We start from the raw sequence: 72,089 nt of genomic DNA on the forward strand, positions 1-72,089 counted from the left end.
CTTCTTTATAGATTACTGTAGCTTCACTAGATACATCTGCATTTTCATCACTCATGCATTTTAGTATTACATGTTCATTTCACTGTATTTAGTCTTGATCCTCTATCATACCACCATTTCATTAGTTATACCTCTGTGCTAGCATCACAATGCCCAATATTCAACATAACATGATATTTCATATCAGCGCTTAAGTCAGCGTTGCATCGGATCTCCCACTAGACAATGGTGTTTGAACCTTAATGGGAAGTTGCCAGGAAACTCAGAAGATTTAAACTTTACCTACAACTTGGGTGCTAACCTCAAGCATTTTTTACCATCTAAGATTAAAATGGGGACTTCCAAATTCTGGTTTTCATCTTGATCATTAGAGAAAATTAAACCATTCACAATATTTAGAGGAGGTCTTTCTTGTTAGCCACAGTCTTTTGATCCATTTATATGAAAATTCTAAGTGGCTTTGAGCTATATATACCTTATTTTGTTTTGTTTCATAAGGAGTAGCCAGCATGTGAAAATAGTTTCTGATAAATGTATTTCTTATACTCGTTGGCAGTTCCAGTAATGTTTTATTTTGGAAATAGTGCTACTTACTGATATAAAATTTCCATGGAATAAGCAATCCTTCTGTAGTCATATAATATGACATTTAGGGTATAAGTCTTGCGTTGTTCCTTGTCAGCACTAGTGAGTATGTAAGTAGAACTCAGATTGGTTGCTTCTTTGAATCAGAATTTTCTGGGTTCTTTAGAATTGCTTGTTCATGCACATTCCATTGAAAGTAATTTATTCTATGATGCTACCTATATTTATCATGATCTATTGGGTAATCCACAATTTACCCTTGCTTGATAACCATAAAATCTTCTTAAATTGGAAGGTTTATCAGTCGTATGTTCTGAAAATTTTAGAGAACTGATTCACTACCTGGGGTCTGGGACATCATTGTCTAAATTTTATTTCAGTGCACTCTCTGGGAATCTGAGATTTGTGTGGCTATTCAAAGTTTTTTTTAAGATGGGGAAATAAGGTCAGTAAGTAGGTTCAGACCTGTTTCATCCCATCCATATGATTTTTCTCAGATGGTGGGCCCATACCTTCGAGTTCGGGAAGAGTTTTCAAGTGACAAGTCTGGTGGTAGATTTGTGTGAGTTTCAGCTCGTGAGTAGAGGTTTGTGTCATTGGTTTGATCTTTTTATTCTCTCTAGAGAGTACATTTAGGGAATAGAGGAAGCATTTCACTACTTACACTGTCCCCTACACATGCACAACGCTCTCAACATGCACCCCTCATCCTCAATCTAGTGAAGTTCAACTTGTCTGATAACCAGCCCACAGGTGCTCTCCCATCTGCTCTTTCATCCCTCAAAAAGCTGACTCACATCGACCTGAGCCACCACTTTCTCACAGGTTTTCTTGCTTTCAGTGAATCTGGATTTGATTGACTGTTCTTCTTGAATGTTAGTGTTAACCATCTGAATGGGCCCATTCCCTACACCCACCTGTTGTACATTCTCATCACTGTGAAAATGCTAATATTGTCGCTGCAAATATAGCTGTCACATCATCCGTTATTATACAATGCAACACTTTACCACCAGCACTTCCATTTCCCTATACACCACCTCATCACTTGCAATATCTCTTCACTACACTCTATACACAGCATTACCTGTTAGCCACCTTCTCCACCACCTACAACCAACAACACTACATGCACCCCTACACTCACTTCATACCTATGCAACACTTTTTCATATGTTGTTCATTGTTACACTTCCAACACCCACCTTCATTCGCACAACCCATCACTCCTTCACACACCTCATCCATTATCAACTGCTATTGCACAAGCTTCTGCAAAAGTCGCCTCTCAATCATCAGTCGATAGTCAAACTAGTATTGGAGCTCCACCTCCTGCTCCCAATAAAGTACAAGTTGTATCATTTGTGGCATCTAAATTGAGACCAATGAAAGCAATCAGTTTCCTTACATTGCCAATCTAACAGCTGGTATAATTGATGGTAGTAAAAACACTGTTATTTCTTTGAGAAGACCAGTTCCTTATGCCGAGAAATCAAAGATTAAAGATACAAATGTTTCCATTGATAAAAATCAAGACAAACAGTTTGCCACCCCTTTTCATGGTGTCGAATGGATATGGATCCAATATATCAACAAACTTTGTCGTTACACCTATTGTAACTCTATAAATTGCTGAACCACTTGCAAGTCATGCACCTTCTTTTCTTCCTCATATACAAGATGTGCATCACATATGCATTCTAACAAGCATTTTTTTCATTAGTGTAGTGCATCATGTGTGCATTCGAATAGGCACTTTCTCATTAATGCAGTGCATCACATATGCATTCTAACATGCATCTTCTCATTAGTATAGCACATCACATATGCATTTCAATATCCATTTTCTCATTAGCTTAGGATATTACATATGCATTTTAATATCCATTTTCTCATTAGTTTAGTGCATTATATATGCATCCCAATATATGTTTTCTCATTAGACATGATGCATTGAATTTTCATTAGCATAAAGCATATGCATAAGCATTTCATCATTTGCATTCTAGATTCAATATGATATTTGCAATTTCTTTCTATATTTGTCTGTTATCTTGTGCTAACTCAGTTTTGCAGGAATACATGGAAAATTTAGATTTTCTTTCTTAGATTAGAGATTTTTTATATTTCAAATTCAATTCAAAGTTGTAATAATTAGATATTAATGAAAATTTTATCTTTTCAGTTTAGAATAAATTGTATGAGCATATAATTCTCATAATTGCTTGTTTCATCTTATTTTACTTTTTATCTTTATTTCAAAAATCCATAAATGGTGAAACACGAATGACACATGCACCTTTCTAATAAGAGGTAAATAATTCTAAATAAATTATTCACATTTATGGCCATAGTCAAAATGTGAACAATACTTAAGATTTTTATCTTTTATGGAATAACATTTGACCTTCACTCAGGTCTCTCTTGATTTTCATCATATTTTTCTGAAATATTCTTTTCTTCCTTTATCAGAATTTAATATGTGAATTAACTTAAGATATATTTGTGGCCATAGTCATGAATATATTAAAAGTTAATTTCATTTTAAATCCTATAAAGGCACAAAATTTATTTTATTCTTTATTAGAATTTAAATATAGAATATATTATAATATATTTGTGCCTATAGTCATGAATGTATTATGATTTAATCTTATTTTAATTCTATTAAAGAATGAAATATGCTTTTAAATTCCAATCTTTAAATAAATTTCAAAGCATTCATCATTTAGGATAGAATTGCATTCTTTCTTAAATCATTTTAAATCATTTTCCAAATTCCAAGTGATTTTTGAGATAAATTTTCTCATTTCTAAATTCAAAATCATTTTCAACTCCTATTTACAAATTCAAAATTCATCTTTCTCAATTCTATCTTATTTTCAAATTCCAACTTTCAATTCTCATTTCTGAATTTCACATTTTAAATTCCAAATTTCATTCCAAATTCTTTATTTTCATTTCAAATTTTCGAATTCTATTTCAAATCCTGAGTTTTAATTCAACTTTAAATCAGAGCTTTGAAATTCATTTTGAGATTCAAAATCAAATTTTGAGATTCACTTTGAATCTCTAAATCAATCTTCAAATTCAATTATGATTTCATATACCAGGTGAAATTCCAAAATCAATTCGATATTCCAATTTCAAAGTTCAATTCAACTTTGAAATTCCATTCTAAATTTCCAATTCCAAAATCGATTTTGAATTCCAAAATCGATTTTGAATTCCAAAATCCAAAGTCAAATTTCACTTAGACTTCAAAGTCTAAAACTTTAAAATTCAATACTCTATTTCAATCTCAAATTCAAATTTATCGAATTCAGAGCTCTAAATCCAGTCTTTCTTCCTCAAATTTCATTCTTTTCCAAATTTCACTTTCAATTTCAAATCTTCCTTCTACAAATCAAAATTCAAATCTATTTCAGATCTTGGATCTCAGATATGATTTCAACATCATAATTTTAAACCTTCTCTTCGAAATCTCAAATTCACTTCAAATTCTAAAGTTAGATTTAAATATCAGTTTTCCAAAATCAAGTTCAACTTTTGAACCTCTTCTTCAAGGGTATTTTCAAAACTTATTTCAAATTCACTTGAAAAAATTCCAAAAATTCTGAAGCACTTCTCAAAAGCATACATCTTTTGCATTTTCATTACACAAGCATGATTCTTTGTGCATTTAGGATTTCAGAATAATCATTTAGACAAATTTATGCAAAGCAAAAGACATTGATTCAATCCTTGGTTCAATTACCTCTAGTAAAGGCTCTAAGAACAGTTGAACCTTATACCGATGAGCGAATTCCGTCTCTCCATCTTTTTCGCAAATTTTCAAAAATGGAGGCGAGTTAATTTTTCAAATAAAGATCAAGTGAGACCTTGCAAAAGGGTTTCTTTTCTTTCTTTATTTCTTTCTCTTTTCTCTTCTTTCTTTCTTTTTCCTTTTCAAAAAGGGAAAAAGGGAAAAAGGAAAAAAGGAAAAAGAAGAGAAAAGAGAGAAAAAGGAAAAAGAAAATTTTTGCAATGATCACATATGGTTCTACTAACGTAATAGATCACATATAGCTTTTAATCAATTCTTTGACCGAGAATGGCTCCCACTGCAAAATTTGAGGCGTCACACATAATCTCAAAAGGGAATGCCTAATCAGAAGATATCAAAATAGGGGCTGAAATCAAAGCTTCCTTAAGCTTAAGGAAAGCTTGCATGCAATCAGGGCTGAAATAAAAGGGAGTCTCCTTAGAGAGTAACGCACATAAGGAATGAGAGATCTTGCTGAAATCTTTAATGATTCTCCTATAAAATCCAGCATGCCCTAAGAATGAACGAATCTAGCAGACTGAGGTAGGTGGAATAAGTTTTTTAATGGTATCCACCTTCGCCCTATCTACCTCAATGCCTTTTCGAAACACAATATGGCCCAACACTATTCCTTGTTTCACCATGAAGTGACTCTTTCCCCAACTCAACACTAGGTTTGTCTCCATGCATCTTTTAAGCACTTTAGTCAACTTTTGGAGACAATTCTCAAAAGCGAAGCCATAAACCAAGAAGTCATTCACGAAAATTTCTATGACATCATCAACCATATCAGAGAAGATAGTCATCATACACCTTTGAAAGGTTGTTAGAGCATTGCATAGCCCAAACGACATTCGCCTAAATGCAAAGGTGCCATAAGGGCATGTGAAAGTGGTCTTCTTTTGATCATCTATGTGAATGACTACTTGGTTGTATCCTGAATATCCATCCAGGAAATAGAAATAACTTTGGTCTGTGAGTCGCTCTAAAATTTGATCAATAAATGGCAACGAAAAATGATCTTTTCTCGTTGCATTGTTTAATTGCTTATAGTCAATACAGACTCACCACCCTGTAGTGGTTCGCATGAGGATGCTCTCTCTATCATCATTCGTAGTCACAGTGAGCCCCAATTTCTTAGGCACCACCTGGGTAAGACTCACCCATTGACTATCAGAAATGAGATATATGATCCCAGCATCTAACCATTTTACCACTTCCTTTTTTACAACTTCTTGCATATTGGGATTTAACCTTCTTTGCATTTTCCTAGAGGGTTTCTCACCCTCATCTATGATGATTCAGTGCATGCACAATGAAAGATCAATCCCTTTCAAATATGCTACTGACCACCCTATTGTCATTTTATGCTCTTGTAGGACCTGAATCAACTAATTTTCCTGATCGCTTGTTAGGTTAGAAGCAATAGTAACGGGAAGTGTCTGGCCATCACCTAAAAAGGTATGCTTGAAAGTGGCCGGTAAGGGCTTCAATTCAAGTATGGGCGGACACTCAATAGAGGGTTCAACAGGTAACTCTGCCAAATCAAGGAGGGGCTCAAAGGTCCAGGCAACTCTCCTCTCGCCTGATGAGACCACCATCACAGTATCATTATCTGACTCATCTTCTGAACAAGAAACATCCTCCTTCTCATGAGGATGGTCTACTGACATCCATATAGGCTCCGCTTCAACCATATCTTTGACCATGTCAACCTGGAAATAAGCATCACTGCCTGCAGGTCCCATGGCATCATTGAAGATGTTTAATCATATCTTCTTGTTGCCAAAAGATATATCCATGGCTCCAGTGCAATAGTTAACGCACACATTAGTTGTTGCCAAGAAAGGTCGACCCAAAATTATGGGTGTCTACCAAATGTTATCTACACCTTCCATGTCTAAAATGGTGAAGTCAACGAAAAAAAAAGTCCTCCACCTTGACCAATACATCTTCAAGAACCCCTCGCGGGATCTTGACAAATCTATTAGCAAATTATAAGGTCATAGGTGTATGCTTGATATCTTTAAGCCCAAATTTGTCATAAAAGAAACTCGACAAGATATTAATACTTGCCCCAAGATCGAGCAATGCACGCTTGATAGTAATATTTTCTATGACACATGAAATGATGGGTTCCCCTGGGTCCTTAAGTTTCAGTGGTGTCTGGTGCAAGAGCACCAAACTCACCTGCTCTATCAAATATACTCGCTTGGGAGTATTAGACCTTGACTTCCTCTTTTGGGTGCAAAGTTATTTAAGAAACTTTGCATAAGCTGGAACTTGCTGAATTACATCAAGCAATGGGAGGTTTATGTTTACTTTCTTAAATAGTTCAAGCATTTCATTCATCTTCACTCCTTGCTTGGGAAAAGAAATGAGCTTCTCTAAGGTCTGGTGGAAAGGTGCTCTAGGGATGTAAGAAGGTGATGGTTCATGCAATGTGCCTTGGCTACTCTCCTTGGTCTTGGTAGGAAAACTTGACTGCTCTTTGGGTGGTTCACTGGTTTCTTCAGTCATCATCCTAGGTGGGTGAAACTTCTTCCCACTCTGAAGGGTTATCACAGCCTTCGCTTGCTCTTAATGATCCTCTGTCAAATGCAAGCCATGGTGCATGTGTTGCTTACCTTTCGGATTGATGAGGGGCTGACTAGGTAAATTTTCCTTAATGCGCCTGCTTAACGCCTCAGCCAACTGTCCCATTTGAGTCTCTAGCTTGGCTATTGACTGCGTATGGGAATTGAGGTTAGCCTTTATGTCAGAAAATGTTTCTAAAAGTTTCTCCTGAAATGATTAATCGAAAGTAAATTTCTGAAGAGGTTGCTGGCTATACTGAGGTGGAGCTTGGGAAAAATTGGGATGTGGGTAACTTGACTAAAAGTTACCCTGTCTACCCTGGGTCTGTGGAGGAAAGGTGGGTGGGCTTTGTGGATTCTTCCACAAAAAGTTTGGATGGTTTCACCATCCTGGGTTATAGGTCTATGCAAATGGGTTGTTTGCGCGCAGATCTACCGAAACCTTGCACCAATTGGACTTGTTCCTGAACAAATTCAGGATATTGGCGTGTGACTGGATAATTCATGACATGGTGTGCTGGGCTAGCACACAAAGCACACACTCGCTCTGCTAGGTTAGAGTATGAAAGTAACTGGTCCAATTTCTAGGTTAGTGTATCAACTTTCTGATGCAGCTCTAGGGAGGCTCCTACCTCGTATATCCCCTCTTTCTTGGGTCTCGTAGGTGTCCTTTCAATATGAGAGGTTGTGTCATGATGCATTGAGTTTTCACTCAATGTTTCAAATGAAGCCCATGCTTCATCCTTGCTTTTAACATAAACGTGCCCCTACACGATGAATCAATCATTTGCCTATCTTTGTCAGATAGGTCATCATAGAAATACTGCATCAACTGCCACTTGGGCACTTGGTGGTGGGAACACTTCCTGATTAGGTCTTTCAACCTATCCCAGGTCCCATGGAACTGCTCTCTCTCTATTTGCAAAAAGCTGGTTAAGGCTTTTCGATACTGATTTGTCTTGCGAATGAGAAAGTGTTTTTTCAGAAATTCTTTTTGTATTTGTTTTCATGTAGCAATGTGAACTGTGTCTAAAGACTTAAGCCAGTATTTTGCTTTGTCTTTTAGAGAGAAAGAAAATAGAGTTAACCTCAAAGCGTCATCCCTGAAGTTGTGGATCCGCACAATGGAGCAGATCTATAAGAATTCATCGAGATGACGATATGGATCCTCGTTACTAAGGCCATAGAACGAAGGTAGCATTTATATCACGCTGGCCTTAATCTCAAACTGGTGTTCTTCCACATCCGGTCTTGTGACATAGAAAGAAGGGTTGTAGGCATTGGGAATAAAGTATTCCCAAAATGGACAGGTAAGCCTTGGATCTTCTGCCATATTGGTAGATCGACTAAATTTCCTAACTAAGGACTCCGGGTCCTTGAAAGGCAACACGAGGTCAGGATCTTAAAACCTATGCCCTTGCATACACCTAAAGCAAGACCAGTGTAAGCAAACGTCTAAAATTTGGGTTTTCTACCTAACTAAGGTGCACTCGCGATCAAACCACGCAAACCACAAAGCAACATTTATTTTGGAAAGTAAATACAGCAAGTAAACAAACAAACACACACTTGCAATTTATGCAATTGAATTTTCAAAATCAAACTAAGTGCAAGGTACCAATCAAGCACACGTCACCTAAGAAGGGTTTTCCTAATTGGGTGGGTCGTGTGAGAAAAGTAAACTCGACATTATGGCTTTGCAAGCAACGTGGAACTAATTCTAATTTGCTAAAGCAAACTAATAATCCTAATTCAAGTGCAAAAATAAAATCTAGCAATCCTAATTAAGCGTAAACAAACAATTAGGCAATAAACGAATACTTGTTTTTCAATCGCCGTTCCCCGACAACGGCACTAAAATTTGGTGTAACCTTTTTGAAATATATTTTTAAAGGTTGTTTTTATGAAAAAATATTTATGAAAGTTGGTTACCAAATTTAAAAATCCCACTCTCACAAGTAGTGAGAACCGGGATCGAACACAGAGAACAGGTTGATACAACTTCGTATTCCACACAAAGCTACTTATTTATTGCCTTTAAAAAGGAAAATTTAAACTACTTAAGAGTAATTATAAACTAAAAATTAAAGAATTATTACAAACCCCAAATAGCTGAAATTGAAATTAATTACAACTTTGAATGTAGCCAAGAATGACCCTAATTAACTACGAATTAAAAATGCGAAACAAAACTAAAATTGCAACTCCTTCACCTTTACTCTTTCACTTGAACTTCAAATCTACTTTAATTCTTTAATGTGAAATCAGAAAACAACATCACTTCCTACAAATATAAAAACAAACAAACAAAAATGCAAAATCTAATCTAAATTGAACTTCCACTTGAATTTACAATTCTGCCATTAACTATTGCAAAAATTCTTATCAGAACAAGTTTCTGTATTTTGACAGAATCATATGATAAATGGATTCCAATTCTTTTCAATTTTTTCAGATATAATCTCAATACATGAATAAAAAGAATCAATTTACAGAATTAAAAAATTTAAAGTAGAACTTGATTTATTAATGAATAATTCTAAACTCTAGAAATTACTGTCAAAACTTTTGATAACTTTTGGAGTTTAAAAGATTTAGTATAGTAAAACAGATTGAAAATGAATAAAATTTTTATAGATGGAACTAGACTCATTTATAAATCCAATTCATTTTACAGAACTGTATTTGGATTCCGAAAACTCCAGATAATTGAAAAACAAAAACTAAGAAAAATGCAGGAAATAAAAGTTACAGAAAATGAAGATGCCAAAATATGCGATCAAAAAAATCCAAAACGGCCCATCAATCAAACTCCAATCATACTGAATTTTTGTAGAGAGAAACTAGACTTAAGCATGAATTAGATCCAATTTACAGATCGTAATTTGAATTTTGAAATCTTCAGATATACTAAAAACAAAAAGCTATAGAAAATTAGAAAAAATGAAATTTCAAAATTCTAGAATTCTAAAATTTCACACTTTGATCTATTGCATTAGATCAAAGAATGATCAATTTCAAATTCATGGAATCATATCTATCTATTTAACTAATCTAATTTTAGAAAAACAAAAAAGAAACACGAATCAAAGTGCAAATACTACAGAAATTGAAATATAATCTATTAGATGGATTGATCTAATGCTTTAATTGAATCGAAATCAATCAAGCATAAATCTCCATCTTATTTTTGGATTTTCTTAAGAAAAAAAAAAATTATAAAAAAAAAGAGAGATTGCAATAACAAATTTCATAATGAACATATAAAAGCAAAAAAGAAAAACAAGAACAACTAAGCTACTTTAATTCACAATAAGAGAGACATGAGGAAAAACTCACTAGATCCTCAAATCTAATGAATTCGTTGAATGAGGATTAAAAAGAGTGGCCTCCAACGAATTTAGTGTGTCCAACACTCTTCCAAAGTGATTTTCAAAGCATGCTTCATGGCTGAAAATAGAGAGAATAAAGGGAAAAAAAGAAGAAGAGGAAGAAGAAGAAAAAAGGAGAAAGGAGAGAGAAAGAAGAAGAAAAGAGAAAGCAAAGGAGAGTTTGGAAAACAAAGAGGAGAAGAAGGAGATGGAAAAAGTGGTTGGCATGAAATGGGCTGAAGGCCCTTTCACCCAACCCTAAAATTTGCTTTTATAATGATTTTGATAAATTACAGCTAGTTTTTATATTTTACAAAATTAAAAAACAAGGATTAAAATAAAACTAATTGCTATGTGTCATTTTCAAAAGGAGGTTTTCTAAAACTTTTAAATGGGTTTAGTTTAAATGCTTGCTGGACATTTTAGAATTGGATCCAAGATCCAATTGAGGTGTTTTGGATTGGATCATGATCCAAATTGCCTTGAGATCCGGTCCAAAACTGTAAAACGATCATAACTTTCTCGTTTTAACTCTGAATTTCGCAAGATTTGAACCAAGACTTGTTTAACCCTAAAACATCATAAGCATGAAATGTAAATCAATCAAATACTCTTAAATGCATGATTTATATAATAAAAAAATTGTATATTCATGTATTATCACTTAGCATAGACATCTTATACCCTATGTAAAACCAGACTTATACATGTAGCTTTGTCTCTCTCTATATATATGTGTATGAATGTCATTATTTTATATTTTTATATATGCTTATATTTGCAGAGGCTTTGAAGAAAATGAAATCAAGAAGAGCAGTTGGCCCAGATGGTATACCTATCGAGGCTTGGAAATGCTTGAGAGAGAAAGGTTTAGAATGATTGATAAATCTTTTTAACAAGATTTGGCGGGCAAATAAGATGCCTAATGAGTAGAGGAAGAGTACTTTGGTGCCTCTATATAAGAATAAGGGTGATATACAATATTGCACAAACTATCATTGTATAAAACTCATGAGTCATACTATGAAACTTTGGGAGAGGGTGATTGAGTCTAGGTTGAGGAAGGTTGTCATGATATCATAGAATTAATTTGGTTTTATGCCTAGAAGATCAACTATGGAAGCTATACATCTTCTTAGACAACTTATTGAGAGATATAGAGAGAGGAACAAAGATTTACATATGGTTTTTATTGATTTGGAGAAGGTATACGATAGAGTACCTAGGGACGTTCTCTGGTGAACAATGATGAAGAAAGGTATTTCTCTCAAGTACATTAGTATAATTAAAGACATGTATGAAGGAGTAGTAACCAATGTCCGCACTTGTGGAGGGGTGACAACCAATTTTCCTATAACGGTTGGGTTACATCAAGGATCTGCTTTAAGCCCTTTCCTATTTGCTATAGTGATGGATGAGCTTACGAGATCAATTCAAGAAAATGTGTTGTGGTGTATGTTGTTTGCTGATGATATTGTTTTGATTGACGAGTCTAGAGTTGGGGTTAATGCTAAGTTAGAATTATGGAGACAAACATTGGAAGCAAGAGGTTTTAAGTTGAGTAAGAGTAAGACATAATATATGGAATGTCGGTTTAGTAAGCAACAAAGTAGTGATGGGAGTGTAGTGAAGCTTGGTGAGCAAGAAATACCGGTGGATGATTGTTTCAAATATTTGGGATCTATCATTCAAAAGTATGGAGAAATTGATGGAGATGTAAATCATATGATAAATGTTGGGTGGGTGAAATGAAAAAGTGCAACTGGAGTGTTGTGCGATCGTAGAATGCCATTGCGGTTGAAGAAAAAGTTTTATAGGACGACTATTAGGCATGATTTACTATATGGTACGAAATGTTGGGCTGCCAAAAGACATCATATTCAAAAAATGAGTGTAGCCGAGATGCGTATGCTTAGATGGATGTGTGAAAATACAATAAAAGATAAGATTCAGAACAAGAAGATACGTAAGAAGGTAGGCGTTGCACCCATTGAAAATAAGATGAGAGAGAATCGTTTACGGTGGTTTGAACATATTCGGCGAAGGCCTAATGATGCTTCCGTTAGAAGGATGGTGAAATGGGAGAATATATTAGTTAAAAGAGGTCAGAGTAGGCCTAGGAAGACTTGGATGGAGATGATAGGAAAGGATATGAATGCTTTGAACCTCACCGAGGACATGACATTGGATAAAAATGATTGGAGGAGAAGGATTCATGTGGAAGACCCAGAATGATTTTCTTTTTTGGTTCATATCGCTGACCCCAATTGTTTTGGGATGAAGGCGTAGTTGTTGTTGTTCATTACTTAAAAACAAAAGTTTTCAAAATATCATGAGATTTTCTCTCACCAAGATGTTCTCGTGTGTTGAGAACAATATTTTTGACAATGAGCCCAATTAAGCAAAAATAGATGATGTACAAGTGAAACAAAACCTTCTCAATATTCCCATTATTCCTCATATCCTTCCAAAGTTTGCAAATTTTGAAAACAGAAAGCAACTTTCATATATTTACCAAAAAAGAGAAAAGTCCCACTTTCATTAACAGATTCTAAATGTAGATAAGGAAGAATGCTTATCCACTCTTCTCTAAATTAATCAACTCATTTGAGTTTTGCTCTTTTTGCTTCACGTTAATGTTTGATAGGGTAACAAAGGAAACTACAATTAACTTAGATTTGCCAAGTCTGCCAGCTTCTCTGAAGCCTTAATCATTATGACAAATTTCTAAATAGAGCCACCAAATGACATGCCAATATAGAAAGCGCCCTATGAGGGGAACTGACCAGTGCACAAAATCGGCAAGAGAGCTGCTGCGTAGGGGGTACTAATGTCATTAGAAAAGTCAAGGACCAACATTGTCTTTTTCAATAGTAGAGACCTTTTTCTATCTTCAACCAAGAATCTTGGTTACACGCCTCTCACACTATGTACATACTTTGTAGTTTGTACCGTACCTTAAGCTTAAAAGGCGTTTCAAGTCTTAAATGGAATGTTTGTTTGATGCTAGAGAATGGAAAAAGGCCCATGGTTTTTTTTCATGCCGAGTGGATAAGTTAGTGGGGAAGAGAATGACCAGAGAGAAAAAAAAAACAAAAAACAAAAAGGTGTTGGTGTGTGTGTGTGTGTGGGGTGGGTGAAAACAAAGATGATAATTAGAAGTCATAAGGACAGCGAATGGAGATTTAAGAATAGGCATTAAGTTATCGAAAGCTTATCAGAAGTCCTATCTTATTATCCAATCCATTTGATTATCAAAATACCCTTGTGCATTATCAACCATTTACAATATTCTCAAGATATGAGAGGGGGGGCTCATGACTTTTTGTTTTTTTTGTTCTGCCTTGAGTAGAGAAAGATGACATGCAGTGAGGTATGGACTTAAGGATCTAAATGAGCTCACTATAGTTGCTGCCCAAAGCTCAAACCAAGCTAGACCAATCTCAATTTGCCTTCTGAAATGAGATATGTTAGGTCCGCCTTTTCAAGTCAGCTGACTTTAGTCCCAAGTAATTTTTTTTTTTTTATGATGAAAGAACCCTCATTGAGAATCCGGTGGCTTAATGGGCCGGTCTCCCTGCAAGGTACATTGATCTTGGGCCTCCAGCTTGTCGCAGGACCCCGCTGACCACATGGGTAATCACCCCGACTTATTATTCAGTTAATAAAACTACCAGTGTAGTTAATGTTGGTAACCACGCAACTCAATGTAATTCAGACATACATCAGCGTAGAATGCAATTCAGACACTGACTGGGCTTGGTAGGCTGAGTCCAAGTTAGCACAAGAAGATAGACAAGGTATGCTTGACAGCGTTCTTGATATCACAGCTAGGTTCACGTACCAGCTGCAAGGCTGCCCGGACTAGGCGGAAGAGTTCAGATATGGGCTTGTTGGTTGCGGACCCCATTAGTCCATCTGAGTCCCATTTTTTAGGGTTCAAATAAGACTGAAGGATGTCATGGACCCAAGGTGGTTCAGCCGAGGGGATAACACGACTGCTTTTACTGGCCTAAGACCCAGTCTTGTAGGTGAGATATTGATAGGCTTGGAACCTACCCGAGTCATGATGAAGGTCAGACTGAGCTACTAAACTAGATTCTAGGGTTTGGTTTTTGGGCTACCAAGTTGACTAAATGGGAACACTTGACTTTTTGTTGAGGACTGAATAGGCTTCAAAATACCAAGCTCTCTTTCACCAAATTGGCTATTTGCATTCAGTAAAATCTGATACATGATGGCCCTATTTTAGTCATTACCTATAAACTAGACAAATCAAGTAAAAATGTACAATGGCATTATGTAATTAAATTCTTATGCAGGGTATTATAAATAACCCAGCTTGCGTGACTAACGGCATGATAGCTGCCCCTGTCCTTCTTGCCTGATCGGTTGCATTAAAAGTCTAAAATGGCCCTTATAAATATCGTAATGGCGATCATGTCCTCACACGTGGCCTATTAGTTGTAAGTTATAGCGTCTTCTGGCCAATGTCCTCAAGTCAAAGTTGTTCGCCCACTGGCTAGGCCAAGGTAGTGTCGATGCCTGTAATAGGTTTGGGAAACCCTGATTAATTTATTGAGTTAGCCAAAGTCCAGTGCCATACTTTCTGGGATTGCTTGTTAGGTTTCACAGGAGTGTTCCTTGCGTACTTCGAATAATTTGACGTACTCAGCCAGACCAAGTTGGCTATAGCTGATTCAAATGGCCTTTGAGTGTCCCAAACTGTGCTTAAATCAACTAGCTGTATCAACTCTAGATGATGAGTTCAAACTACTTAACAAAGGGCACTTGGGACATGACTGAAGCCTACTTGTACTCGAGCAAAGTCAAACTTGGTCGACATTGATTGTGAATGATTGATTTCTTTCATCTTTTCAACATTAGTTTCATTCTTGAAAGTTAGGAGAATACATTGCCCGGGTGATAGGTTGGGGGTAGGGATGGCAGTGGACCTGAGCTTAGGCGGAGGCTGGGGACAAGGTCTCCACCACCCCTGCCCCCATCTTAAAATTTTGCCTTTCATCCTTACCCTCACGGGTTTTTATTTTAACTTCTATCCATGCCTTCATTCATGTTTCATGTCCTTCATTCGCAGTTCAAACAGGTTTGGTCCGGATGGGACTCCATTTTTCGGTCCACTGGCATCTTAGTTATTTTACTAAAGGGGATCGAGAATGGGGTAGTGCGGGATGGGAGAAGCTGTAAGTTCATTCCTTTGCTTCCATCGTGGCACGGGTTTTGATTTTAACCCTCACGTCCACCTTCATCCTCATTTCATATCCTCCATCTTCGATCCAAACAGGGCGAAGCCCGGTTTTCCCCTGATCCCCTGCCACCCTCGGTCCACCAACCAAAGCCTGGTGGTTCGTAGGTACATAAAGGTATTAAATAAAAGGACAAGCGTACAAATGGTTTTTCACAAAATCAAAATAAATAAGTAAAAAGGAAAAAGAAAAAGGGGTGCAGTACGGTCAGAAAGCGTGTTTAGTCCTCTCTTTCTCTACTAAAACAACACAACAAACACAGAGGCTCTGCGTTCTATGCATGATCGTCGTCATCAATATCATCTTCTTCACCACCTGGTTGGTTATAAATTTTCCTGCCAGAGACAGCCGAAGATCTCTCGATCCTTGTTCTTCCTGATTTATTAAATTCTGAGCAGATCCAAATATTCTAATTTTTTGCTCATATCATCATCATAAATGAGAAGGAAGAGCACCATTTAAGCAGTTCAGTATCCTCAACTTTTCTTCCACTTTCTTCCTTTTTTTTGCTTTTGGTTCTCCTAGAGAGATTGATGGCGTCAAATGATGGGAATCGTTGGTCAGGGTTCGTAGGGAGGAAGACGGCAGCGAGTAATTAGTAGCAGTGGTTTTGGTGAGCACCACCTTTGGTGATGGGCGTTAAAGAGAGTGGGGATGGTGGGTGGTGGTCATGTCTTGTTTTGTAGGTGAATGGGAGCGAGAGGAGTGGTTTTGGGAAGTGGGTGCTTTGCGAAGTGGGGAGGTTTGTGAGGATGAAGTTTATGAAGTTGGGATCTAAACCTGATGCCTTTCGTACAGATGGGAATTCCATCAAGTGAGTTTTCTTTCCCTTTCCTCAAAAAGTAGTTTTTTTTTCTGGGTATTTTAGGTGCGTTACGTCGAGAAGTTTGTAGGTGTATGATGGCTTAGATCATAACAATCATTATTATGCATGTCGTGCATCTCTCTCTCTCTCTCTTCTTTTATTGTGGGTTTGGTTTTTGATATGTTTTGACACTAGTTATGAGTGTGGAATTTTATGTTTCTTATGGTTCTTGTGGAGTAACTATGCATTTTCGGGTTTGGATGTTTTGGGGGGTGTTAGTAGCTGGAGTTCTATGTGGGAAGGAGATGTATGAACGTTGAACTTTTGTAAGTTGATGACTATTAGTGTTTGCCGAGTTTGCGTTCTTTTTGGGAAAAAATGAGTTTTGGGCTTGTTTATGGTGGGTGAATTCTTGGGGATTAGTTGATCATGTAAGAACTAAAAGGCTTGCTGTTTAGTTTTGTGTTAGTTCTGATGTTGTCATTGAGTTTGGATGGATTTGTTAGTGGAACTTAGTTTTTTGTACAATATTTGCTTGAAAGGCAGAAACCTGAATCCTTAAACTGTAGATTTTGTTGAATGTTGAATATAATTTTCGGTGAGGTTCGAACTCCCTGTCCATTGCTTTCGTAAGGATTGTGAGAATTTGTCAGGCCTTTGCCACTGACAAATCGACCACACTTTTCTTCATATTTTTGTTTATCATCCACTATCTTATCTTGCTTTTGTCATATAGCACTTACATTTTCTGCCCAATTTCATGGTTGTCCAATTCATTAGTATATGGGCCAATTTTGCTGCCAATGTTGCATTATGCATGGCCCCATGTTCTTGTTGTTTTCTTCTGTAATTTTCCTTTTTGTGTGACCCATATTTTGGTTCTAGTAGTTGGCTTTAACTGAATAAAATTCGAACATCACTTGAGGGCCTATTCAATTATTCAGGAGATGTCCAATCTTATGTCGGTCATTGAGACAAGAATTCTTGATTCTTCCATGAAAGCAAGAGAGATTTTTCATTTAATAACTTTTTTTGAGTGGCCTATCATCAGTTCTATCCTGTTTCATATTTTGAAAGTTGAATGAAATAAACTTGTGAGATTTGGACTTATGCCCTGTTGTGGGACCAATCTTAATTTCTTAGTATAAAATACTGCAATTTATAGCACGTACCTCTGGAACTCATGGAAAGATAAGCATTTTAGATTTTCATGCAGGATTTTTTTGGCATTTAGAATATCTAATATTGGAATTACCTTTAGGAGTTAAGACAAACAGGGATTGCTTATGAGTCATTATGCAATTATTGGTACTTTTTTTTTTCGATTGATAGGCAAGCCGGGGGGATACCCCTGTGGGATTTGAACCTGAGAGCCCTTGGTTATGGTAGTCTGACCTTGTCATCCGGCTATCTCATTCATACTGAAATTATTGTTGGTCTTCTTGTTACTGAGAAGACAGAAGCAGAGTTACCAGAATCTTCTTAGATAGGTGGGAAGCCCGCTTACAGAAACTCGCTTCGGAAGCACGATAATCCTCACTTCCGAAACTTGATGGGAATCTCAATTCTCCAACGCTTCTCCTATGCTTTCCACACGCTTCATCTATTCTTCTTATATATTTTTTCACTCTAATTTTCATGTTTTTTATGTGTTTCCTCACGCTTCTCACTCACTTCCATGTGTGTAATCTAAATTGACAATCATCATTTTTAGATTTTGTTAAAAATTTAATTCTTACACTAAAAAATCATGAAATTTAAGAATAGTCACTTTTATTTTAGTTTTTATTTGCGTTTCATTTTGATTCCCATTCAATTCTTATATTGCTTTTTTTATTCCTCGCTTCCAGCTTCCTATACATTTTAAAATGCATCGCTTCTCGCTTATGCTTCCAGTATTGTTTCCCGCTTCCACTTCCTAGTCTAGCAACCTTGGACAAAAGTTTCTTAGTTCCCCCCTTTGAATCTCTAATGTTAACTGACTATGCCCATTATGAAAAATTTAAGAAAGATATAGATCCCCTTATGGTTCTCTTGGACATTCTGCTTCACAAATGAACAGAAGTTTCATTCTCTTGCCTTACAACTCGTTGGCATGCCTTGGTTATTAACTTCATTTTATTTTTAAATTGTTACAAAACCTCTTTTAATGACTGTCTCTTGCTGGTAACAATTATGGCAGAAGGCATCTGTGTCAGCAAGATTATATCTGATGTATTTGGTTCTTGAAACAATGTGAAGTGCCAATGTCATGCTTTCCTTTACCATTTTCAGCATTTTAAGCCTTCACGGCAGTTTTTTTCTCTTCCCTTGTTTAGTCCATATATATATATATATATAGCTAAATTGGAAGAACATATTAATTGAGGATGAATGAAGAATATATATATAGGGTCATACATCTGTGCTAAATTAAAAATGTTAAATGGGGTTTTCGGGATTTTTTCATTTTATTTTTAATTCTGACCGTACAGATGTGATCTATATACTTGATTTTATATGGATAATCTCTTGAAGCATTCGATTCTGACACATGGGTGAGTTTTTATAAGGTTCAAAAAATCAATGGTCCACAATATTTGTAAATTTTTGAGGCTCCAAATATCATTTTTCCTCAAAAACACATGATCCAAGCATGGATTCCTAGTAAATCGACAATGCCCAACACATTTATGGGGTCGGAACTGCAGGAAAAGCACTGAAAAACCCACTTAGCATATTTCATTTAGCACAAATGTATTACCCTATATATATATATATATGCTAATGCTGCATTTGATAAATCTCCTTTTCAAGAAATTTCAGTCTATGGATTCTGAGACTTTTTGATAATTATTGTGATCACAGAGGCAAGGGCTCTATTTTTAAATCTTGTGGGTATGGAATTTCACATCATGGGATTAATGATCAAGAGTATCCACTTTGTGATAGGGATCATATCTTTCGTTTTTGATAGATGATCGAAAAAGCTTAAAGTAGTGAATTACATTGCGTGACAATTGGAACCCAAGCCAGAGATTTATGACTCTATCTTTCCACGTGAGATTGGATTCCAGAATAGTCCATCTTGCTAAATACTTTGCCATTGCATTGTATGACTTAGGAACCAATTCCACTCAAAAGCAGTCAAATTTATAAATCAAATCCATAACCAGTCTATCAACAAAGCCTGGTTTACCTCTACCCTCAATTTGATTATCTACAATATGAAAAGGTCTCTTTGAGAAGGCTCCATGATGATCTTCTTTGAGGAATCAATTGGCAGTAGCAGTTGTGCCTGCCTGTCCCATTCTCATTGATATGTTGTTTTGTCCCCACTACTGCAGCTGACATATAAGAATTGACCAGAGCTGTCTCTTACTATAAAACATATCTTTGTTCCAAGTATGTTGTGGAATTTTTTTTTGAAGGGAAAGGTGTATTTGAGGGGCAAAGAAATCAAGAGCTTTAGGTGTGACTTTTACACTTTTATTCTATTGATTCCAGCTTCTCAAGAGGTGTTCTGTAAAGATGTCACTATGTAAAAAAGAAAAAGATTCCATTACAACCAATAATGGTTCTAAAACCATAAGCCCTAAAGGAATTTGTATCAGTTTATTGAGTTTATAGCTCGTAATGTTGTCAAAGGCTTGAAATTCAATTACTTTGATAACTTCATGGACATTAAAATGGCCATTAAAATTGGACTGATATAGTAAGAGATATATGTGGAACAGCTCAATGGTTTTGTGTGCATAGAGGTGAAGAACGATGCTCTTAAATTTGACTTTTCTGACTCGAAACAGATACCTGAATAATGTCATGAAAAGTTACATATTGCGATCATATCCAATATCCTGAAAATTAGTACTCCTAATATATGTGCAGAAAAAAAAACTGATACATGAAAAAATACTCATCATATCTCTACACCGTTGCATGTGTTAGTTGACCAATTAAATGATGAAACAGATTTTGCTTTATCATTCAAGTATAACTTGAAAGCATGGGTGATATATGAAATTATGGAAATTATGAGTTAGACACGAGAATTGGATCACAGTACAACTTATTTATCATAAGAAAATATTTAGAAGTGATAATCATCATGATTGCCTATCAGAAGGCATTCCATTTAACTCATAATGGATGCAATCTAGACTTACATCTGTATCACAGATGACATATCTATGCCTTTTTTAAAACTTTAATATTCTTTGGGTGCATGATATTGCTGACCAGCCATTGTACATTTCATATTTACCTTACATGGCGTGACCAAAGTGATACACCTTCTTTGCTCACTTTCTTTTCTTGTACGTTCCATTTCATCTTTTATGCTTCCCTTGAAACAAAATGAACTCCTTCCAGAATACATGAAACATCCATGGTACCTATTAGTATTTCCTAGAGGAATACCAAATATAAACTATTATGTAGAAGCTTAGGTTTACTAATCTCAGCAATGTTTGTGATTTCTCTGACACATTACTTGCCATACCTTGGATCTGATTATCTCAAAATAACAGCTTTCAAGTTAGGTTTTTTCTATTGTTTGTTTGGTGTTAGTAGTTCCACTGTTAGGCATGACATTACTTTGACTAGCACCATGTATCGTTGACTAAAACTATAAACCAATTTTATAAAAATTTGCTTTTTTGTTTATTTGGTTGATTAAAAAACTCCTGCTTTTCATAATAAAACTGATTTTGTCCAATGAGTTTCTCTTTCAGACATTAATTTATGATACTTTATTCATGCAGGTTTGTGGCATCAGAGTTAGCAACTGACATCATTGTAATTGTTGAAGAAGTTAAATTCTACTTGCATAAGGTATTGATCTTTGTTTCTATTTGGACAAGTCTCATCATAGATGGAGACATCTATTGCAATGCTGATTATCTATGAACATTATTATACCTTAAATTGTTAGTTCCTGCGCCTGATTTTTTCCAAGGTTGCTAGATTAGGAAGCAAAAACGAGAAATAATACAAGAAGCAGAAGCGAGGAGCGATGCATTTTAAAATGTATAGGAAGCGTGAAGCGAGAAATATATATATATATATATATATATATATATATATATATATATATATATATATATATATATATATATATAAAAGAATTGAATTAGAATCGAAATAGAACACAAATAAAAACTAAAATAAAAGTGACTATTCTTAAATGTCATGGTTTTTAGTGTAAGAATTACATTTTTAACAACAACAACAACTACGCCTTCATCCCAAAACAATTGGGGTCGGCGATATGAACCAAAAAAGAAAATCATTTTGGGTCTTCCACGTGAATCCTTCTCCTCCAATCATTTCTATCCAATGCCATGTTTTCGGTGAGGTTTAAAGCAGAGTTACCGGAAGCGCCTAGGTAAAAGGGGAAGCGTGCTTCGAAAGCGCGAAACGTCGCGCTTCCGAAGCGTGAGGGGAAGCGTCCCCCTTTTTTGGGAAGCACGCTTTCCTTTTATGGGAAGCACACTTCCCCATTTTTTCATTTTTTTCGCTTTCCCCTCGCTTCCGGTTTGCTTCCTAGGTCGCTTCCGAGACGGTTCAAAATTTTCTTCTAAGTGGTCCTATACTTCCCCGCTTCCTAAATTTTTGAAAGTGCCTCGCTTCTCTTATCGCTTCCCGCTCCCGCTTCCTCGAGGTTCAAAGCATTCATATCCTTTCCTATCATCTCCATCCATGTCTTCCTAGGCCTACCCCGGCCTCTTTTAACTAATATATTTTCCCATTTCTCCATCCTTCTAACTGGAGCATCATTAGGCCTTTGCCGAATATGTCCAAACCACCATAAACGATTCTCTCTCATCTTATTTTCAATGGGTGCGACACCTACCTTCTTACGTATCTCCTCGTTCCGAATCTTATCTTTTATTGTATTTCCACACATCCATCTAAGCATACGCATCTCAGCTACACTCATTTTTTGAATATGATGTCTCTTGGCAGCCCAACATTCCGTACTATATAGTAAAGCATGCCTAATAGTCGTCCTATAAAACTTTCTCATCAACCGCAATGGCATTCTACGATCGCACAACACTCCAGTTGCACTTTTCCATTTCATCTACCCAACCTTTATCCTATGATTTACATCTCCATCCATACTTTTGAATGATATATCCTAAATATTTAAAACAATCATCCACCGATATTTCTTGCTCACCAAGCTTCACTACACTCCCATCACTATTTCGTTGCTTACTAAATCGATATTCCATATATTCTGTCTTACTCTTACTTAACTTAAAACCTCTTGCTTCCAATGTCTGTCTCCATAATTCTAACTTAGCATTAACCCATTAATTATACTAATGTATTTGAGAGAAACACCTTTCTTCATCATTGTCCACCAGAGAACATCCCTAGTTACTCTATTGTATGCCTTCTCCAAATCAATAAAAACCATATGCAAATCTTTGTTCCTCTCTCTATTTCTCTCAATAAGTTGTCTAAGAAGATGTATAGCTTCCATAATTGATCTTCCTTGCATAAAACCAAATTGATTTTCCGATATCATGACAACCTTCCTCAACCTAGACTCAATTACCCTCTCCCAAAGTTTCATAGTATGACTTATGAGTTTTATACCACGATAGTTTGTGTAATCTTGTATATCACCCTTATTCTTATATAGAGGCACCAAATTACTTTTCCTCCACTCATTAGACCTCTTATTTGTCCTCTAAATCTTGTTAAAAAGATTTGTCAACCATTCGAAACCTTTTTCTCCTAAGCATTTCCAAGCCTCGATAGGTATATCATCTGGGCCAACTGCCCTTCTTGATTTTATTTTCTTCAAAACCTCTGCAATTTTTTTCTTTAGAATCTTGTGCATGAAGTCGCGATTTATCTCATGAAAAGGAATGAAGAAGTCTCTAAGATCCTGAACATGATTTCCATTAAATAGCTTATCAAAATAATCTTTCCATCTCTCCTTAATCTTCTCATCTTTGACTAAAACGCATTGCATTTCATCTTTGATACATCTAACCATACCCAGATCCCTCGATTTCCTATCTCTCATCTTTGCAAGCCTATAAATATCCTTCTCGCCCTCTTTGGTATCCAACTTGTCATAAACCTCCTTATATACCTTATCCCTTGCGTTTCAAACTACTTTTTTAGCTTTCTTCTTTGCTATCATATACTTCTCCAAATTCTCATTATCACGACTCTTACTTAGATTTCTATAACACTCTCTTTTAACCTTAATAGCTAATTTGACATCCTCGTTCCACCATGCTGTATCCTTACCTAGCGGTGCACCGCCTTTAGACTCACCCAATACCTCCTTAGCCACCTTTCTCATGCCACCCGCTATCTTATTCCACATTGATTCTGAATCCTCTTCGAGACACCAATCAACTTCCTTAACTACCTGCTCTACAAACATTCCTTGTTTAGCTCCTTTCAGTACTCACCACTTAATTCTACGATCTATCCTATGTTTATCCCTTTTGTGGCATTGTCTAATTCTAAGATCTAAAATTAAGACTCTATGTTGTGTAGCTACACTTTCTCCCGATATAACCTTACAATCGATGCAATAACCCCTATCTCTTTCTTCTAAGTAGGAAAAAATCTATCTGACTTGTATTAACCCCACTTTTAAATGTTACTAGGTGAGACGCCTTCTTCCTAAACCAAGTGTTTTCTAAGATCATATCATAGGACAAACCAAAATCTAAAATCCTTTCTTCACTTTCATTTTTTTCTCCTATACCATAGCCTCCATGGATACTCTCAAATCCATCCCTACTAATGCCTACATGTCCATTAAGGTTACCGCCAATGAAAAGCTTTTCTCCATGAGATATCCCTTGTACTACTCTTTCTAAATCTTTCCAAAATTGACGCTTAATGGAATCATCTAAACCTACTTGAGGTGCATAAACACTAATAATATTAATAATATTCGTACCTAATACTAATTTAATAAGTAAAATCCTATCACTCTTCCTACGGACCTCAACTACATTATCTATAAACTCATGACTCATGACAATCCCTACTCCATTCCTATTCCTATTTATTCATGTATAGCAAATCTTATATCCCTAAGGTTCTATCACTTTTGCTTTCTCACATACCCATTTGGTTTCTTGTAGAAATAAAATATCAATCTTTCTCCTACACATAACATCTACTAACTCTACCAACTTACCAGTTAAAGACTCTATGTTTCAAGTATCTAACCTAATTTTATGGTCTTGGACCAACTTCTTTACCCCCACCCGTCCAACAAAGTGAGGGAACCCTTGCCTATTTGACACCACACCCGGGCGCCGGTGTGACGCGTCGCTTCTGGGCGACGACCTAGCAACCCTTGCCCATTTATCACTGCCTCCGGGCCTATAGAGTACAACGCGTCGCTCAGTAGAGAACGCCCCAACGAAATTCTCATATTGGTTCATATTCATAGGGTATGACTAAGTTTTTATGCTGGCTGTCATTGGCCTACCGCAACCCTCCTCCTTTATCCGGGCTTGGGACCGGCAATGTATAACTAAACAGTTATACACATGCGGAGTTAAGAATTACATTTTTAACAAAATCTAAAAATGATGACCGCCAATTTGGAGAAAGCACACGGAAGTGAGTGAGAAGCGTGAGAGGACACACAAAAAACATGAAAAGAACATATAAGAAAAATAGATGAAGTGTGTGAAAAACATAAGAGAAGAGTGGAAGAATCGAGATTCTCATCATGTTTTGGAAGCGAAGAGTATTGTGCATCCGAAGCGAGTCCCACCTTTCTAAGAAGCTTTCGGTAACTCTGATTTTTTCTATGTTAACACTTTTATTTTCATGCTTGAATTAAATAGTTTTTCAGCAAAACATTCCTTGTATGAAAAGTGATATGCATTTGTTTTTTTAGCACCAAAACCAGAAGGTATGTTTAGGATACTGTCATCAGGGGGATCTGTTGTAGGATGGAGATTGATTTTCATCTCACATAATTAAAGACTCACGAAGATAGAAAAACCATTTTATGGTCCTGCAAATCAAACCTATTTTGATGAGTCTTGTTTTTTGTATTTATGTCAATGTCGTGACAATCTACCTTTGTCTTGATTTTTTTACCTTTCTTTTTTCCTCTCTTTTGATAGCCAAATATCATAAACGTGAATGGACCCCAAAATGTTCAGTTTGAAAAACCAAAATATGACAAGGAAATCTAATATGGTGTTGTCATTGATAATTTCAAATTTATTTTGAATCCGCACTTGTGGAGGGGTGACAACGAATTTTCCTATAACGGTTGGGTTACATCACGGATCTGCATTAAGCCCTTTCCTATTTGCTATAGTGATGGATGAGCTTACGAGACCAATTCAAGAAAATGTGACGTGGTGTATGTTGTTTGTTGATGATATTGTTTTGATTGATGAGTCTAGAGCTGAGGTTAATGCTAAGTTAGAATTATGGAGACAAACATTGGAAGCAAGAGGTTTTAAGTTGAGTAAGAGTAAGACAGAATATATGGAATGTCGGTTTAGTAAGCAACGAAGTAGTGATGGGAGTGTAGTGAAGCTTGGTGAACTAGAAATATCGGTGGATGACTGTTTCAAATATTTGGGATTTATCATTCAAAAGTATGGAGAAATTGATGGAGATGTAAATCATAGGATAAAGGTTGGGTAGATGAAATGGAAAAGTGTAACTGGAGTGTTGTGCGATCGTAGAATGCCATTGCGGTTGAAGGGAAAGTTTTATAGGACGACAATTAGGCTCGCTTTACTATGTACCGGCTGCCAAGAGACATCATATTCAAAAAATGAGTGTAGCTGAGATGTGTATGCTTAGATGAATGTGTGAAAATACAATAAAAGATAAGATTCGAAACGAGGAGATACGTAAGAAGGTAGGTGTTGCATCCATTGAAAATAAGATGAGAGATAATCGTTTACGGTGGTTTGGACATATTCAGCAAAGGCCTAATGATGCTCCAGTTAGAAGGATGGAGAAATGGGAAAATATATTAGTTAAAAGAGGTTGAGGTAGGCCTAAGAAGACTTGGATGGAGATGATAGGAAATGATATGAATGCTTTGAACCTCACCGAGGACATGGCATTAGATAGAAATGATTGGAGGAGAAGGATTCATGTGGAAGACCCATAATGATTTTCTTTTTTGGTTCATATCGCCGACCCCAATTGTTTTGGGATGAAGGCGTAGTTGTTGTTTGTTGTTGTTGCTAGATCAAAACACCATCAAGGAGGGAGCTGTTTTTTTTCATTGGGGAAACATCACAAACAAAATTTATTAAAAGGTCATGATGAGGTATCACTATATGTTAAATTTGTGAGAAACACATTAAGCACACGCAAATGGAAAAAGTTCCTTTGCGTTTTTAATCTGTTCTATTATTATATGATTATGAAAAGCGATTATATTTCCTATATGGCAGCAAACCACCTAGGTCTGAACCTTGGTTACTTAACTTGTACATACTCCAACTTGGACCTGATAGATACCTACTTAGGTATGTGCAAATATATGTGGCTGTGTTCAACTTGGATACAACTTTATCCAACCATGGTCCCCTCTCAGACTGGCGCTAAAATAAATTTAAACCCATTTGGATCAAATAGTTCTTTTATAGCGGTAGGTGAGCCTAGCTCCCAATGTCCATTTTTAGATGACTATTAAAATCTCCTCATATCTTCAAATTATTTTTTTTTTAAGAGAAATGCTGGGGGTTTGCCCCTAAATATATTAATGACTAAGAATCAAATTACATAAGATCATCTGGCGATGGATGCCAATCCGAAGGTTTATCCTTCCAACAAAGGTAACTATGTTTCCTTAATAACAAGAGAACCTGACCCATAGCTTCAAACGGGCACTTGAGGACCACGGCCCTAACACAAAAAATGGAGACAAGAGAAGATGCTAAGGTGGACCAACCACGGCTTTCAATAGCAGCAGAAATTAGCCTGCACCATGTGGGATTGTTGGACATCACCTGCACGCTTATCCCGGTCGGAAGAACATTGAGAAAGTAACCACACACCTTCAGGGATTGCAACCTGCTGGCATCTAACTCCTCCAATAATCAAAATTATTTCGTTATTGTAAGCAGCAAAGGAGACCATGACACTCTCCGAATGTTACAGAGGCCAATCTTATTGTGATCAGGTCAGAATAGGGTGCACTCCGTAACCAGCTTGGCACTGTAGAAAAGACATGCCAAAGGTGCCATGTCCGCAGACCAATCCAACGCAGCAAAGTGTTCCACAGATTCGGACCAGATTTTATAAACCACCATCTCTCGACTAGGCTGCTCTCCTTCATGATAGCATAAATTACGATAGGACCAATGCACACATGAAACACTACATCCCAACACCTCTTTAGCCAAGGAAACTGAAATTTGATCACCATCCACCATTTAATCTCTCATACCCCTGTGTGGGATTCTCCTTTTACCAAATTTTCCACATAAATTTCCATATGTATTGAGAAACGCTACACAGGAAAAACAGATGCAAATTGCTTTCCCCTTCTTTGCAGCACTAGGCACTTATTAGGCAGTGTTACACCAAACAAGTGCAACCAGTCCTGAGTCAATGGTTTTGGTGACATGCCACAAAAACCACCCAAACTGCTCTTGGGGCTATCCCTTTCGCCCAAACCTGATTATGCCAAAGACATTAATCACCCTCTTTGTGGATAGAATCCCATATTTCTCTTCTAGAGCCTTTAGCTGCAACACAATTACCTTTCTGCCATAATTCATCCTGTCCTTAAGATAATTGAAAGGTGAAATAGCTGGACCAAACTCCATCTAAAAAGGTAATGGAGCATAAACATCAGTACCAAAAAACCTCCCATACCTTCAGAGACAAGTACCTTCTTGATGTTTGAAAGACTCTTGTAAGACTCAGAAAGATAGTGCAGAAGTTGTGGACCATTCCAAGGATCTGTCCAAAATCTAGTACGACGCCCGCCATGCACTTTACAAGACTTGATTACCTCAATATGCTCCCAGCCCCTCACGATACCCTCCCAAGCGCCAGAACCAGCAGGTGAAGAAACTCCTCAAAAGCTTCTATTTTTCAGATATTTATTTCTCATGAAGTCTGCCCATAGGGAGTCTCTGCAGTACACCTCAATTGCCAACTCAGCCAAATTGGCGATATTAACTTCCTCCACCCTACAAAACCCAATCCCACGGTTTACAAAGGGCACCCCATGATAAAAGGTGTGGCCTCCTCTTTGAATCCGAATCCATCCAAAGGAATTTTTTAAACATTGTCTCCATTTGATTTATGACCTTCTTTGGTACCCTGAAGGAGAGCAACCGAAAAACAGGAATACTAGAGAGAGTATTCATAATCAATAGAACTCTACTTGCATACAAAAGGAATCTTACCACCCCTCTATGCTTTGCTGGATTTTTGCAAGAATATTTTTGCAAGAATATTTTGGCAAGAAACCCGCTTTAAGCTTCCCCACACAGAGGCAGCCCCAAATATTTAATGGGCAGCTCTTTGGCTTGCCATCCCGACAAACTAGAAAGTCATGAAGCATAGGAAGAGGTAATATTCAAAGGAATAAAGACAAATTTAGAGTTATTCACTTTCATACCTGCTGCTGATTCAAATTCATTTAAAACACCTTGAAGCAATAGCTATTCATAGGCTTGCTAAAGAGAAGCACATCATCCATGGAGAAAAGATGGGAAATAAAGTGTCATGTGGGATGCCAACACACTCCAATTCACCGTTATCAATACCCAGTTTCAATCTACGAGAAAGCATCTCTATAACCGCCAAAAATAGACAAGGAGAGATGAGATCTCCTTGTTTGGTACCACAAGAGCTAGTGAACTTCTTATCGGGAGTGCCATTCTCCACAACTCTAAACAATGTCGAGGAAGGACAAAGCATCACTTTCTGAACCCATGATGGATTAAATCCTATGTCACATGGGTGCGGGGATGCAGCACTTCCAAAAAACCTGGGTGCGAGGGTGCGGCAAAAAAAAAAAAAATATATATATATATATATATATATATATATATATATATATATATATATATATATATATATATATATATAGGACTTATAACCAATTTTTTTTTTGCTGGTGTGTTTGTTTGAAGACTTGTTACCCACGTTCTGCTTGTTGTGTACTTTGGCGCAATGGGACAAAATTGATGAACCGAAAGGATTGGCAATCTGATCAACCCAGCCTGTTGCGTTCTGCTGATTGTCATGATTCAATCATGTCTGAAACTCCCTGGTCTTCACGAAAAAAAAATAAGCGAAAGGTTTGATGTGGTTTGTTGGAGAGAGAGTCTTCACGAGGCCTACGGCTCCACTGCCACGCCATTGCCTAGGGTTCTTCAAATTTCATTTTATATACAGTTGGACACAGATCTCCAATCTGGACTATGGATGACAGCTAAAAGAAATTTATTGGATTTGGCATGTGGAAAAGAGAGGTCTACACCAGGTTACAGCTAGAGCACCCATCTCGTTAGGAGAAAAGTGAATACTAATAGCCACCAAGGGTACCACCACCATTATCATTTATTATGGAGAGAGAAAATCATTGCCGAAGAAAGATCTGGATGGTTGAAGGATAAAGACTTCAAAAGGCTCTTGAATTTTGGTTTTAATTTTTGAGGAAGATGGATCATCATTTCCAAGTTAACAATATGTTTTCCAACGCTGCGAATTCATTGTTTGGAGGCAGGAATAGCATGGGATGCCAACAAAGCTCGTTAGATGTTGTGGGCACAAGTGCTCCCTTTATAAAACAAGAGCAGCAGCAAGCAGGCATCAACTGTTTTGTTCTTTCATTCTCTCATCACTACCTGCAGGGATCCAGCAAGGGGTGGGGAGAGGTGAAGAATCTGGAAGTCCTCGTCAGGGAATAGGCAACTCTGAAGAGACCGAAGCTATCAAGGCCAAAATCAAAATCAAAATCCAGCAAGGGGCGGGTCCCGCTACGCGGTCAGCTGTTAGCAGATTTTTTTTTTAAAATTTCGCAGCCCATTTCACAGGGCAAAATTAAAAAAAAATCAAAAAATTGGACCAAAATGACCCTGGGTGCGGTCAATGCACCCAGGGTCAGGTTGACCGCACCCGGTGCCGCACCCGCATCGCGTCGCGTCGACGGGGTGCGGCACCTGTCTGGCCGAATCCCTGTGACATAGATTAGATCCCAATAGGAGAAGGGAGTTTTTAAAAAAAACTCCAAGATATTGTTAAAATATGTATATATATTCGTAATATAATGAATATATATATATATATATATATATATATATATTATAGAATTACTAGAATACGAGAACTGAAAATATGAGAACTAATGTGTGAACCATGATTTTCATGAATTTTTTGTTCTTTTCTTTTGAATATAACCATACATATATGCTTGGTTTTATAAGAACACACCCTTGAATCATCCTATTTTGATGCATAAACAAAATTTTTTGAAGGCTTTAAAATCAATGGCTCACAATCTTTATAAATATTCAATCTTTCAAAAATCACATTTTTTCATAAAAAATACACGATCCAATAGTTGATTCCTAGCAAATTCACCATGCCAAGCACATCCACATGGTTGAATTTGCAAAAAAAGTGTTGGAAATGCCCATATTTCTAGTTCTCATATTCTAGTGACTCATATATATATATAATTTTATGGTAATAAGTAATGCTTGCCAAGGGCATTTTAGTCTTTTTACTTTTTGTATATAGGTATGTACTGAAATATGCAAAAAAACAAATACAAAGTGCACAAACACTATTACAAGTCTAATAAAAAACATTATAAAAGCACTACACAAACACAAAGTGCATACACACGACTTCCATGAGACAAAACAATAACACAAGAACATAAAAAATATAATCTTTATTAAGTAGAATGCTTAGGAAAATCATTGAAAACAAATACACAATTAGTCTAGCTGTCCAACCAAGGTTGTATCATACCATATCGTACTATACGATATGTATCATTACTTTTGGGTTTTGTGATACGATACGAGTGTGTATCATACTTGTATTGAGTGTATTATGCATTAGATACACCTCCAACACTTTAAAAAGGCCAAAAGATACTTTTTTTTCATTTTGGGTTTTAAATACCTTTTGAGGGTCGACTTTTTTATTTGTCTAGAGGCCATTATAAGTTCATTTTCACTCTTTTTTCACCTAAAGAAGTGAGTTAAGGTAAAAAAAATGCATTTACACCATTTTTTCACTCAAGAAAATGTCTTAAGGTAAAAAATATTTATTATGAGTAAAATTAGAAAGCTGCTCTCTAAAAACATTTTACGAAAATTAAAGATCTATTTCAAGGTAGAAATCAGGCTCCACACTCCAACAAAGATGGCATCTGATGATCATGCATGACAATGAAACACTGAAGTAATGAGTGAAAACCGATTGAAAATTGAGTGCAACTATTGCCGTAATATTTTTGTTTATGTAATATGAAAGGATGAGTCTTATGACGTATTCTTAATTGCAAGATAACTTCTCACCCTTCAATCTTTCTTCATCTTCAACACACTTAGTCAAGCGGTCATTGCAGGATCACTCATCATTATGTATATTGTAAGAGATCTTGAAGGTCTATATTCAGTAGGCGATGAGGCCAAAATCAGATGGACTAAAAAAAAAATTGAAATTATGAACTTTGTGACATTCAACTAAGATGCAAAGTCTTCTATTTTTAAAATGTGACTATCAACATAGTATTTTATAGACATTAACTTGGACATTAGAGTACTGGCTCTAGCCTTATTAAAAGTGATAAATTAATCATCAATGGCTCCAAGAAATTGTGTCATTGTCCTACAGTGACAGATGATGCCTCGAATGTCCTTAGCCACTATTTATTGTAAAAGCAATAGGTTAGGTCTACTCAAGCGCTCTCGCTTCTCATGGTAGCCTTCTAATCGGTTGTGCTTTGCTCTGTAAAAGTTGTTAGTTCTAGGAGTCAAATCTAGGTTATAACCCAGAATAAATAATACTATTTCTTTTCAATCCAAAAAATTAAATCCATCTAAGATGGAAATATTATTAGAATTGTCAATGATCAATAAACATAAAACTACAAGAACAAAACGAGAAGACCATATAAATGCTCAAACGTGACTCATGTTGAAAAGGTAAAATTGAGACCCTTTATTATTCACCTTTTCTGAGACAAGCATAATAGGGTCACTATCATTCTACTTTAGTGAAAATGATAATACCCAAAGTTGCTTTAACTCCTCAAGTCTTAAGGAATTGATTTCAATTGATGAAACTAGCAAATCATGTGACCAGAAGCAATTCGGCACTTTGCCTTTGGGTAAGAACATGCTTCATAGGTTGATGCACACCTATCATTATAACATGTGTAAATTTAGAACACAATGACATACCTTTGGGTAGAATCAATGTTTCATCAAGTCACACATAATCATAATATTAAATTTTAACACTGTCTAAAAAAACCTTAATCAATTGGTGATTGCATCAGTTAGTTAATTAAGATCTTTTAACGTAATATACTTGTATTATAGAGCATGCCCATGCACTTATGACAATGCATGTATATTCATGATAAACTATGTATAATAATATAAAAAACACAAATTTATGCTTCATCTCATATGTACAAATAAAATTTTGATGAAACATATCACATATATCATGAATTTAGTCATAATTCATGCTTAAATATCATGGATAACTGAAAACAAATAAAATGCATACAAGAGTCATGCATCTATGATAATAAATACACATAAAGCATAAAAAATGACAAAGACATGTTGTTATAGGTATTACCCGGGGTCCTTGTGCTAAAACCAGTTAAAAAATACCATGAACCGGTCTGAAACTACCTCAAACTAGTCAAGAAAGACCTTAATTGGTCTGAAATACGTACTAAATCTTATAAACCCCTAAAATCAAATAAGAAAATCAATGTTTTTCTTATATACAAAAAAATAAGGTCTCCTCATGCAGGAACCAGTGAAAAACCTTTCAAAACCAATCAAAAAAAGTTCTGAATCGGTCCCAAAATGCACAATATCCATCATAGAACCGATTCTGCTCCTTAAAAAGGGTAAACTAAGCTTGGATCCAATTTCAAACTTTATCTGACTTAGTTCAGATCTAGATCTAGATTTAATGGGTCTCGGTTAGACTAGATCTCAAGTCTGAATCCTCGACCCATAACTGGTCTGAATCCAAGTTAGATTGGATCTCATGTCAGATTCGGATCCTGGACACAATTCAGATCCAAACTCTGTTTAAACGAATCTCGGGTTGGATCCAAATCCTAAACTGGATCGGGTTCATATCCGATCTACCCAGTCCCAACAACTGGTTCGAGTGAGATCAAGCCCCCGTCGGGTTGGGTCCCTAAACCCACCTACTGGGTTCGAGTCCAGGACCGGATCCACGGGTCGACTAAGACCTGTTCTACCCTAAAAAAAGGATAATAGATTCGGGTCTGGATCAGGTCCAGCCGGATTGGGTTTTCATTGTAGCTTTAATGCTATAGTGAAAATTGGGGGCACCCCCCCCCCCCCCCCCAAAAAAAAAAAACACGCATTGTAGCTACAATGCGTGTTTTGGGGTTACGATTGAGCATCGTGTGGTGCTCAGTCGGGGTGTATGGTCACGCCGTACATGATGTATAGGGTGTACGACATGCCCGTACATCCCACTGACCCCGAAACATGCACTGTAGCTACAGTGCGTGTTCCGGGGAGAACACGCAACACGTGAAAACCCGACGTTTCACTTTCAGAAAAATGAATGTGAAACGTCAGAGTTTCTTGCCCCCCCTTCCCTGCCCTTCTAGCGCCGACTATCGCCTCTTGCGTCTGGCCCAATTACCGTCGATGGTGATCGATCTCAAACGACTAGCCACTGTCAAACTGAGTCATCGTCGGAGGCTGTGGTGGTGCAAAAATGCAGTCATATAGGGTTTGAGCAAACCCCATCAACTAGCTACTTCGGCCGCCACTAGATTCCACCGTCGACGGCGATGGCCGATAACCGGAGGGCTGTCACCGTCATCCATAGTCCCCCAACTTCGGTGGTGGTGACTTGTACTGCCCCCGGCAACAATAGCGGTGGAAAGGTGGTTCGGATGGAGCTAAAACCCCATCCACCAATTGCACAACCCAGACGGCCACTATCCACAGGCACAACTGAAGTGAGGAGTGTGGGGCTCATAACTCAGTGATGGTGAAAAACAAATGGAAAATACAACTTACCGGAAGCTGCCAACGTCGGTCCGGTCTAAGCTTGTATAGACGTGGCGGGTCGACGTTCTCCTCAGCTCATTGACACCCTCGATGAGCCTTTAGGTCAAAAGGTGAGCAGGAGCCTTGAACCAATGAGAGATCACATAAATTGCTCCCATAAAGCTACGTTGAATCTCCTTGTATAATGGGAGAAGAGTGAGGTTAGATGCATGACATTCTTGCATGTGAACCATTCACGTTCTTAAATTGAACCTAAGCTTTTCACATTCACCTAACAGCCCTTTTCACTCTTATTTTTGTCTTTTGGTGTGCCCTGTGTATCAAACCAGGTTACATCCAGTTGAACCTAATCCAAAAAGTCCAACAGCCACAGCTTCCTCTTCAGCATCATGCCAACGCACCCTAAAAGAACACCCTCCATAAAAAGCTCTGGGCCACCCATGACCAAGGACTTTATTTTGCCACCACTTGAGCCCCTGAATAATAGTCCCACTTAATAATCATAGGCACCCGAATTTCACCAAAAAACACTCCTATAATCTCCTAGAGACAACACAGTTAATGAAAATGTGTGTGTTTTTATGACGAGGAACCCTCAAACTCTGGGTGGGGTTCCATGACCATCCTGCATTATGTGGCCCACTTCTGAAAGCTACGGACACACCAGTGGGGTTCGATCCGGTGTCACCACCTCGCCGGCCACACGGCCGACCCGGTGGTGGTAGTTAATGAAAATGTGTTGATTAGATTCTTGTTTGACACCCACACAACACAACAATTAGCTAAGGGAATGCTACACTTTTGAAGCCTATCCAGTGTAGGAAGTCTTTGTTCACAGGCTAGAAACACAGTCCAGCACGCTCTAGGTAGGACATTCAGGGAACCTGGCCCTAGTTTTATCCAAAATCTTACCTCACTGGACAGAGTCAAAGGGCATGTTCTCCCACATAAGCAAGTCCAGATTAGAAGAGATATGGAGTTAATAAGAGCAGGATCAACCAAGAACCAGTACTATTTATGTACCTAGCAACACTTGTACCTGGATTGTAGGGTTTAGAGCTTGCATCAATAACTTTGGAGTTGAAATTCTTTTAAAAAACATTTTTTAAATAATGAGCAAGCTCAGCTCAAGCTCAACTTATCATAAGAAACAGACCAGATATGATTTTTTGGTTGTTTTAACCGGACTTTCCTATGTATTTAGCTGATTTGGATCTGATTCGTTTGCATCCCTATTTACCAAGAGTTGGGCATTTAAAATGCATTCATATAAAGTAGCCAGTTGAATATAATAACCAAATATTCGATTTAATTCTTTAAATAGATGATAAATTAGTGGCATTTTTTGAAAATTTGTTCTTGAATAAATTTAAAATTTTTACAAAAACAAGCATATCTTTTAGAAATTTACATATTCTCGTTTGGTTGATGATAATTCTCAAACACCCGCCTCCTTCAATTATAAGTAGTTTACCATGATTATTGTCACAAGTTCAAACTTCACCCTTGAAATTTGCCTTGTGCCGGCACGAGGGTCGTCCCGACCTCGTTCGGCATCTCAGCAACGGAAGACTTTCTTTGACACAAGCAGAATGTAAGGAACCCAACACTTGTACTATTCACACATATAATACAATTCTCTCAAGTCTGACTTGCATGCCTTGCAATGCACACACATGTCTTCAAGCATCCTGTCCTTTGGGTCGCACCCCTTGGTGAACGCAGGCGCCTCCTCGCCCAATGCCATCAACCGTCACTTGGGTCGCACCCCTTGGCGAACGCGGGCGCCTCCTCACCACACGTCGTCAACCGTCCGAATGTCGCACCTCATTCCGCGCATGCCTCCCCACCTGCCGCCGTGCACGCTGCCGCACACGCTCCTGTGCATGCCGTGCGTTGTGCATGCCGCCGCACAGGCTACCGCACACACTACTGCACATGCTGCGGCGTAGGCCGCGAGCTGCGCAGGCCGCGAGCTGCTCATGCCGCGCGCGCTGCGCATGATTTATTGAGGGTCTGACAAGCCTTCTCCACTAGATGAATCCAACGTCCTCATCGGATTGATCTTTTTTAAGTAGGCTTGGATCAAATCCTCAAACTGTCATAAAGTAGTGTCATTCTCCCATGTTGCTTCCTCTATCGGGAGTCCTTTCCATTTGACTATGAAGTAAGTCCTCTGATTCTTCTTGCTTTGGCCCTCCACCCTTCGGTCCATGATGAACTCAGCTGACATCGACCCTGGTCCTTCTGCTTCGCTACCTCATGAGGAGTGAAGGGTTGTTGCCCCGTTGCCAACTCAAAGGGACTTTGACCTGTCGTCGAGGTCTGTTGCAGATTATAGCAGAATTGAGCAATGTCCAGCAAATCCACTCAATTTTGCTGGGTGACCAACACGTAATGCCTGAGATATTCCTCCAACAGAGCATTAATACGTTCTGTTTGACCATCTGTTTGTGGATGATTGCTTGTCGAGAAGTGAGCCCATCATCTCAAACAAGGTAGTCCAAAACTTCCATGTGAATCGTACAACACGATCACTCATAATGTTCAGCGGCAATCCCCAATACTTCACAATATGTTTCAGAAACAATTGTGCAGTAATCTCTGTTGTGCATTCCTTTGGAGCAGGAATGAACGTTGTATACTTTGAAAACCTATCCGCCATGACCATAATCGATATAAATCCTTCCACATTGGGCAATCCATAAATGAAATCCATTGATATGCTCTCGCATGGTCTGGTCGGCGTTGGTAGGGGCTCCAGCAATCTAGCAACCTTTTTCTTCTCTGTCTTGTCTTGTTGGCATACAAGACAAGTCCTGATATATAAGTCAATGTCTTTTTCCATCCTCGGAAGGTAATAACTAGATAATAAGAGAGCCATCGTACGCTCCTGTCCGGGATGCCCCGCCCATGGGGTGTCATGTGCCTCCTTTAGTAACAACTTACTCTAGCCGCCACCATTAGGCACATAGGGTCGCCTTCCTTTAGCATAGAGAACACCATCTTTTGTCCAAAACCGCCTTGTCACACCCTCTTCCACTTGCTTCAACAAGCGGATAGTGACGGGATCCTTCTGAGTTTCTTCCTTCAAACTCTGCAAGATATCTCCAGATACTTGCGTGATTGAAGCGACAACCACCTCAGGTTCCTCCTTGCGGCTTAAGGCATCAGCTACCAAATTTTTCCTCCCTGGCTTATACTGCAACTCAAAGTCGAACTCTGCCAAGAAGTCTTGCCATCTAGCCTGTTTTGGCGTTAACTTCTTTTGAATCGCAAAGCAACTTGTAGCAACATTGTTTGTCCGAACTATGAACTTGGAGTCGAACAAGTAGTGCCTCCATGTTCGTAGGCAATGTATCATCGTCGTCATCTTTTTCTCATGAACAGAGTACCACCTCTCTGTATCATTGAGTTTCCGACTTTCAAAGGCAATTGGGTGTCCCTCCTGGACCAGCACCCCTTCTATTGCAAAGTCTGATGCATCAGTGTGGACTTCAAAAGCTTTTCTAAAATTCAGCAACTGAAGGATGGGTTCTGACGTTATCACCCTCTTCAACTTAGTGAATGCCTCCTGACATTCAGCAGACCAATCCCAGGTCTTGTCTTTTCTGAGCAACTCAGTAAGCGCCACTGTCTTCTTAGAGTAACTCTTCACGAACTTACGATAATAGTTCGTAAGGTCAAGTTGCATTGTTCTTGTTTTATAGTAGATGCTTGATGATCTCTTATGCAACTTATAGAAACATAAATGCTTTATATGTGATTTTATGGTTGTATTTTGTGCAATTCTCATTGTTTCATATGATATGATTTTTTTAGAATTTTTGCTAATATTTTTTGTTTTTTTATTTTTTGGATTTTTAAAAAAATTTATGATACCCCCAATTGTTTTGGGATGAAGGCGTAGTTGTTGTTGTTGTAAAAAAATTTATGATACATTTACGATACGATATGGTGTTACTGAAAGTGCACTAGGATCGAGGCAACGAGCACTAGAGGGGGGGTGAATAGTGCTTTTAAAACTTTCTGCGGAATATTGAATGATTTTGCAAATCTCAAAGCAAACACACAAAGAACACAAGATTTTATCCTGGTTCGGTCAAACCTGACCTACATCCAGTCCCCAAGCAAAACCCGCTTGAGATTTTCCACTATCAACCTTGTAAACTACAAGATCACACAGACCATAACCGGTCCCACTTTCAGTAACAATCCCACTGAAAGCAAACAACTCTTTTACACCAAGGAGTCCTTTTTACACAAAATAAATAAGAACTTACAATACAACTTATGAGCCTTCCTTTTGAATGCAACTGAGATGCAATTGACTTTTGAGGTTGTTGAAACACTCTACTCACGAATTCACTATCTCTCAAAGTGATTTGAGTGAAAAACTGAGTGAAAATATCACGTGAGTGAGAAAACAAATACTTGAATGAATAGGAGTGAAAAGCAAGATTCAAATCGATTGAATTGTTGTTTTTGAGTGTAAAATGCACTCATATTTATAGTAAAAAGATTCCATACGTTGAGAGAATGAAAGGGTGTCAAAACTGTCTATTTTGAACGATCAAAACGTTTGAAAAATGAAAAGACACGCCTTTTTGAAGTTTCAGGAAAACGACAAAATTAGTCGACTGAAACATCAGTTAGTCGACTAATAGTTAGTTATTAGTAGACTGACAGTTATCGTCGGTCGACTGATCTGTTAATCGAGCCGTTTGAAAATCTGAACTTTTGAAACTTAGTCGACTGGAGAAAAGTTAGTCGACTGATAATATCATCAGTAGACTGAAAAACCTTTTAGTCGACTGCTGCTAAAAACTTCTGAAAAACAAACATTCTGTTCGGTCGACTGATAAAAAGCATTAGTCGACTACTGCTAAATTTTTCAGAAAACACATGTTCTGTTCAGTCGACTGAAAAACCATTAGTCGACTGCTGCTAATTTTCCAGAAAACAGACATTCTGTCCAGTCGACTGATAAAACCTTCGGTCGACTAATTTGACAAAAATGACTTTTTAGAAAATATGACGCGAAAGGATTAGTCGACTGATAAGTCTATTGGTCGACTAATAAACATGAAAATTTAAGAAAAGAGTTTTCTAAAAAGATTTTCAAAAGAGTTTCTTTTAGAAAAGTTTTTCTAAAGACTTTTAAGGTGAAATGCAACCTAAATATGCACTCTAAGTAAGGCTCTTACAAGAATCTAAGACTTTTAATGAATTAAACATTTGCACACTAGTCTTCAAGGATTCTTCACTGAATTCTTCAATTTCTTCGTAGCCTTAGCTGAAATGCAGTTGATTCCACTTGCTCATCATCAAAACCTTGTACTTGAAATATCATGTATGGCTTCATTGTCGTAACAGTTACTTTGGGCTTGACCGATATGTGCAGCGACACGATACTTACAACCTTGCTTCCAACAACTTTATTGACTAGTTAAATCTATGTTGACTATTCTAAAAGGAACCTAACTTAAAAGAAACCTTTAAGACCAAGGCAAATACAAAAAATATAAAAACAAAAGTAAATACAAAATTGTCCCTACAAGACAGACCTATATACAATAAGTAAAAAGACTAAAATGCCCCTTATGGGCATTATTTATTCTAACAATATATATATATATATATATATATATATATATATATATATATATATTTTAACACCCCCTTAAACTTACGGTGTAAACATTGAAAGTTTGAAAAGACAAAAATAAAACAAAGGGAAGGATCCAAGTCTTCAACGATAATCTTCTCAAAATGGCTGCATTGGCTATCTCCATTCTCATGATGCATCAATGATATAATTTTTTTGTCAACCCATAGCATCTTTAAGAACTTAAAGAGAACAAAACAAAGGTTCTGACTACACAAAGGCAGATATTCTTACCAAATAGTTATTAAGCGAAAAATGGTTTAACCCAATAGTTTAAAAAATAGATATAAAATACATGTATTTAGATTCAAAATAAATATTATATATTTTGAACAAGAATAACTCTGACTAATTCATATATATGAAGTGATGGTTAAGTTTCTCAACAAAACATAGAGATACTATAAACTTAAACAATTTTAAAAATGAATCAAATATGCACCTTAAGCAATAATTTTAAGAGTTTAGAAACATTAGTAACAATTCAAGCAAGGCACAATAACCATTAAGGAAAACACAAGGAATATACTTCAAAATCAATTTTTAAGAATTTCTTGCTTAAATAATTATAACCATAAAATTATACTTTTCATAAATTTTGATTATCGTGGAATTTTGATCACTAAAAAAAAACAAGTGCAAATTAGAAACATAAAAGTGTGTTTTAAAGGCTACAATGAAATACAAAGCAAAGTGGTCACTTATGGACCAAGAACATCCTCACAATATACACAACTCACTTATAGTCACAAGTGCAAAATATAAAATGTTCTCATTAGCAATATGCTTAGAAAAACACTTATTTAGACAAATATTAATAAGATATAAACAATTTTACAATAATGTCTCAAAGGCTTGGGTAAACATTTCAAATAAGATACCAAGACAATATGTATATCAAATGTAAGAACTCAAAGGAGTGTATAATACATGATGAATTAATTAAATTCATATAAAACATGCGAGACAACCAACATGAAACAAATCTCAATATTCTCAACATGTATATCCAACATGCAATTAAAGCATATTTAATGTACATAATAATGCATGAAAATTTTTCAATAAATAAATTAGAAAGTTCATGGAGAGATTTTTAAAAATTCCACGTAACAAAAGGAATGATATTTGCAAATCTCAACACCAATTTTCTCACCACAAGCAACTTCCTCTTTAACCTCCAACTCAAAATCTTCAAAATTCAAGTGTATCGGCGTGTAGGACAAGAGATCAAATACAAATATTAGCAATAACCGTACCAATGATCATGCACTAACAATATTGGCTATATGACAATACAAAGCAACTACAACTACAAGAGGTGCATATCTCTCACCTCACAAATGATTGCAAAACTGCAAACAACATCAATTTTCAATGGGTGCACATAACACACCACACCGATAAAATAAAATCTCTTATCCAAAGAAAAAAATTACTCAAATAAGAAGAAAGAGTGGAGAAAGTTAGAAAGGTAAATACTGTAATGAAGATAAATTGATGTCAATAAGCAAGAAGATTTGAAAAACAATATTCAAATCAAAACAATAACTTTTGCAATAATATGAGATTTAATCAGTAAGAACAAAAATGGTCACAAGCAAATAACAATAGAGCCATCACTAACAAAGAAATTGATAGGAGCATCCAATAAACAACAAAGGCCTAAAAGACAAATGAGTGATACAATTCACTCATAGAACTAGAGGTAAATCAACTAGCAGTGACATCCAAAACATTGACAATCTATACTGATAAGAAGACAAAGGTGCACACATAACTCACCTTAACAACTAAATCTGGCTCCACAACATCGAGGTGCACAAAACAATTGAGTGATGCAACTTACTCATAGAAACAATTGAGTGATGCAACTTACTCATAGAACCAGAGATCAATCAACTATCAGTCAAAGCCAAAACATTGGCAATCTATACTGACAAGAAGTAAGAGGTGCAAACATAACTCACTTCAACAACTAACTATAGCTTCACAACATAAAAGTGCATACAACACACCTCGTTAAGGCCAAACAAATAATAATGGATGTATCAAAAGAAAAGTGATGGACCAAGCCATATAAGGAGGCAAAAAAGAAAACCTTGAAAGACACATTTCAAGGAACAAGAACCAATTTAAGTGAAACCCTCAAATAAGTTTAGAAAAAATTGCAATAAATGCAATCATATGACAAGATAAAATATCCACCAATGAGAGTCTTTAACGTGAATGTTCATCAATAGATACAAAATGGACAAGAACAAAAGTGAGCCACAAAGGATACATTTACAAAACCCACAAAGGGCAAACACAGGAAGGTTCTAAAAAAATACAAATTTTATTAATACCAAGTAAAGAACCAACAAACCTTCAATCACAAACCAAAATATCCACTAATATCAAGTAAACAAACACAAAAGTGTTCTCTAAGGAACACAATCACAAAAACTCACAAAGGGGTACACACAGGAAGGCTCAAAATGTAAAAAATAATATTTTATCGAGTATTGCAAGCACTCAAGAAGTATAATAATTAAAACTCATGTGAGGTAACATGAAAAAACATATAACGTTCATTAAGGAGTCATGAGTCTATGAAGTAGTACAATCACAAGGCACAAACCATTCAAGTGCAATAAAACTACCTCCCAAATGGGCACAATCACAAGGGCCACCAAGAGAACACATAACATAAATATTTTTAATAATTTTAAAAGGCACACTTAAAAAGCATTCATAAACCTCAGACAAACTCATTCATCAATGTGTATATAAGACAATCACAAGTGCACAAGGTATCATATATAAATATGAAAAATCATTTATTGAAATTTCAAGATAACAAGATATCCATGATCATTAAGACCCTAACCACATATAATCTTTAATACTACTTAAAGTATTCTATGTTTCACATAAGAATACAGCAAAGAGAAAAGAAAGTAATTCAAACACAACTTAAGCAAAATCTCATAAAATCATACTTGTGAATGACACACAAAACCTTTTTAAAATGAATATTTCAAATCATTTGAAAATATTTAAAATATTAAAAGACAAAACAAAGTCCAAAAAGAAACGCAATAAGTTTGAAGTTATACATAAGAACATGTTTTGACATTTATAACCATGAAGTGCTCGAGTAAAGCATCTAAGTGCCAAAAAGTACATGCTCAAAAATACTAGATCATATACTTATATATTAAATAAAGAAAGTTCAAGAACCTAAGATTCAAACTATATCTCATAAAAGCATACACATATATAAATATCATTTCACAAAACCAAATAAATATTATAAACCTTATAAAACATTTAATAAAAATAAATCCAACAATATATTTGAAAAGCATTTAAAGATATAGTTTTAACACTGCTGGGATCGACCTGGTTATACTCGGGCCTGGTGTTGATGACATTTGCATTGAACTTGGGTGTGGCCCAAGCTTCTCTTTGTTAGGTTTTGTTTAACTCAGTTAATTAGATTTTTACCTGAGTCTGTCTAGTGTGGATCCAGGTGATGGTATCATTGGGTTCTGGTTTGGTATAGGTCGTTTGATTCTGATCTCAGTTGGTCTATGTCAGGTATGTGCGGACTCTGGTGGGTTGTGTTAAGAGTGATGCCCAAGTAGGCCCACCTCAGTCTGAAGTAGGTCCATGCTGACTGCCTGTTGTTGCCTTGTTTGTGCAATACAAGTGAAGATAAATAAACTTTGATTTAATCATTGTAAGATGGGGTAGTCTAACCTGACCTTATTTCAATTTATCACAATAATTTGGTGGTTTAGTTTTTGTCCAACATGAAGACAAAGCCCCTGACCCACATATGGGTCTGGCCACTTGGTCAAAGGTTGTGGATGTTAGCTGAAGCCTTATAGATTCAAGTATCGGATGATCACTATGTTGCACAAAATTATTTTATCTAGTTTCATATCATGGAGATGGAATATACTGCATATGGCTCTGAATCCTGGGGAAGCATGTGCTATGATGCTTCAGCATGCGTAGGGTGACTTTTCTGATCCTTCCTACATGCAAACAACACTATATGGGTCACTATAATAGTGCATGTCTCTGGATCAAGGTTGTTTACATGTTTAATCATATCAAGTGTACCTAGTACATGCCTCATACCACCGTGTCCAGTTAGGCTTATTTCACAGACAAGTGATGAATAAAAAAATCAGCATTTTGACTGGGGCATACATTGAGCCATTCATGATTCAACTTAATTAGAATACTGAGCGTAGGTCAACATTCTAGATTTAGCATGAAATCTCAAGATAAAATTTAAAATAATTTTTTTTAAGTTTTCTGATTCTTAACAGATTGTATTCCAAAGAAATACACAACCATTGCTTTTAAGAAAGGTGATTGTGTTTCACATATGTTCTCCCACTTAATTTTCCTGTCAGTTTCCCTGTTGAGGCCAATGGACATTGTTCTTAACAAATAGTACTAATAAATGCAGTTCCCTCTTTTATCCAAGAGCAATCGCTTGCAGAAAGCCAATGAAGGAAACACAGATGAAATACAGTTGCCAGATTTTCCTGGTGGACCAAAAGCATTTGAAATCTGTGCCAAATTCTGCTATGGCATGACAGTGACCCTCAATGCCTACAATGTTGTTGTGACTAGATGTGCTGCAGAGTACCTTGAGATGAATGAGGCGGTTGAGAGAGGGAACTTGATCTACAAGATTGAGGTGTTTCTGAGCTCCTGTATCTTCCGAAGCTGGAAAGATTCCATCGTTGTTTTACAGACTACAAAGTCACATTTACCATGGTCTGAGGATTTGAAGGTAGTTGGAAGATGTATTGATTCCATTGCTTCAAGAACATCTGTAGACCCTTCAAAAGTCGATTGGTCGTACACCTATAACAGGAAAAAGGCTGTTCCTGATATAACATGTGCTGCTGATAATGGTGCCAAGTTCCAGCAGAGGTCACACTCGGCAGCTCCCAAGGATTGGTGGATTGAGGATACATGTGAGCTTGAAATTGACCTCTACAAGAGAGTTATGGTTTCCATAAAATCGAAAGGGAGGATGTCTGGCTGTGTGATAGGAGAAGCTTTGAAGGTCTACATTCTTAGATGGTTGCCTGACTTCATGAATCTTAATACTCCTATTTCAGATGGCTATGCTGATTTTGCAGAAAGGAACAGGTCTTTGGTAGAGACAATTATCTGGTTATTGCCCTCTGATAGGGGAGCTTTCTGTTCATGTAGTTTCCTACTAAAATTGTTGAAAGTGGCTGTACTTCTTGGAACAACTGAGGCATCGAGGCAGGATTTGGTGAGAAGAGTTGGTCTGCAGCTAGATGAAGCCTCAGTTGAAGACCTCCTTATCCCATCTTCAGGTCCAGATGGAACTGTTTATGACATTGATCTTATGCAAAGCATAGTTGACAGGTTTACGATGCAGGATCAAATCATAGGGGATCCTTGCCACGTTCAAAGTAATGAAAACAGCACAGAACATGCTTATATTGCTCATCGTTCATGGCTAATTTTTGGTAGATTGATTGATTCTTATCTTGCCGAAGTAGGCCATGATCCTAATCTCTCCCTTTACAAGTTTATCAGTCTCTCGGAGTCTGTACCCGATTCAGCACGACCTGTACATGATGAATTGTACAGGGCAATAGACATTTATCTTAAGGTAAGTGTCCTTGATTTCCGAATCACAGTATAATTCTTAGAATCTCCATGCTATTATTCAACCGATAGTAATGCTCTGAATTTTGATGTGCACCCATTAGTTTGAACTGTATAGCAAATTATAGTTTCCCATTCATGATTCTAGCATTTTGGTAATTCAGTTATGTATTATTTAGGAGCATCCTGGATTGACAAAAGAGGAGAAGAAGAGGGTCTGTGGTTTGATGGATGTTAAGAGGCTTTCAATGGATGCTTGTGTTCATGCAGCACAGAACGAGCGGCTGCCTCTTAGGGTGGTGGTCCAGGTGCTCTTCTATGAGCAGGTAAGAGTAGCGGCTCCCACGCCAACCCCACCAACCGATGTCAGAGAGAGCAGGCTCATTGAAAATGTTCTGAAGGATAGATCTTGCTCGGTGAAGTGCGCGGCCCGACACTGGGAACAGGCAGTTGATGGATGCCAGTTGTTGACTAGGGAGATGTCCTCCATGAAGATTCATGATGATGACAGTATGATGAACCTAGAGATGCAAAGCAAGAAGAGGAAGTCCCTGAAGAAAAATAGTGGCAAGGGCGGGTTTCTGTTGCTGCCGTCGCGATCAAGGAGGATTTTTGACAAGCTGTGGGTAACTAAAGGCCAGGCTGAGAGCAAGAACACTGAGAAATCAGGGATCTCTCAGAGTCCGACCTCAGTGCATCCCTGTGAAGCAAAGTCTGTTGCGTCATCATCAAGGTATAGAAGGTATTCTGTTTCATAGTAGGATTAAGCCAATGGCGCCCGGCAGGGCAGGTCTACAGTTTGTGTTGTGAAGAGATTGAGGTTGTGACAGCTTCTGAGCTGGAGGTGCTTATGCCTGTGTATGCTATTTTGGAGGTTTTTGCTAGAAGGGGATATGCAAGTTTCCCGAGTAGAATGGTTTGGGACAGAATGGTGCAGGTTTTTTTTTTCTGATATAGTTGGAGTGGTTTCTGCCCTTCCCTATTGTTGCACCGTTACTCTCTCTCTCTTAAGCTGTTAAAAATACGGAATTTGACCATATTGTCTTTAAAAAATGGCATGTTTCTGCAAATACTAAGAAATATATCAAAAATACTTTTTATACCCAAAATTACTGATTCCAAACTTATTTAGAATTATTTTTCCCTCACATGTAATATGTGGACCTTCACACTAATATCCTTAGAATCTTCAAAAGATTAAAAACTAAAGAGATTCGAACGACATTTGTTTCAACATTTTGATTTTCGAACACATATTTTACGATCTTTTGAAAAATTAAAATCCAATTAAAAAGATGTGTGGACTTTGAAAACTTCCTTGATCTGATGTAGGATCAGATATAGACAGAGGAACATAAACCACACACAAGAAACAAGAGATTGACAAGCTGTGTCTACGTCCATGACAATCTCAACACTCTTTATTGCAAAGATTTTACAAGAGAGGGGAGACATGAATATATAGCCTCACGTTACAACATATGATGTCTGCCGTGGGTTAGGACTCGACATTGTTGGATCTTTTTGGGCTGGGACTCTTCACCACCTTGGATCCTTTTGAGCTACGACTCTTAGTCACCATGTTGGATCCTTCATCTTTCTTGTGAATCTGGATCAAGATCCAAATTGTGTCTCGTGGATTTTCTTTAGCATCCTGCAAGCTTAGCTCTCTAGTTGATGTTGACTCGGTGAATACCGATCTAAGATTCAAACGGATTTAAATACGTGCGGAAGCTTTTACAAAGATGAGTTCAAACAGGACAAAAAAATTGGGTTTTCGGGATCTGTGTGTTCTGTTTCGATAGAGGTGGTACAAAGGAAAGTTGTGTGTGACTTACACACCTTTTCAACGAATTCGAAATCATTGGATTCATATCAGAGGTATCCGTTCTACAGGCTCAGAACTGAAACGGACAAACATGTCTATAACAAACTTTTAGACTTCGCGGACAGTTTGTGCGAAGGGGTCGCAGAAACCACCAACATAAAAAATGTAGGTCAGATTCAGACCTTTTTTAACAAACTAAGATTTGGATTTTTTTGAGTTTTCTCAGTCACTACGAATTTTTGAATTTTGGAAATGGTAGGTAATATTGACAAATGAATTAAATTTGTAACTATTCGTCAACAGTAAAAAGAATGATATTTTTGAGACACATAAACAAGGATTCGGCTAAGACTTTGAACACGAAAGTTTTAGATCTAGGTTCTAGCTTTCCACATAATCAAACAAATCAATTTTTTATGCAGAGAATCTCAACATAATTAGAAAATACCAAACACCTCCAAGTGTTTTCTGAATCAAACAGGTGACAGTGGAATCCTGTCAGACCGAGACTTTGTAAGCACTTTTCAAGGGTGCAGAAGACTGATTCATGCAATGGCCTCAACTATAAAGTTGTAGATGTTCGCCTTAGCTTTCGGGAAAGCTAAAGAATGCTAGAAACCGACCAGTATTGAAGTCGATATGATCATTTATTTGGAGTCATTTTTTATAACTAAAAAATCTAGAATTTGAGTTTTGTCAGGAAACCGAGTTATGTATTAACAAATATAACTGAAAATTGCTTGTAAACAGCAGAACCAATTAACAACATAAATATCTCAAAATATTAAGCAAATAACCAACTTGCAACTACACGCAACAATCAACAAGAAAACGTAGGAAAATTGATAATGAAGCAAAGACAAACACAAATGAACCAACGATTTTTTTATCCAGATGAAGATGACCATGGGATGTCGCTGAGAAGCCACCGACTCCAATGAAGATTCTCGACAACAAGTTGAACAAGTAGCAATCACGAACTCAAGTGCTTACACAACAACACGTCAAGATCGGTCTTCTCAAGAGCACTTGCCACACCAAGAAACTTCAAATCTTCTTTCACTCAAGGAGTTTCTCAAAAAAATCAGCCACCAAAATTTTGTATTTGATAGATCAAAGAGCAGCCCCCTCCACCTTAGTCGACCTCTCCTTCATAAAGGCCTTGGAGCTTAGGGAAGACCCACCATAAAGATGGAATGACCTTCCCAAGCGTTGCTCCAAAAACGAGTTTGATTTGGGCTATTTTTGGCCAAGGGTCATTAAGTGACCAACAACCATATTGACTTGGACTAGTCAAGGCTGAAATTTAAATGAGGACCAAAATGATCCACTCTCAAATGGCATCAACTAGCCCCCCCTTAGAAACAAATTTTGATTCAGATTCAAAACATGCAACGAACTGAATCCTGCACGAAAATGCATTAGAAAATTGTAATAACAAAAAATAATAATAAAAAACTACCCACGTTCCCCATACACCCTCTAGTGACACAAAAGAATCCTAAAGGACATCATAACTATCCAGATCCGTAGAATTCGGCTCCTAAAAAAAAATTACATGAAATAAAGACTGATGGCAAAATATCCAAAAATATGATTACATAAAGACGCAATGGAATCAACGCCTCTAGTGAAGGAGCACAACGAGCACCGACTAAACTATAGATCCACTAGGACAAGAGATGTCCTGCAAGCATGTGGATTGCCTTGGGTAGCGATGCTCGGATCGGGTTTGGAGAGTTGGATTGAGATCCAACTCTACTTTTGAACTCTGAATCTCCAGATGCTCTGCATCATCCCCCTTGGGTTGAAAGGCTTCATCCTCTGAGCCTATTTATGCTCAAATGCCACTCCATAAACTCTGCACACATTCAAAATGTAATCATCATAGAATTTTTTCAAGGCAAATAAACGAGAACTAAACAAGGCAAGAAATTCTATATAAGAATGACAAGGATATTTGATGCAATGTAATGCAATATGTCGAGCAAAAAGAAATTTAGATAAATGTGATGCAGAATAATGAAATTGAAGCTCAAAATTATGTAAAATATTATATTTAATAACCTTACCTTGCATCAACGCTCTGCAGATAGTAACAAATTTTAGTTGAGCCGCAGATATCAATTGACTATATAGCACATGATTCAATATTACAAAATTTTCATTAATATTTTGGCAATCATAGGCAATTCACAAGCAATACAATATAACAACAATTCATATTTTCTATGAGGATTTATTAAGAATGTAGAGTCTATATTATCGACTAAATCCTGATGTTTCCAAAATAAATTTGGGGTATGCATGATTGTCATTTTAGATTTACCTATATCGCATTTAGGGTTCATATGAGACTCAAAACTTTCTAATGGTTCATTGATAGAATTTTCAAATTCTAAGGATTCATTGACATGAATTTTCACATACTCTCTAATACTAGAATTGAGCCTTTCAATTTTGACATTAACCTCACAAATGAGATTATTAATGACAAGTGTGAAGTCCTCACACGCAAACGCTTTTTCATCTTTGATGTTTTCATCAGCATCGCCATAGAGCGGATTATCAAAGATGAAGTTGTCCCCGAACCAGTTTGGACAATCTTCAGGATTCTCCATGAATAAAGGGTTGTCATAAATGATGTGATACAACTTTTCATGATCTTCTATGTCAGAAAGTGAAGAAAGATTGGAGAACTCGTTGATCTCTCTAATGAAGGTGAGTTCTGCATTCATCTCTTGGGTTCCTTCATGATTTCTTCATTAACTTCAATGATAGAATTACTACCGAATTCAGGAGAAGGGTCCGCTAGGGAATCCTTCATAACAAAATGAGATTTTCATAAATCCTATAGTTCATGCCTCGCGATGAACACATTGGGTCCCTTAATTTGAGATGCATCAATCTTAAGGGTATCATGAGGGAAAATGGGGATAACAGACGGAGATGGAGGAACTACAACCAAAATAGTTGATAATGCATGAAGTGCATTATATAATTAACCTAATATGCATGTTATTATCCATATTTTTAGAGTTAAAAATCCATGTTTATGTTGAGTCTAGTCATAGGAAGCTACATTTTAAATTTCGTCCAATTCAGAGTTAAATTGGCGAAGTTATGAGCATTTTTGTGAAATGGAGCGAATTTCGGCGAAATCCAGATCCAGATCCATATGAGAATGCCGATTTTTGGATTTTTGGATCACATTGGCCCAATCCATAGACCCATTCACGTTTTTTCAAAAGGGGTGCCTAGCTATTTTTGAGAAATTTTGAGTGTTTTTGAAAACACATTTTCATAAGAGTGTTTTTGTAATTTTTGAAAAAAGGAAACAAAGAAATAGGGCAAACCCCTTAGGCTGATTTTTTTGTCCAAGAATTCTAAGAAAACCTCCATCCCAGCACATCCATCTCCATCACCTACCTTCCACCTCCGTTTCGTCGCACCGTGGAGTTTTTCGGGTGTTGCGCCGCCGAGGAGCTTTCTGGGCACCTACCATCTTCTCTCTTTCCATGTCTTTTTGTCTATTTTATTCTTGTGTCTAGTTTCTACTAAAAATCTGATTTTGTGTGCAGCAGCAAGGCAGCCATTGACGGAGCTTAGTCTTCGCACCGAGGAGATTTTCGGGTGTTTTTCGGCCAGGGAGATTTCCGGGCCCTCACGCGAGCCGAGGAGTTTTCCGGGCTAGCGCTTTGTTCCCACCTACCGTCCTTCGAACCAACGACCACCGTTCCATCATTAGGCTGCTGGAAGTTGCAAACATTAGCAGAGGCTTAGAAGAGACCGTGGGAGGCCTCAAATCGCGGACCGAGCATGAATCATCCGGTAAGATCCATTGCTTCTTTGTTTTATTTTTTGTTTTTTGTATTTTGTGCAAATCAGCTAGCTTTTGTCTAGCCGACTTTGGTGTTTTTCAAAGTTCTTTTATTCTGAATTTGATGCAGCAGTTGTAGGTGTTAAAAAAATCACATTCTGTTATTTTAAGATCGAGTCTAGATTATTTTTAGGGGTCGAGTTATGTATTTTTAAGTTATTGTGAAAATCAGCTAGATTAGGTTTAAGTGTTTTTGAGGTTTAACATAATATAAATTTTTTTTCTGATTTGTTTTGTTGGTTACAGCCAGTTAATAGTCTGTTTGTAGTTCTTTAAGGTCGAGTTTAGTCATGGTTTAGGAAAATTAGAAATTAACCTTTTGCTTTGTCAAAAATTTGCATTTATTAAAAATCGTTTTCCTTGAGATAGTGTAAAATCGTATTGTTTTAATTTTTTATTTTTAGGGTTGTTGTCTTCTTCAAGAAGACGTCAACCATTGCTACTCCAACAACAAGGTCCTAGTGTTTTTAGGTAAGCCGTATTGTTTTGTGTTAGTCAATTTAATTTTTTCTTTGTCTAGATTCATTGAATAGGAAGTTAGTCAATAGTTGTCTTAATTAGACTTTTCAAAAACTTCTATTTGTAGCTGGTCACGTTTTATTTTATTCCATTTTTGTGCCCATGCATCAGTTATTGTATATAGTAGTTGGGGTTAAATTGTAGTTATATTAGGTTAGCATCATTTTAATTTTTCAAATTTTAGATGAAGGGTAGTTTTGAAAATTCAAATGAATAGGCGTTTTTGGCATAAGTGCTTGCCCAATTTCGTGGGATTTCAATTGGGAAAGGTTGTGTCTTCCTTGAAGACGCCAACCTTGAGGGATTTATTGATTTTTTATTAAGGTGATTCAAAATTTGAATCACCTACTTAATAATTGATGTGTATTTCCTTAAGAAGAAAAGATCCCTTCTCAATTTAATTTTTCCAGCCATAACCTTTGGGCCCAATTGGGCTGACGTTTTTGGCTCTCAAAGGTAAGTAAATGTGAGTTGGGGCCCACTTAATGTCCAGCCAGCCTCCTTTATGCATTAATGTCTTTCATGTAGCATTTAGCATATTAGGATTAAGTGCATATTTAATTAATTCGTTCAATTTTTTTCGGTTTAATTTCTTTAGCCTAATGGCATTCTGCTTATTTTTAGTTTAGCAGTGCATAGGTATGTTAGGATTGTTATTGTATGTGCTTGAACTTAGCAGTGCATGAATCGTCCTATCGTTGAGTGAATAGTGCATTGAAAATTTGAACTGGATTTTCCAAACTCTGGTAGTCATTTTATGCAGAAATTTTTGCAGTTTTAAAGAAAAATCAGTTTTGTTCTTTTCATCTGGGTGTTGACTGGGTACAAGACAAAAATCAGCTCAATCGGAGTTGGTTTGGTTTGGTCTTGAAACATTTTTCTCAAAAATCAAATTTTTTGGATTTTAAATTTCGGGACAGACTTGTCTTCAAACTTTTATTGATTTTGAAATGCTTATATCCGGAGCTCCTGGATTAATTTTTGAGGTCCGTAAAATCTGTAAGATTTTTGAGTCTGTCAGAAATCCAACAAAACAAAAATCATCCAATTCGGACTCTGTTTGGGCTTTCAAACAACCAGTTTTCAAAACCCTCTCGGGAAATGGTTCATGAACTATCGTGAGGGGCAAAATAGACATTTAGCCAGTTAATTAGTTTTCAGTAAATTACTGTATTTTTCTGCATAATTTGTAGTTAGATTCCAGAGTTTAGCATAATTTATTTAGATTAAATTCATTAATTTTCACATTTTAATGTAGTTTTAGTTTGAGTATAAAGTAGTAATAGTTGCTATTTTTAGAATTAGTTCTATTGTAATCCTTGAATTAATTGTCATAATTTTATTTACTGACTTAGTATTTTTATTTTTTTTATAGGTTAACAAGCATACTACAGGTTGAAAGGCGTACTTATGTTAATGGTGTAAAGCCATAGCTTGTGAAAGGACGAAAATGCCCTTACAGACTTGAAGGAGTGCTTGAGCAGCGTAGCTTAGATTTTTTTGTAGTATTTAGTTAATTCATAGTTAGTGTAATTGTAACTTGTAGTTATAGACATTTTTTTGTCAATATTAATAAAGTGCAATATTTAGATTTAATTAGAATATCATCCTGAATGCCTTTTGCTTTGCCTAAATTTATCTAAATGATTATTCTAAAATCTTGAATGCACATTGAATCATGCTTGTGTAATGAACTTTGAAAATGAGGATTTGAAATATGATGCATGCTTTGAAAATATTTAAGAAATTTGGATGTTCTAAGTGGTTTTAAAAATATCTTTGAAGAAATGGTTCAGAAATTAAGATTGATTTGAAAGTTTTAAAATTTTAAATCCAAACTTGGATCTGAAATGAATTTGAGATCTGAAAAGAGAATTTTGAAATTTGAAAGTTTGAAATTGTAACTGAGATCAAAGATAAAAATAGATTAAATTTTGAATTGAAGAAGGAAGATTTGAAATTGAAAATGAAATTTGGAAAAGAGTAAAATTTTAAAAATAAAGACTGGATTTGGAATTTGATAAATCAGAATTTTGAAATAGAGTCTTGAAATTCAGATTTGAAATTAAAGTCTAATTGAAATCTGTCTTTGAAATTTAAAATTGAATTTAGGAATTGGACATTGAAATTTAGAATGGAAATTGGATTCAAATTGAAATTTGAAATTGAATTTAGAAATTGAAACTTGAAATTAAAGTTAGAATTTGAAATTGAAGTTGAAACTGGAACATAAGAATGAATTTAGAAATTGAAAATTTAGAATCTTGAAAATAAACTTTGAAATTGGATTCCGAAATTAGAATTAAGATTGAAATTGGACTTGAAATTTGAAATCAGAATGGAATTTGAAATTCAAAGAATGAATTTAGAAATTTAAAATTTAAAATTTAAAATTTAAAATTTAAAATTTAAAATTTAAAATTTAAAATTTAAAATTTAAAATTTAAAATTTAAAATTTAAAATTTAAAATTTAAAATAAACTTTGAATTTTGAAATTGAGAATAAAATTTGAATTTAGACCTGAAATTTGAAATAAGGATTGAATTTTGAAAAGCTGAATAGAATTTGGAAATCTTGAATTGATTTTGAAATCAGAATTTGAACTTGGAAATGGAATTGGAAATTGAAATTTTGAATTAGTTTTGGAATTGAAGTTTAACTTTGAAATTGGAAATGAATTTGGAAATTGAAATTAGAATTTGAAATTGAAAAATAAAAATAAGAATTTAAAGAATGAATTTAGAAATTGAAAATTTGGAATTTTGAAATAAAACTTTAAAATTGTATTTTGAAATTAGGATTTGAATTTAGACTTAGAATTTGGAACTAAGATTGAATTGAGAATTGAAATAAAGTTCAGGATTTAAAATCTAAATTTGTAATGCAAATAAAATTAAAAATTAAAATTTTTGAAAGGAAATGAAGAATTTGAACTTAACATTTGAATTTGAAATGAAATTCAAAGTTTTAAAATGTGAAATTCAGAAAGGTGAAATTCAGAAATAAGAATTGAAAGTTGGAAATTTAAAAACGAATGGATTTTGAGAATAAAAGAATAAATCTGAATTTATAGATGGAAGTTTAAAATGATTTTGAATTTTAGAAATGAAAACTATATTTTTGAAAGTTTATTTCAAAATCACTTGAAATTTTGAAGATGACTTGAAATCATTTAAGAAAGAATGCAATTCTATCCTAAATGATGAATGCTTTAAAATTTACTTAAAGATTGAAATTTAAAAGAAAATTTTATTCTTTAATAGAATTGAAATAAGATTAAATTATAATACATTCATGACTATGGTCACAAACATATTATAATCTAATCTAAATTCTAATAAAAAATAAAATAAATTTGTGTGCCTTTATAGGATTTAAAATAAAATTAACTTTTAATATATCCATGACTATGGCCACAAATATATCTCAAGTTAATTTATATCTTAAATTCTGATTAGTTCTAATATATTTTGCATTTTAATGATGGCTTTCTCATGTATATGCATGTGATACATGTTAATCATCATGTATATGAATGCCTAAACATAAGTTAGATTCAAGGATGAACCAAGTGCAGGTTCCAAATATGGAACCACGTAAGAAGTTCTAGGATTCAATTCATAAGGAATTGTCTAGTTCAAAAAGGAAAATACATATATACACATCTCAACGATTTTTAAATTGGCTAAGTTTTTAAAACAAAAGTACATATGTTATAAAATCATTTTTGGTTGTTGACCTGTTTCCAGACCTAAACCTAATTCAGTTTAGCTCAAATATGAACCCGACCAGTTCAGACCAGACCTGAACCAAGCTTCGGTTCAGGTCAGGTCTGAACCACAGGTCTGTTCAGGACCAAACTTGAACTGGTTTCAGTTCAAACCGATCTGAACTAGGGTCGGTTCAGATCACGTCTAAACCAAGCCCGGTTCAGACCAGATCTAGACCCAGGTGAGTCCAGATCTGATCTGAACCAACAAGCCCTGTTGGGTGTGCTGATAACAAAAAGACAAAAGAAGAAAAGAGATAGAAGCAAAAAAAGATAGTGGTAGACATGAATAAGTGTATAAACATAATTTGAAGAGTATATATATATATATATAATGTATGATGTAATACATGTAATGAATGAAGCAAATGAATGATTAAGTATGCATTGTGATATGAACACATGTAATGAATCAATGGATGATGCAAATGCATGGCTAGGTATATAACATGATGTAAATGTTGCATGACTAAGTATGCAATAAAATGATGTATAATGCAAATGTATGACTAAGTATCAATACGATGTAAATGCATGTGACAAAATGATGTATGATGTAAATGCATGCAATAGAAATAATGTATGACCTAAAATGCATAAATTATTTAAGTAATGAGATTAAATGTGAGACATTATTTTTTAGGTTCTATGTATGTTTAAATCATGTTTGCACTATGATTTGCCTATATCTAAGTTTATGGTTGGATGTCAATGGACACACATGTGTGAATGTTTCTATTATTGCATGTGATATTGTATGTTAGTCATGTCATTCATTTAATAGCTCGAGTATGAGGTTGGGTTTGCTAAGAACCCATGAGTTGCACAAGGACGTATCATACTACATGCATATATCCACACCTTGAATGGTTACACTCGCTTTCATCGGTGAATTGCTCATATAGGCTAAAGGCATCAGAGCAACGTGATTGGGTTGGGTACATAATAAAATCATCTTACAACTATTTCCACTAAGCCTTGTTTGCCTCACTGATCAAAGTACATGAAAATATTAAATGCATGAATTAAGAAAAATCATATAACTCATTCATGATTTAATCTACCTTAGAGAATGTAGGAAGTACAGTCTTGAGTGATACAAACTCATGTAGATTCATTTACATAACGTACTGAACATTTTATGGGGAGCAATAGCATCCCTTTGGTCTCCAATCACTCAAAGTTAGGGAGGCTGGAGTTATCCAATGTCTTAGGTGATACATCATACTACTGCAGATAGTCCTGGATTGTAATCCATACTAAATGTCTAGCCTTCACAGAAATTCTTTCGGCCATGGGTCTCCCATTTTGGATATCTAGTTTGTTAGATACTTTAAAAAAAATCATATAGCATAATAAACACCCTTTGTAACCTAATCAAATACGATGATTATACCCGAGTACTCGAAGATGTTAAGAAAGAAGAACAAGATGTGCATTGACTCATGAAATATTACTTATGCTTTATTGTGGAGGTGCATAATTGTTATCTAGATTGATGTTGAGATACGTGTTATTATTTACATTAATGTTGAATTTTATGCTTACTTTTTATTTTTGATATATCATGATATGATAAATTACTTAGATGTGATATCGTGACTATCATGATTGTTCTAACATGTGCAATATTTTTGTTATTGGTTTAAACTTACCTGGGTAAAAGAGTCTGACCCTGTTTTATGGGGATACATGTGATGATAGGATAGCGGTGTGATGTGGTTGCGAGACTAGAGACCATATTTCTATTTTTTGTTGATTTTAGGACTTTAGTATCTTAATTAGATTGAGATACTTTGTGACTGTTATATGGACATGGTCCAATGCTTTTAGATACGTTTAATCTTTGATGGAATGATATATTTGATTGTATTTAAAAAAAAATGGTTGCAAATTTTTACTTATTTCAAATTAAAAATTCTGAGGCATTACAAATCTAATCAATTATTGAATGTATATAGAAAATAACAATATTTGTCCACAGGCACCGAACCTTCTTCCCTACTGCAATGTCTCCGTCAGAGCTTGCACTTTCTCCTCCGCATGGAGAGTAGCATCGGACTCATGGATGGTATTCACATCAGATCCAGCCGAATGACCCTCACTTACATCGACTTCCTGATGAGGGTCCACATTAACCTCAGCTCCTTGGTCAGGTATCTCCTTCGCCCTCTCACCACTATCACTACAGGTAGTCATATCTCTAACTTTATTTACCCAAGCATTGGGGTTTGCAACAACCTTAGTGCCAGCCAATAAGTCACCCTCCCTCCTTAGATGCTTCTAGGATGAAAGACAAGATTGTGCCTATAAACTGCTCATCTTTTTCTGCACATTCTGCCTTATATACGGGTCACCTTAAAATTTGTAATTGTGCAATGTATGACAACTCAGGTTTTTCTACTAGCTCATTGTTTGAGCGTAATTTATGTAATTATTGAGAGTGCATTTTTTTGTAAAAAAATGTCACACACATTTTTGGCTTTGGACGTGACTCTTTCTACTCACTTCTGTACACTAAGTCATGCTTTCAAATTACCAGGATGACCCAATTCATAGTTCTTCAATGGCTTTAGTTGTTGTGTTACAACAATAGAAGATGATGTGGGTGTGGACCCCATTATTGTCTTCATCTTATTGATCATATTGTATTAATAAATATATTCAAATTTTTCTACAATAAATATTCAACAAGCATTAAAAAAAACAACCAAACTATTTGTGTTTCAAAAAGTTTTTCAAAAAAAGAAAACATTGTGCTTATTGAAAAAGTATTTCATTTAAATAAAATAAAATAAAAGCGCTCATTGTTTGATTCAACCCTTAAACAAAAGAAAATAATGTTTGATTCGTCCCCTAAACAAAAAGAAACATTGTGCTTACTGAAAATACATGTTGATGGTTCGGCATTGATGAAGTGCCTGCTATAAATAGTTGCTGAAAATAGTTGACAAAAATAATTGCCGAAAGGGAAACAAATTGAAGACAAAAGACAAAAAAAAAGACCTAGATTATGCAAAAATAATCAGGTTGGTGATGACAACAGGTTTATATATGATTCAAGAAAATATTTTGCAAAAAATAAAAAATATTGTATATTTTTATAATTGCACAAATATTTAAGTACGACATTTACAATACAAGGTGATTTGCAAATTACTTTATGTGAAACCATGCATATATGCGAATAAGATATTTGTGAATTTAGTCGTAAGTGGAGTGTCAAATAAATTTATGTAATTTCTAAAAATATATGTGAAAATATAAGATACTTGTGAATTTAATGGTAGATAAATTTATGCAATTTTAAAAAATATATGTGAAACAGTAGGATATTTGCAAATTTAGTGTAAGTGAAGTTTTGCACGTAAATTTATGTGATTTCATGAAAGATACGTGAAAATATAAGATATTTGAGATTTTTGTAGTTTCAGTTTCACCAAAAAATTACAAATAAATTTATATCCACATGAAAAAACCTACAATTCTGGATTTAAGAGTTGAACCTAATCGACAGGTGATACAATTTTATAAAGCCTCAATTCACAGTTGAAGAGGATAAAAAGGTCGTACAATCATTTTCCGTTATTATAAAGACATCCAAATGCAAATCGATTGCACTCATCCCGAAAGTCATCTCTATGTTACTACCCCTTGAATTTTTATTGATGCATATTGTTTTGATCAGTTCAAATTTAGTAAATGTGATCTACATAATTCATTCACATGGTGGTGAAGATAAACATTCAAATCACCCGAATCCAAAGATTTTTTGAGGATTAAAAAATCAACTGTTGACAAAATACAAAATTTTGGGATTTAAAAAATCAGTTTTGCCAAAAAATATGATTCAAGGGTCAATTCTTATTAAATTGATCGCGCTCAATCCATCTATAAGGTCAGATTTGATCAAATCAGCTTGCACCATAAGAGTATGACGATGGGGGATGACGTAGGAGATGAGTGGAACGGAACTGATCCAAATGGGGGGAATGTAATGTGAATTCTAATTAAAACAGAAGAAAAATATCCATTCTTAAAATGTAAAAGTGCTCTGGCACTTTTAGATGTGTGTACAATTTGGAAGGAAACATATTTGACACTAATGAAGGTATGGAATTATTGAGGTAAAAATCACAGGGGCAAGTTCCAATACACGGATTCAACAAATAATTCCTATTGAGTGTAAAACAAATCGCATGGTACACGGACACGGTAAATAAATGACACGATTCTCAAAGAAATAAACTAAAAAATATTATCTTTTCAAAAAACCAAAAAAAAAGGTAAACCGAGCAAAGCAAAGGAATTTGATGGTTGCAGCAGCTTGTCATATTGAGACAGGTATCACCGTTTAGTCCATATAGCTTTCCAGCGTTTCCAGCCAAACAATTAAATACTTTTTGTTTAATTCTACAAAGGCCAAGTCAGAAGAGGTCTGTACTAGCAGCCAATTGCAAGAACAATTTCATTCTTAAACAATGACTACAACAGTAAGAAGGGGGGAAACAAAACAAAACAAAAAAGCTTTTTGGGCCACCGCAGAATGGATAAAAGCTAAGGAATTCATATGTCCTAAACCAATGGCAAGCAGTGTAAATGAGATTAAAACTCAAAATCCTACCCAGATGCTTACTTGATGTGGAAGAGACGACATTCACCACATCTGAGATGCTTGGCCGCTTGCTACCCTGAAAATGATAACCTGCAATGCCTATGTTAATCAATCTATTTTCACCGACGAATATATGAGCCTTGCGAACCAGAAGCAAGCATAGAAGCCAATGGTGCCCGTTAGCACAAAGAAGCTGTAAGAGGCAATAAGCATATAGCCGAAATACAACACCCCAGAGACTGGCTTCGTGATCTCAAGCTTTGTGAAAAAGTAAAAAGTGGCATATAGAAAGAGGTAGAGCGCTGAAGATCCAGAAGTCAAGTAAGACCTCCACCACCACAGGTAGTCCTCGCTACATAGTTGAAAGTAGCAAAGCACAATTGTAATCTCGGCACAAGTGACAATGAGGATGAGGAAAACGATGAAGAGGAAGCCAAAGATGTAATAGAATTGATGAAGCCATATAGACGTGAGAATGAAGAATAGCTCAATGAAAACAGCTCCAAATGGGAGTATGCCTCCTATGAGAATAGAGAAGACTGGGTTCATATACCAGGCCTGCTCAGGGATCTGCCTAGGGATCTTGTTTGTCTTCACGGGATCCTCGATAACAGGTTTCTTGAACCCCACATAGCTCCCAACGAACACAAGAGGCACAGATATGCCAAACCAAAGGAAGACCAATGCAAACATAGTTCCAAAAGGAAGTGCACCAGATGACTTCTCTCCCCAGATTAAGGCATTTAAGACCAAGAAAATGGCGAAGACAACTCCAGGGAACATAAAAGCAGTCTTGAGGGTGACCTTCTTCCATTCTGTTCCCTTGAACATCTTGTAGATACGGGCAGAAGAGTAACCGGCGAATAATCCCATGAAAGCCCAAAGCAGAAGCATTGCAGTCATCAACCCACCTCGGTTTGATGGAGAGAGGAACCCAAGCATTGCGAAGATCATGGTAACAAGTACCATTCCAAAAAATTGTACTCCTGTCCCAACATACACACACAGCAGGTCTGAGTTATTTGGTGGCCTGAATACATCCCCATGCACCAATTTCCACCCAGTTTCTTCTTGAGCTTCTTCCTGTGTCTCTAACTGGTTATACTTAGAAATGTCACGGTACAAGGTTCGGAGCATTATCATTGCCACCATCCCAGAGAGGAAGAGAACAATCATTAGAGAATTGACAATAGAAAACCAATGGATTTGATCATCAGTCATCAGGAGGTATGTATCCCATCGAGAGGCCCACTTAACTGGACTGTCCTGCAAATCAATGCGACAAATAAAAATACAGAAGATTAGCCTGGCTAAACAGAACTGTCAGTCATTTACAGAACTGTCAGTCATTTAGGAAGTATCAGATCTCGACCTGAAAATCCACATCATATGTGAAGATGACTTCCTTATTTTCTTCAACCTCTTGAGGAAGATCAGTCTCTGAAACAAATCGTTGAGCATGTGGATTGCATGTTGACAAGCTAGCCTGTTCACTCCATTCACCTTCATACTCGTGTTTAACACTGAACATTTCAAATAAGATTAAGAAATAATGTCCCTTCAGAAATACATCAAAAAAAATGTTTTTAACAAACCTCTACTGACCTGTATGGCTTGACCTCAAACCCAACTATTCTTGCAGTATCTATTGACACGTCCTTGTGGTACTTAACAGTAAAATGCAGATGATTGTGGATGAAGTACCTTTCTTCGGTACTCTAACATGTAAACCAAACCTTGTTTTAGAAAATCAAGTGGGAAACATGAAAGGAACCGTCTTCATAAAACACAGATACTTACTCCCGAGTACTGGCCTTTGAAGCCTACTTGGAAACCATGTTGATAGATGGTGGCAGATCCTTGATCTTGTCTTTTAATAGGAACCACCAGCGGAAGATTGTCCAGAATCCTGTGTTGCAGCACACGTAAATCAACATAGTTGCTTGAACTTGAAAATCCTGAATGTCTAAAAAATGCAGCTAAAAGAAAGCATACATGTTGACACGATACTCGTCATCTATTTTCTCCTTGAAGTATTTTGAATCCTTTGCATTCAATACTTTTCTGCATGCCACTTTGCAACTCTGTGGCTCCCTTGTATTAAACTGGAAAATAGGTATCGATCAGGAAGAGGAAACTCATTGCACGATCATGTTAAGATCGGAAAAGGACCCCCTACAATAGTATGCAGCCACGTGCAACAGTGTGACATTTTTTCCCCAATCTCATTTTTGTTTTTAATGTAATACCCAAAACACCACTGACCTCGTACATGCGACATCAGACTCATGCTGGCTCAGTTTTTTGAACTTTATGGAGATCATGCTATTACTACTCTTTAGGAAAATATAATCCAAGATAAACAGAGACAAGAAGCAAACCACATAAACAGAGTTTTCAATTCTATCACCACGGAGGACTTCCCCAAGATTCTCGGTATTGTCAATTATCTTTTCCGGTGCACAGTATGGAAGAGAATAATATGAATAAGGAAGCTGAGTTTTTGTAGATGTCAGCTTGTTTACTTTCACCTTCAGCACACTTCCCTGCAAACACAATTTGTTCATCATACTACAGTAACAGGCATGACCGAGAAAATAATCATGCAACTTTGTAATGGTCTAAGACAGTGCCAATAAGATCAACAAAAAGAGCTAGAAAAGTGATCAATCAGCACATACCACCCAAGGATAATAAATGGCACCTTAACAGTAATGCCGAAAAGCTTGACGCTAATACAAGCAGGGAATGAGTTATTGTCAGGTTGTAATCAAAGATCTACCCCCCCCCCCCTAAGCATACAGAGTAAGACCATCATAATCATAAAGAATGAGATGTCCTCAGCCTTAGAAGCAAGGTTCTAAGAGCCACGAGAAACCAACAAAAAAATAGTTAACTGGAATAGAATGAGCATGTTTATGCCTTCAGGCTTCAGTGTGGTGCCTATACAGCAGCCCCATCTAGATAATATTCAAGCACTCACATACGAAGACTGCTTTATTGAGCATCATTTTGATTCTCAAATGAAAAATTATGTCATAAACACCATTTTAGTTTTAAGAAATTATGTGTCAATATCATGATAAATTCATATACCAATAAAACTTAACCAATGATGTTTTGGTTGAATGATGTGTTTAACCAATTTGAGACACCCATAGAAGTGTTGGGATTGATTTTCGTTCGAACTGGATGTGTTGAACCATGAGCTTTCGGTGTTCTGGAAGTGCGGAACCGAACTGAAGTGTCTCAGGGGTCGACTCCCGTGTGCTCTTCTTGTTCTGGTTGACCCGAGGGTCGACTCTTCCTTGCTATTACTTTGTCTTGTGCTTTTGAGGAACAGAGAGAGTCGACTCCTGCATCACAAGAGTTGACTCCTGAATCAAGAGAGTCGACTCTTGCATACTATTTTGCCCTGTTTGGCTCATGAGTCGACTCCTAAACTCAGAAAAGTCGACCCTTGAGTAGGTTATGTGATATATATGGTAGATTTTTGTGCAATTAAGGACAGTCTAGCATGGGAATTGGCGGAACCAGTCCGACACATTCGTGCATAGGTTGGTTGGACCAGTGTTCTCGGTTGTTTTGATATGCACTCGCATTTTCCATAATTTTTCAAATTGAACTGTGTTCTTTTTCTGGTTTCTATGCTCACAGTAATTTTAAGAACATATATGTGTTTTGTATTATTTTTTGTTACAAAGAATGTTTAAGATATGATTTTTGTACATGTTATATGAACTAAAATTTTGTAGTTCTTGTTACAAAAATGTTTAAAATTTGATTTTTGTACCTATTATATGAACTGAAATACCGTAGTTCTTTCTTGTTACAAAGAGTGTTTAAAATTATGATTTTTGTACTTGTTATATGAACTAAAATTTTGTTTTAGCATGTTGGGTATTTCTAAGTGTGTTTCCTTTGAACCAAGACAGTTAATTTTTGGGGAAAAGTCATGTCTAAAGGTCTGTATTTTGGAAACTGTATGTACAATAAGTTCTATGTGAAGAAAGTATGTTTTAGCATGTTTTCCTGAATTTACATTCTTTAAACTGTGTTGACTTTTGGCTCTTTGGATAAAAGCTATGTCAGAATTCATGTGTAGAGTTTTGAAATAAAATCTTCGTGTTGAGAGTTTGAAATGCGTAGAAATTTAGTTTGCAAAATGTATATGTTCTAGCTTTTGAAGTTAGAAATTGTATATATGATTGTGGTTGCTAAGCATTGTTCAATGCCTTAGATTTTTATGAATCATGTATGTTGGGTTCATTCTATCTCACCCCTAGAAGGCTGGAGTAGAGTTTGATGGGGTAGAACCATTGTTGTGTAGAGTTTCATAGCTCGTAATGGTGTTTTGGCGAAGCTACCCAAGTCTGCAAAGCATAGGAGTAGACACCTGCTGCTTTAGAGATGTTTGAAAGACCCGAGGGTTGACCCGTGTTTCCTGGGTGTCGACTCTTGTTGTAGTTGGTTGGACAGTCTTGTCAGGGTCAACTTTTTCTTTCTCAGAGTCTACTCTTATTTTCCGAGAGTTGACTCCTGATTTAGAAGAGTCGACCCCTCTTTCGGAGTGTTGACTCTTTATTTTGAAAGAGTCAACTCTTTTCTTAAAGTCAACTCCTTTCAGAAGAGTTGACTCTTGAATCAGACTTCTGAATCAAAAGAGTCGACCCCTGAATCAGAAGAGTCAACCCTTGTGAGTTGTTTAAGTATTGTTAGACCTAAGAGTCGACTCCTAGATTAGGAAAGTCAACTCTTGTGTAAGGTTTAAGTTCTGTTTGGCTTAAGAGTCTACTCCTGTGTCTAGGAGAGTTGACTCTTGTGGACCAGATTGTGATTTCTCGATGTTTTGATCTCAGATAAGGGCTACTGAGCTTGAGATTCAAGTGAATCACCTCGGGAACATGCTGGGAGATCTATAACGGTTGTATTTCTAGATTTGACGCATCGGTTTGTGTTGAGATGCCCGAATATGCAAGAATGCATGCATGGGGTGAAGCATATGAATAAGTTCATGCTCTTCCTTTTCAGTATTATTGATGAAAGGTTATTGTTATGTCAAAAGTGCAAGTGTGGCATTACATGGTTTGAGCATGCATAGTTTTGCTTGTTTGTGGTTCATATTTGCAAGTGTGCCAACATGAAGATTTTGGTGTTGATGTGGGGACAAAATTCTGGTTTTGTGTTGCAAAGATGGGCAATACATAGATGAATGCATGACATGATGCAGTTTGGGGTGCGAGACCGACCTCACGTGTGCAATAAAGATTTGTGCACATATAGAACATATTATTTAATTAAGTTCATGGTGTAGCTTGTTGGGCAAAGACCCAAGATACTCTGTGGGTACCTAGACACGTTTGCACTTATGCACATAATTTAAAGATAAATTAGAACAAGTTACACAGAGTTGTTTGGTTACGCCCTGAAAGATGGAGTGATTTTTTACCTTGAGTGACTTTATAACCAACCTCATGGACTTGACGGTTGACATGTTATGGGTGAGATTTTGTCTGTTGGTCACTAAGGTAGATCAGTCCTCGACCACGGTGGCTTAGAGGATAAGGACTCTAGAGAGCTGAAGGTTCTGCTACTAGCAGTAGTATACTACGACTTCTTCTAGGAAAGGAATGGCTTGATGAAGGGCTCCGGACCTTGGTGTTGGAGTAACAAAGTATTCATGGGGTTTAAGAAAATACAAAAAATACCAATGATTGAAAATACACCTCCATGTAGACCGGTGAGCCTATAGCAGCCCAAGGCAATGGTGCCCTCATGGAAATAGCTAAGTAATATCGAAACAAGTAATTTGCAATTGGCATCATGTAGAGAGCAAAAGAGAAAACTTAAATTGAGAAAGTAATTAAAATATGTGCATGCATCTAGGATTGTGCATGTTTTGTTTCGGTCTTTGTGACCAGTTGTTGGTGTTTCCTCTCAAGTTGAGGATGTATTGAGTCAAATCTTGTATAGAGACGGGTGTATGACTCATGGTTCTCGTGGACCTTTGGTAGGTTCTATTTGCTTGTAGGCCTAAACGTGTTCGCTATCGCAAGATGGGAGGTCAAGTGTCCTGCTGAGAGAGTGGTTGGTCTCACCCGCTACTTATTTCTTTCTTTTTAGGTACCCAAAGGTAGGCGGGCGTTTGAGGCGGTGGATGCTGAGTACTTGTGTGCTTCTTAAGGCCAAACCTGAGACCCATTCTATACTTGAGACCTCGTTATTTTTGGGACTTCCACCTGTTATAAATTTTGAAATTTTGTAACCGGAGACTTTGTATAAATGAACTTTCATTTTGATGAAATGGAAAAGATTAGTGGACATAAATCTTGAGTTTCCTTCTGTGATGTAGATGTTTTCTCCTTGATCGGTTTTTATAAACCAAACTTATTCCGCTATGTTCTTATTTAAAAAAAAAACTTGGCAAAATTTGGCCGATTTTTTTAGCACCACAGTTTCTCTATGATTCATTGCTTTACACAAAATTGATTTTTATTTTTTATCAGGAGTATTATGGTCTTTTTGCCCAGCTAGCCTTTGGGGCTTCCCAATGGCTAGACATTCTAGCCATTGGGAGCTCCCTAACAGCTAGTTAGCTCTCTCTTGTCCCTCTTTGGTGTGTATATATGGGACCTTTGTCCCCATTTTTTATGCATACTTTATGCATTTATGTGAATTAATAAAATTAATATTTTTTAAGTGTGGTCTCTAGCCCTTAGTAGGTTGTGATATTTGCCCTAGTGGCTTGTGTTTCTGCCCTTGGTGGCCTTGTTTGGGATCTTCCGACTTCATTACATGGTATCAGAGCCTTGGGCTCTTGATTCCTTGGGACATTATTGATCGTGGTAAACATAACATGGATCGTGTGTTTGTGAGATCGCAAATTCGTGGACCGTGAGATCGAGAGCTTGTGGTGCTCGTGTGTCTTGCCATCCACCACTCTTGTCACCATTGCTATTCTTATGAAGCTCGATTACTCAAACTACGTGATGTGGGCATCAATTGTGAAGCATCACATATGGGGCAAAAAATGGTACCGAAAAGGAACCCAAGTTAGTCCTCAGAAAGAATGACGATGGAAAGGAGGTTGCACTTCAAAGAGATTATATGAATAAAGTCATTGCGGAGTATGAGAAGAAATGGAAGGAGTAGAAGATGGTCATTCTAAGATTATGTTCTGGCTCATAAATAGTGTGGATATTAACAAATGTGCAAGTTTGACAAAGTTTGAGTATGCAAATGAACCTTGAAGTATATACGTGATATGTATTTGCTCAAGGATATTGGACATATATGCAATCTCCAAAATAATGTGAGGACTATTGCGCAAGGAGTTAGGAGCATTCATGAATATTATAATGCTCTATATCTCTCATTTGGGATGAGCATGCACTTCTTGAGCCGAGGTGGCATTGTTCATTGGACATAAAACTACGTGAAAAGCAAATTCAAGAGAAGCACTTCTATCATTTCATCAATGCACTAAGGTCTGAATTTGATATGGCTCTTCTTCGTAGAGGGAGTATTCCTATTAAGGAGAATTTGGAAGAATTAACTATGGAGGAGGATAGACTAAATAAGCATATTTCCAAGAATGAAAAATCGATCTTGGCCATGTCTCGGTCCAAATCAAAGATAATGCCTACAAACCACCTCATTTTGGGGAACTCTTAATGATTATGAAAACAAGAAGAAAATTATTTGTCATTTTTGCAATGAACTAGACCGCATAAAGCCCTTTTGCCCGAAAAGAAGAAGAAATGAAAAGAAATAAGAAAAAAATGTGGCTTTCACAGGAGCTCTTCATGAGAGAATTGGTGTTGATGAAAAGCTCGAAATGCATTGGATCGATGTCGCTTTCTCAACTAGTGGAGGCCTTATAACTTCTCAAAGTCAGTCATCTTCTCTCTTTGATATCACGATATCTACTTGCATTATCTTAGTAAGACTTCATGGATTATTGATTATGGTGCTTCATTTCATATAACCCCAAATGAGTCCATTATATTCGAATGTCATTTTAGTTCAAATGATTCTTTTGTTTCCCCTGTCGATGGAACATCACTAAAAAATTAAAAGCTTGGGAGTTTTGAATGATTTCTCTAAAACTAACCAACATTTCTATGTCACAAATGTTAGAGTGGTATCTAAATTGAATTTAAATTTATTTTCGATTTCACAAATTTTGAACCATAGATGTAATATCACCTTCTCACCTAGTGATTATTGGATGCAAGATCTCCAATCAGAGAAGTTGAATGAGCGAGGCCATGGGACAGGAGATCTTTACTTCATGGATTCCTTGTGTTTGTTTCCCTTTCTTGAAAGAAGTGTAATAATAAAAACTTATTATATAAAGATTATATGCTTGGGAAAATGAAAATTTTACCCTTTAGACCTAATAATTTTGTCGCTAACGAACTATTTAGATGTATGGGGTCCACACCCATTATATCTAAAGGTGGAGTTTCATTTTATGTTATATTTGTTGATGGCTATAGTAGACATAGTTGGATATACTTTCTTATATTCAAGTCCGAAGTATTTACTTGTTTTCAAAAATTTCATAATCTTGTCAAAAACCATTTCAAAACCAACATTAAGATTTTTTTATTCGATTCTAGAGGAGAGTTTTTATCTAATGTTTTAAAAATTATCTAGATCAACATGGAATTTTCACCAAAGGTTATATCCTAATACACCCCAACGAAATGGGTTAGCCGAAAGAAAACACCGACATATTATTGAAAATACAAAAACCTTACTGATTTTAAGAAACATCCCTAAACTTTTGGGTTGAAGCCACTCTTGCAATGGTATATTTAATTAATAGAATGCCTTCAATTTCTCTAAAGAACATTACACCTATTGAAAAAGTATTTAAAATATCTCCAAATTACAAAGGATTAAGAATTTTTGTTGTAAATGTTTTGCATTTACTACCAAAAATGATAAGCTTTCCCCAAAAGTCATCCCATGTGTTTTCTTAGGGTATGCCAAAAATAAAAAAAGTCTATAGATGTTATGATATTAAAAATGATAAATTATATGTCTCAAGAAATGTTAACTTTCTTGAAAACGAAAATGGATTTAATAAACTTGCATCTAAGGAAGAGTATAAGTATTCATTTTTTTTTATCTAGCTCATGAACATAATATTTTGTGATGAAAATGAACATATTGATGATGAGGATAGTCATAATGAAATGCATGACAGTGATGTGCATGATGATAATTTACCTTTTATTGATGAAAGTGTTGATGAATATCATCGTGATATGCAAGTTTATACTTGTCGCAATGTTGACCATCCTCTATGTACCTTATAAAAATATTCTCAAAATCAAGATTTGGAATAACCTAGAAATGAAAGATCCACTACGATATCCAAAGCACCTAGTTTGTTTATCTCCTATGAGTCTTTTAGCCTAAACTATATATCATGTCTCATGGCTATTCACTTCTACAAAGAACCCCATTCGCATAATTAAGATAATGATCATTTTGAGTAGATAGAAGCAATGAAAAATGAGTTGAAAGCCTTCGAAAAAGCTAAAACTTGGAAAATACAATCCTTACCCATAGGATGTAGATGGGTCTACAAGGCCAAAACCAAGCGTGATGGGGCATTAGAAAGGTACAAGATCAGGTTAGTTGCTAAAGGATATAGTCAAGAATACGACATAGATTACAAGAAAACTTTTTTTCCAGTAGCTAGTAGCTGGGATAACCACAGTTAAAACTCTTGTAGCTATTACATCTATTAGAAAATGAACTATCTATCAGTTGGATGTAAAAAAGCATTTCTTAACGGGAATCTTAATAAAGAAGTATATATGGAACCTCCACCAAGATTTAGCTTGACACATGAAAAGGTCCTTCATTTGCGTAAAGCCTTGTATGGCTTGAAACAAACTCCCAAGGCATGATATCATCGGTTTAGCAGTGATGATTAATTTAGGTTTAAAATAATGTTATATTGACACTACATTGTTTGTTAAGTCTTCTGATACACGAATAGTAATTTTGTTATTTTATGTAAATGACATGATCATCACGAGAGGAGATAAACAAGGAGTTAACCATATCGAATTTATCCTCAAGGACCATTTTGAAATAACAGATTTAGGTTTTCTTAGATACTTCCTTGGAATAGAAGTTGCTTTCTCACCTCGTGGTTATTTATTGTTTGAGAGTAAATATGTAGTTGGGATTGTGATTGTATCTGAGATTACAAATGAAAAGAGGGTAAACACTCCCAAAGTTATAAATTAAAAGATAAGGATCGATGAAGGAGTGCCTCTGGAGGATCCAACGCCCTACTGATAGATGATTGGGGCTCTAACTTATTTATCTATTATTAAACTTGATATTTCTCATGTTATTCATTTTGTTAGTCAATTTCAACTATCCCCCATCATAGTACATATGTCTGTTGTGATGAAGATTGTTAGATATATTCAAAATATTATTACTCATGGATTGTTTGTATCTTCTTCTTTCTTATTAGAAATGATTGCTTACATTGATTCTGATTGGAGAAGAGATGTAAGTGACTATCGCTCAACCACATGTTTTTGTATTTTTGTAGATGACTCCTTGGTGTTGTGAAAATGTAAAAAACAACAAAAGGTATCTCTATCATCTACTAAAGTTGAGTATAGAGACATGGCGAACTGCTCGAAGATATGGGAGTTGACATAGCTCAACCCTCCAAGCTATGTTGTGATAACAAGAGTGTTATATACATCGCCAATAATCATACCTTTAACAAGCAGACTAAGCATATCAATTCTATCAAGATGAATTGCCATTATGTTCGTCAAGAGTATTTAAAAGAAATTATCATGCTTCCTTATGTTTCTTCAGAGTTCCAGTTGGCTGACTTCTTCACTAAAGCACTCCCATCACCACAGTTCTAGTTTTCATTAGGCAAACTTTCAATGTTAGCACCATAAGTTTATATATATATATATATATATATATATATATATATATATATATATATATATATATATATATATATCATTTTTTTAGGTTGTATTTAGGATGTTTTGTTTTTATTTTTATCAAGGGTAATTTGGTCTTTTTGACCAGCTGGAAATTGGGACCTCCCCAATGGCTAGTTAGATCTCTCTTGTCCCTCTTTTGTGTATATGTATGGGACCTTTGTCACCATTTGTTTTATGCATATTTTATGAATTTATGTGAATTAATAAATTAATATTTTTTTAAGTGTGTGCTCTCTAGCCCTTAGTGACGTGTGATCTTTTCCCTAGTGGCTTGTGTTTGTGTCGTTGATCGTCGTGTTTGAAATCTTCCAACTTCATTACAAGAGGACGGGGAGCCACCCTCGGAATCAAAGACCTAGTCACGCTGCCTATGATTGTCGTACTTAAAGTCATTTTCCCGACAGTGTAAACCCGTGGCATCCCCAGAGAGTCTCCAAGCTTCGGCATAATGCAAGGGGGTGACGCCCATGGTAATGGAACCTTGA

General features: G+C 36.2%; 2 protein-coding genes and 1 pseudogene across 2 annotated transcripts in view; 1 reads left to right on the plus strand and 2 right to left on the minus strand.

The window, feature by feature from the left end:
- The window catches only part of LOC149837367 (uncharacterized), a 10,473-nt pseudogene extending 3,563 nt beyond the window's left edge, over window positions 1-6,910 (minus strand).
- Window positions 6,911-15,875: 8,965 nt separating this feature from the next.
- On the plus strand, window positions 15,876-46,906 carry LOC149837368 (phototropic-responsive NPH3 family protein NPY1-like). The gene is made up of 5 exons (XM_090007352.1): window positions 15,876-16,069; window positions 16,169-16,418; window positions 21,152-21,221; window positions 44,794-45,984; window positions 46,160-46,906. The coding sequence occupies exons 2-5, from the start codon at window positions 16,357-16,359 to the stop codon at window positions 46,736-46,738; spliced, it is 1,902 nt and encodes a 633-aa protein (XP_089863478.1). The 5' UTR covers window positions 15,876-16,069; window positions 16,169-16,356; the 3' UTR covers window positions 46,739-46,906.
- Window positions 46,907-60,330: 13,424 nt separating this feature from the next.
- The window catches only part of LOC149837369 (transmembrane 9 superfamily member 8-like), a 13,609-nt gene continuing 1,850 nt past the window's right edge, over window positions 60,331-72,089 (minus strand). Inside the window, exons 2-7 of the mRNA XM_090005997.1 lie at window positions 62,974-63,138; window positions 62,588-62,697; window positions 62,393-62,501; window positions 62,198-62,310; window positions 61,965-62,115; window positions 60,331-61,858 (exon numbers count right to left, since the gene is read on the minus strand). Of these exons, the coding sequence (XP_089862123.1) occupies window positions 60,701-61,858; window positions 61,965-62,115; window positions 62,198-62,310; window positions 62,393-62,501; window positions 62,588-62,697; window positions 62,974-63,138 (1,806 nt within the window). The 3' untranslated portion in view covers window positions 60,331-60,700. The remainder of the gene's footprint in view (window positions 61,859-61,964; window positions 62,116-62,197; window positions 62,311-62,392; window positions 62,502-62,587; window positions 62,698-62,973; window positions 63,139-72,089) is intronic.

This window comes from Nuphar pumila, chromosome 5 (assembly GCF_984573655.1).
Source record: "Nuphar pumila chromosome 5, dmNupPumi1.hap1.1, whole genome shotgun sequence".
Lineage (NCBI taxonomy): Eukaryota > Viridiplantae > Streptophyta > Magnoliopsida > Nymphaeales > Nymphaeaceae > Nuphar > Nuphar pumila.

Excerpts from the sequence above, each read along its gene's own strand:
- LOC149837368 (XM_090007352.1), top strand. The coding sequence starts at position 16,357 with ATGAAGTTTATGAAGTTGGGATCTAAACCTGATGCCTTTCGTACAGAT. Across the intron at positions 16,419-21,151 it reads ACAGATGGGAATTCCATCAA|GTTTGTGGCATCAGAGTTAG; the intron begins GTGAGTTTTCTT and ends TTATTCATGCAG. Across the intron at positions 21,222-44,793 it reads TTAAATTCTACTTGCATAAG|TTCCCTCTTTTATCCAAGAG; the intron begins GTATTGATCTTT and ends TAATAAATGCAG.